Source organism: Callospermophilus lateralis, chromosome 4 (assembly GCF_048772815.1).
Source record: "Callospermophilus lateralis isolate mCalLat2 chromosome 4, mCalLat2.hap1, whole genome shotgun sequence".
Lineage (NCBI taxonomy): Eukaryota > Metazoa > Chordata > Mammalia > Rodentia > Sciuridae > Callospermophilus > Callospermophilus lateralis.
This window is the reverse complement of record NC_135308.1, coordinates 5640676-5712764: the sequence shown is the minus strand read 5'-3', so window position 1 is coordinate 5712764 and position 72089 is coordinate 5640676. Positions and strand designations below refer to the sequence as shown.

The 72089-nt window shown below is 43.8% G+C and overlaps 1 protein-coding gene across 1 annotated transcript; it reads left to right on the top strand.

Moving 5' to 3' along the window:
- Positions 1-21766: 21766 nt before the first annotated feature.
- Positions 21767-68412, top strand: LOC143397389 (beta-defensin 109-like). Its single transcript, XM_076853444.1, has 2 exons — positions 21767-21770; positions 68204-68412. Exons 1-2 carry the CDS (start codon positions 21767-21769, stop codon positions 68410-68412), a joined length of 213 nt encoding a protein of 70 aa, XP_076709559.1.
- Positions 68413-72089: the final 3677 nt, after the last annotated feature.

The window sequence follows — 72089 nt, the reverse complement described above, 5'->3', positions numbered from 1 at the left end:
AACTGGGAAAATGTAGCTAGCTTAGAACTGATTCTACCCATTATTTCAAGAACTATGAAAAGATGGGGCTGGGGTTGTTGCTCAGTTGCAGAGCGTTGGCCTCCCACCCATGGGCGAATGTGTTTTGATTCTAAGCCCTGCACATACATAAATGCATAAACAAAAGGTCCATGAACAAGTAAAAATATTTAACAACAAAAAAGGAAAACCCCTAAAGGGACTGTGGGAGTAGAGGCTACATTGACTTTTCTGTGATATTGAAGATTAGCAAAGCTACTGAGGTACCAGGTGTTCTGAACTGTGCACCCATAGGCCTGTGTATTGAGGCCTGTCAAATCTGTGTGCACGAAATCCATGGTGAACTCCAAAGGAAGCGACACCAGCACAAGAGCCCTGGTAGAGTGCTGGAAAATCCTGCTGGTCAGGGACCCATGAGACTTACACAGGGGTATTTCTCCTCTCCAGCAACATTGCAGGATTGGCCCAGGTGAGGGCCTGAGGGGATTCCCTGGGGGCGGGGCCAGGGAGCTGAAGCCAGAAACACACCCATTTCCTCCAAGGGAGCTCAGAAGCCCACCAGATTTGGATGAGAAACCAGGGACATCAGCCCTCAGCAGCAGGCTCTCCTTCAGCCCTGTGGTCATTCTGGGCACTTGCAGGTCCACAAATGTCATTCCAAACCCAGCAGAAAAAGAAATACTCTTCCAATGAAATGTAGAGTCAATGCAATGCAGACCTCATATATGTCACATAAACTATGAAAGCAGCATTTCTTTGAATTCTGGAACCCTTATGTTAAAATGGCAGCGTTAAAAACAGTTGATACCCCATAGAGCCCAACTTGTAAAAACTCCAAGGCCCTTAGGTCAACTGGCCTCTGATCTCTTCCCAGCACCTCAATGTCATTCAAACTATGGATTTCGAACCTCTGTAAAGGAAAGTACTGACTCGAAAAAGCTGGCAAATCTTCGTTCTTGGTAGAGTCATGGAAATCAAAGGTGTGAGTCACTGAATTTTGGCCTAAAATTGCACCTGTGGTATTGAAGATGACGTGTTGCATCATGTGATCCTGGGGGAGGATACAAGTTCCCAGAAGCCACCTTTCCTCACTGCCCCTTCCGGCTGGCATCCAGGAGGCTGCATCTCTTCCTGGGCTCTGTGTACAGCCCTCGCCTGTCTGACCAACTGCTGACAGGAGACAGCAGAACAGTGGGGTCTCAGGTTGGTTTTCGTTGCCCAGGTAGTTTACAGAAGATTCCTTAGAAGACATGTAGATGGGGAAAATGTTAAGGATGGAGGGGGAGGTGCTTGTGGAATTCAGATTTTTCAAGAGTGTTTCTTTATGCTGAGGAGGATCAAATAGGTCATTGAAGGTTCAAATCACCTCAGAACTATTGCAATTTCAGAGAATATTTACTGCAGCATTCTGATACCTGTGAGCAGGTGGATCAATGTGTATGAAAACTGCTGTAGTTTACCATGGAACCTTGGGTAGGCTAGGGAATACCTCCAATGGATAGAGCAATGTTATTCCCTGTGCTTTTTCCACACAGGCACATAGAAGTCCTGGGTCATCCTCACCCAGCCTTCCTCTACCCATTTTCCCCTCTCTTCTGACCTGCTCTTCCATTCCCTCCCCCCTCCCCCATCCCCCCACCCACCTCTCGCCTTCCCCCTTCCCCCTTCCCCCTTTAGGGTAGCTTCTCCCCTTAGTATCCACACCTAGAAACAAACACTGGTTTGGCATGTCTAGCAAAGGATATACACTGGTTCCATCCATAGCTTGTTTGGAAAATGTCAGAATTTCCTTCTTCTCTGCCCCTTAATAGCTATCATTGTCTTGCTCTGTTTTTCTTATATCATGTTATGGTAGAGAATCATCGTGACCCCACACCATGCCTTGGGGATGATTTTTTTCCCTTTCTTTCTGTAGAAGAGTTTAAGAAACCTTTCTCTAGAACTTTTTCAAGGCTGGGTTGGGTGAAATTCAACATTGAACCCACCACGTCCTCAGCGTCTCTATTTGGTTAGGTTCATTACCACTGAACCAATCCAGAGCTTGCTCTCTGTATCATTAATTTGCAAATATATTGCAAGGTCTATTTGCTTGGGTCAGATATTCAAGGACATTCTTGCATATCTACTAGTCCTCAGCTTCTCTATTTGGTTAGGTTCATTACCACTGATCCACTCCTGAGTTTGCTCTCTGTATCATTAATTTGGAAATATTTTTCAAGGTCAATCTGCTTAGGTCAGATATGCAAGGACATTGTGGATATCGACTAGCATTTCTAGCTCATGACTTCTGACTTTGTCAAGAATAACTCTGGATAATCATGCTCTGCAAATCTCTGTATTAAGATGAAATTCCTTTTGACCTCTCTAGGTTTGAACTAGGTTTACCTCTCTTCACCTTTCCTCTTTTGGTTATCATTTGGATAGAGGCAAATTGTTCCATTTGGTTAAGATTGCTTTATTGTACCTACAGGAATCATGCATTCCCTCTGCTATAATTCTAAGGGCATGGAGTATCTTATTTTTGTCAAACGCAGTAGTTGGCCTACTCTCCCTTGATCGGGCACCCATCTGTGCTCCACCTATTCTACTGGGCTCCCCAGATCATGCGATGTGCTCCATGCCAAAATGTGGAGAATAAATGAAAGATCCCATCTCGACTTCGGTCATGACACTTTTTCTTATCCCTTGGACCTAGGAAAGCCCAATGTCAGCATCTGAGGGAATGGGACCTGACTGGAAGAACATGAGAAAGTCGGCAGAGCATGCCTCACAGCCTCTGGCCCCGAGCCTCATTCAAATCCAGAATAAGAAGCACCAGCAGAGGGGAGCTGTGGGGCATAGGGCTCCTCCCCCTGAGGAGGAAGACCCCAGGGTAAGTGGACATTGGAGGCAATGGGAAGCCAGGGGGCGACACAGGTCAGAATCTTGGTTACGTCCTCTCAGATTGCCTCTACCACCCAATTCTCCCATTCCAACCCACGAGGACCTGCCCCGGCACCTCCTCTCAGCTAAGTCCTTTCCTAGGATGGGAGAAGTCATCTTTTGGAACCACTTGAAACCCATGCATCCCAACGTTTGTCCTGTTGTTGAAATCTGGCCCAGGGTCCTCAAGTTGTAACATCCAAACCTTCCTTCCAGTGCCCCTGAATAATAGGTGATTCCACAAACGTGTTCTAGGACCTTAAAATCCCTAGAAATTCATGGTTCACAGGCCTGAGTGCCTGACCTAAAACGAGAGGAAACTAAGACTTAAAATCTCTCTTGGTCTGTAAAAGGGCAGAGCTGGTTGTGGTTGGGCTGACTCCTGACAACTTGTGCTTTTCCACCGACAGCTGAAGTGTAAGGACTGTGGGGCTTTTGGACACACTGCGAGGAGCAGAAGATGCCCCATCAAGCGCTGGGATGGTGCGCTGGCCCCACAACCCTTGGGCCCAAAGAAGGAGAAGGAGAACCAGGCACCAAGCAAGCCTAGGAATCTCCAGAACACAGGGAGCTGTGAGCAGCCAGCCAGAATGATGGGCCTGGTGCAGAGGTGAGGGATGGGGAAGCTGGAATCCAAGCCTCGGGCATGGAACTCCAGCGGGGTGGTGTCTCTCCTTCTCCACAGAGTCATCTCCACACATCCACGTGCAGCTAATGACTGCGTCAATGGAGAGAGATAGACAAGGACTCCATGTCCCAAAGCCACAGCCTGCAGCACATTCTCCTGTGCATTCAATTCAGAAAGGGAAGGGGGTCAGGGCAGCACTAGGAACATGACCACGGGAGGCACAAAAGCAATGTGTCCACAAGGAACTACTCAGTGGGAAAGGAGAAGGGCTGCCTGGACATAGGGACTGGGTGTTGTAGGAGGAAAGGCACAGACTTGGGGGAGAACCCAGGGTAGCACAGGAGACACTAAGAAAACGGGCACCTCTCATTTCGCTCCCTCCTCTGCATCCATCCAAATACCATCGTGTGTTCTGCAGGCGAGAAGAGGAACGGGGAAAGGCTCTACTCCAGACATGGAGTACCCATAGGAGACCCCAGGAGAGGCAGCAACCCAAATGGAAGGAAGAGACAGAACCCAGTGCCTACCTAAGGGTGAGTATGTGCATGCTGGCCTGCTCTTTTGGTGTCCTGGAGAAGCTTGATAAGTTCCTTCTCTGTGGCCCTTCTGCCTGAGGGATTTGCTATCAACATTTAAGCCCGATGGGACTCAAGCTTGGGGGTCTTTCACATTTGCTCTTTCCAATCTTGTGTGGTACTTGTTTCATCTTCCCCATGACATGGTGCATGGGCTCATGGGGGCAGAGTTGACTCCAAAGTCTCAAGGCACACAATCTTCAATGCAGGCATATTCCTATGGAAAGTGGGGGAACACTCTCAGCTTCTGGAGGCCAACTCCTCAGTGGCCACATCTGCTGAGAGGAGCATTAGCCATCGCCATCCCACGCAAGAACACACAAATGAGCCCTGCCCATCTCAATGCACGAGACCTCCGATTAAGAACGGGATATTTCCCAATGTGCCCTGAAACGTGTCAAGTTGTTCTTGGAATGGGTCGCTGGCTGATAGCCATGGAGGTGGAGGTGGAGCACCCCTTTTCCATTCCTGGGCTGATAGACTTGCTTTCCTGTTCCACTCTATGTTCTGTAGCCGAATTCCTGTTTAGGTGGGCCTTGTTGGTGCTTGAGTGCAGGGACTCAGGAAAGTTTTCTGTGTTTGCTTTTCCTCCAGAAACCCAGCAGGCCACTGCCCATCCACACGACCAGGACGAGGTGTGTCCCGGGCTCTGGGTTTGAGAGTCAGCCTTGTGTCCAGAGCTCAGATGAGAGTTTCACCTTCACTAGCGCACATCCCTTTCAGAGACCCAAACGTGGACTCCACTCAGGTCCCGGGATAAAGAAAAAACAGGATGTGAGCATCCCTGGCACCATCCAGCCGGCAGCAAGGCACTCAGGGCAGAACCCTGCCCTCCTTGGGAAGAAAGCACCTGAAACCCCAGAGGTTTTCTCCTCTATAATTGCCCAGACTTCTGCCAATATTCTCGGAGGGGGCCATGTGCTCCACCCTCCATCACTAGCCAGGGGTCCTGATGTGAGCAAAGGGCCCTGCCTGCAGCCTGCAGCATGTCCACAGGGCCAGGGCCACACACTCAGCCTCCAGGCCCCAGGCAAGAGACAAGCTCAGGTCCACCTCCACACTGACCAGAACTCCCCAAAGAAACTCAGGTCGGGGCACAGTCCCACTCCACGGGGGAACACCTGCAGGCCAGGCTCGGAGGCTCGGAAGTCTCTGCCTGCTTGGCAAGATACAAGTGGTATCGGACTCAAAGGGTCACCCCAGGTGACCAGAAAAACTCCAGCCCATGATTCCAGCATGGATCTTCGCCCTCCCAAGGAAAGCCCTTTCCTGAATCCAGTCGAGCCCTGCACCAAATCAAGTCCAGCAGCACCCAGCTGTGTTCCCCGACAGCCCCTCCGAATGCTCTTCAAGAGAATGCACAAGAACTGGTGGAGATCCAGGTTCATTGCCGATCTCCCTTCCTCTCCCAATGCAAAGACCAGTGCTCTTGCTGACACTCCTCCCTACCTTGATGAGTCGGAGAGTCCCAGCTCCCATGAGCCAGTGAGTGTCCTCTATGAAGACCTTCAGGTGTCCTCCTCCTCTGAGGACAGTGACATGGAGTGAGGCACACCATAGCAGGGAAGAATGGCCTTTGGGGCTCCAATGACTTGCAGGGTCTCTCGGGCTGAGGAAGCAATGATGCAGGAGCAGGTGGCACCAGGGTCACAGGACCTTTCTAGCTATGGAGTAGGAGCAAAGGCTGGGACTTCAGAAAGCTCTGGCACAGCCACAGACCCTGCCTCTGACGCACAGCCGCCTGTCCAGAACTCAGAGGAGAGACTCCTCTGAATGGGCTTTCCAGAGGATTGTCCAAAGTGCTCATGTCACCTTCCACAGGCTGTCTATGGGATGACAAATGGCGTGGATATGCAGGTGGAGAGACTGAAGTGGAACAGAAGTAGAAGGCTCAAGTTTGTCCCTCTTGTCCTATGACCGCATGGAGTGTAACACCTCCTGATCACTGGGACCTCTGTCCCGGACTGCAGTGGACCTTCTTGACTCTCGAGTGTGGCCATGGAAAGCATTGTGGACAATTTCCCTGGCCTTTCCTTTCTTGTTCCTCGCCCCTCATGATAATCATGTTCTTGACGTTTCTCTGAATCCTCATCCAATTTTCCCCACGTTTTACTGTGTACATCGTTGGAGTGCTCAATAGGCATATGCCTTTGTACCTTGTCTCTCCTGCAAACTGCATTTGTTGTGTCCTGGTGCTCAATTGTAATGACTTGGACAGCCCGAATGTCTCAGGTGATGTCCACGTGGCAATTAAGATCATTCATTTGGTGCAGTTCAGGACATCACTGGATTTCCCATACTACCATAATGGGGGAAATTGTGTTCCCAGTTCAAAGAACTCACTTGTGATTTGGAGGCCTGAACATTGGGGCTTCTCACCTCTCTCTGGGTTCTCCTAACTGTGAGCAGTTGTGGAACCACCGCAGCTGGTGGAAGGAGCTCTTGTCCTTCACACCCAGTCCCCGTTTCCTATGTCTGGGAACATGTGTGTCCAGGGTCCAGAATGACTCTGTGGTATTTTAGCAAAGATTTATCAACTGGACACTCCCGTCTCCAGATGGCACTGACATGGCTTTCCCTATTCAGAGACAGAGTCTGGGGTGATGTGGATTCTGATCCACAGGCAGGTGATTTTGCAGGAAAACAGGGAAAAGAAACACAGAGCTCCTCAATTTGAGTTTCGAGCCTGAAAGAATGGACAGATGTGAACACTGATGTCTGGGCAAGGCAGCTCTTGAGATGCATTCTCTATTCAGATTTGATTTTTCCCTCAGTGTAGGCTTTCCTATACATTTCCTAGTTCCACTCCAGATGTGGAGAGTGCCATATATACAGGGGTCTGTCCTGGGCCCCCCAACTATCATAGGAGTTCCTTCTCCCACCCATGCTGTGAGCAACCTTCACCAAGTGATGCACATTTAGAAAGGGAAGGAAGGGGTGGAGAGGTAGGGGGATTAGTCTGGACAATGCCGAGGATGAAGGAATGGTATCGGCTCCACAGTGTGCACTCAGGAGTACTTTGTTCTGGGCCCACCTCACGCATACTAGGGTCTAGATAAAGGTGTGCAGAACACCCGGGTGCCAGAGCCATGACTGGACCAGAAAAAGGCATGCCTATGATGCATTTCACGTCCATTAGTAGGAGTGCCCCTGATCTCCCCCTTGAGCAGGCATAGGGCCAAGAATGTCCCTGAAATGGAGCCTGATTCTCTGATGCGCAGAGGTGGATCAGTCACCTGTGTGCATGTGACAGTGAGATTAAAAACGGGTTGTGGGGCTTTCTGTGCCCTGGCGCATGGAGACATGGAATTCTTACAGAATGCAATGGTAGGGGAGGAGTCAGACCCTTGAGCCCCCTTCAGACATTCCAGGTCAATCTACAACCTGCATATCAACTCTCAGTTTTATTGTAGACACACCCTACAGAATCCTCCATGTGCTCCTAGGAAAAGTCCCAGTGAATACCCAAGGTGAAACCTCTGTCCATCAGAGCTGGTATCTGTGTTGGTTCAGGTTCTTTTAGGAGCCCCAGCATGTGCTCCTCTTCGTCTTCCCTCTCATTCTGGTTCACCAAGAATTCCAGAGACAAGACTGCACTTCTCAGATCACAGGGCAAGGGGACCTTGCTCAGATCCCGAGGCACCTGAGCAATTTGTGCACACTGATCTCAAGGGTGACAGAAAACATAATGCAACCCCTCCTTTCTTCCTCCTTTCATATTTCTGCAACAGGCTGGTATGGTCCTTTGTGAATTTTTCCATTCCAATTTGAAACCTGGAGGACAATCTCCCCAAAAAGACAGCCACTACCTATTGGTCGTGATGAGACCAATGTCTTCAGTCTATTGAATCCATTTTTTTTATAGGAACTCCATTCTGTGAAAGTGTTATAGCAACTAGAAAGGTCATGACTGGGGCAAGTGGTTTTTCCTTCTGTTGTGGAGACCCTCTAGAACATGAGCTATCTAAGTGGGCAGTGATTCTGTAACTGGGGTATCTGGGCTCTGTTTCTTCAATTGGGGTAACTGGGCTCTGTTTGTATAACTGGGGTGACTGGGCTCTGTGCAACTAGGGGTAACTGGGCTCTGTTTCTGTAACTGGGGTGACTGGGCACTGTTGGTGTATCTGGGGTATCTGGTGCTTTTGGTGTACCTGGGGTAACTGGGATCATGTGGATTGGCTTAGCCTCCTGTCACCTGACTGCATTCTCCTGCTTCTGAGACTTGGCTTGCTTGCATTGGGTAAATCCCCGAAACATACCTTTGGTGTGTTTCTGGCTTCAGTAGGAGGCCAAAGAGAAGGGGGTGTGCCACTCTGACTAGCTGGCTTTTAGAGAGTAGAGTGTCCCCTGCTGGCCCACAATAAAGGCTTCTTTGGAATGGCAAAGTGTGGTCTGAGAGTGATTTGAAGATCTCCCTATCAGTATAACATGGGAAAATGTGAAAGCGTGAAAATGTTTCTGTTTCCCATGCAGGTGGCTGAAATGGGAATACTGCTTTGAAAACATGCAACCTCTAAGACTTTCTGGATCTTCCTTCATATGAAAACATCTGTAACAAAAGGCTTCTAAACCCACAGGTGTATTTGCACACACAAACAGAAACAAGCCCTCCAATAGTAACATGCACACACACAACTCACACAAAACAACAGCACTTCTCTTAGTCCTTTTACTTTTCCAAGTGAAAAAAGACCAATGAAACATATATTTTCAAAACATCCTCCCAGCACCACAGCCTGGAAATGGCCACAGTGTACTAAGGTTTTCTACGTGTTCTGGAGCAATAAACTCTTGGTAATTAGACACCCTGAGAATTGTAGCTGCTCCCAGGCCTCTCGTGTGCCACAGATGGAAACTGGGAAAAGCACACAAAGCAGCTCTCCAGAAGTTCAAAGAGATATGCCCTGAACTTCCTAATCCAGCTAGTCCATGAATTTCTGAGAAGGGATTGGTGGATCTGACGTGGAGAGAGAGGGGGCGGTGGGTGGACTCCCTGCAGGCTGAGGAGGTGAGGAAGCCTGTCCTATGGAAACCTTCTCAGAGAATGTCTCTCTTTCTTCTGAGCTCCCAGCAGGAGTCCCTTGTGCTCCTTGATCCTCCATGCATGGAGGTAGCTTCCATCCATTAGAAAGACCATCTCAGGTGGATGACATTAGGAACTGCAATGGTCTTATGCAATACCCCTGACTCTCAAGTCCACCTGGGCTCTCCCCTACTTGCAGAGTCATCAGTGTCATTTGGGCCAATGCAAAGTTGAACAACAATTTGACTCCAGCACACGTGTTGGCTCTGGAGCCTTCCTCTTCTGTCCTAGTCATGGATCTGCATGCTGAGTGGGATGCAAGCCCAGAGGATCCGTGCTCTCCACCAGCATGGCCCTATCATCCATCCCAGCCTGCATTGGCTGCTGCCTTCCACCCCTCTCAGCATTATTTATCCTAACCTAAACCTCCGTCTGTGTGCTCAACTGTGTCCTGTGGGGATTCTCTTCTATCCTGCATGCCACGAATACCATGGGTCCGGAGTCAACTCCCCCTTCTCCCTGGGAAGGGTTCTGACCTGTAACAATTGGGTTTCCCAAATGGGGACCTTTGGAGGCACTGAATGGGGTCCATGGACACAAACACTTTGCTTTAGCCTTGACTAGGATGCATTCTGTGCTCTCCTGGACATAGAACCTCTTCCTCCACTTTCTTCATTGACTGAGGGGCTCTGGGGCTCAGACTGAGCAGAGCTGCATTCACCTAGCAGGTGTTTCCCATATTCCACAGCCCGGAGCCACCCATAGAAAGACTCTTCCAGGCAGATTGTTTTTTCTCTAGCAGCCCAAAGTGGATTGAAAGAAACTGTTATGTGTTAAGTGTCCATGTGTCCAGGGTCACTCTTTGGAACTTGCATGTAGAGAAGAACCCTAAGAGGACTTGAGCACCAGGTGCATTTAATGGAGAAGAATTGGGCTAAGTCAAGTCATCCTCAGGAGACTGCTCTCACCTGTGGAGGGAAGCTGCTTCCTCGACTCCACCATCAATGACTAGTGGAATTTCCTGCGTGACCTCAAGTGGAAGAGAGAGACTTACCCTTCTGAGATGGTTTCCAAAGAGGGAATTTTCCATATACTCGCATGATTAGCAGTCAACCCAGCACACCCACTCCCTTGGTGTCAGATCCACAATGCCTTCGGAGAACTTAAGGAGATGAGAAAGATTTGGGTGTGGCCAGTTCACAGCCTGGAGTGCTGAAGGGGGCCTGTTCTCCAAAGACTCCTTGTGAACACCAGAAGTAATGAAGCAGATTCATTACAACGATGGTTCAAGTATATTTAGGGAGGTCCAGTTGCTTCATAAACTTCCAAGTAGGGCAGCAGGCAAGCGGCAATGGGATGCACTTGGATCTCCTCTCACCAAAAAAACAAAAAAAAAATAATTGCAAAAAATGAATTCTAGCTGCTTATATGTGCACATGTGTTTGTGGGGGTGGGGGTGGGGGTGGGGGGTGTTTGTTCATATGTAATTTCAGTTATGAATGGAGCCTACTAATATTACATGCATTGAGTTGGTATTTTTTTAAAACTATTCATGAAAAACAAACATTTCCATTCTTTCTTCAATTCCATTATTTTGACTTCTTTCCTGATAGATTTTCATGATGGTTTTGAACTGGGAAAATGTAGCTAGCTTAGAACTGATTCTACCCATTATTTCAAGAACTATGAAAAGATGGGGCTGGGGTTGTTGCTCAGTTGCAGAGCGTTGGCCTCCCACCCATGGGCGAATGTGTTTTGATTCTAAGCCCTGCACATACATAAATGCATAAACAAAAGGTCCATGAACAAGTAAAAATATTTAACAACAAAAAAGGAAAACCCCTAAAGGGACTGTGGGAGTAGAGGCTACATTGACTTTTCTGTGATATTGAAGATTAGCAAAGCTACTGAGGTACCAGGTGTTCTGAACTGTGCACCCATAGGCCTGTGTATTGAGGCCTGTCAAATCTGTGTGCACGAAATCCATGGTGAACTCCAAAGGAAGCGACACCAGCACAAGAGCCCTGGTAGAGTGCTGGAAAATCCTGCTGGTCAGGGACCCATGAGACTTACACAGGGGTATTTCTCCTCTCCAGCAACATTGCAGGATTGGCCCAGGTGAGGGCCTGAGGGGATTCCCTGGGGGCGGGGCCAGGGAGCTGAAGCCAGAAACACACCCATTTCCTCCAAGGGAGCTCAGAAGCCCACCAGATTTGGATGAGAAACCAGGGACATCAGCCCTCAGCAGCAGGCTCTCCTTCAGCCCTGTGGTCATTCTGGGCACTTGCAGGTCCACAAATGTCATTCCAAACCCAGCAGAAAAAGAAATACTCTTCCAATGAAATGTAGAGTCAATGCAATGCAGACCTCATATATGTCACATAAACTATGAAAGCAGCATTTCTTTGAATTCTGGAACCCTTATGTTAAAATGGCAGCGTTAAAAACAGTTGATACCCCATAGAGCCCAACTTGTAAAAACTCCAAGGCCCTTAGGTCAACTGGCCTCTGATCTCTTCCCAGCACCTCAATGTCATTCAAACTATGGATTTCGAACCTCTGTAAAGGAAAGTACTGACTCGAAAAAGCTGGCAAATCTTCGTTCTTGGTAGAGTCATGGAAATCAAAGGTGTGAGTCACTGAATTTTGGCCTAAAATTGCACCTGTGGTATTGAAGATGACGTGTTGCATCATGTGATCCTGGGGGAGGATACAAGTTCCCAGAAGCCACCTTTCCTCACTGCCCCTTCCGGCTGGCATCCAGGAGGCTGCATCTCTTCCTGGGCTCTGTGTACAGCCCTCGCCTGTCTGACCAACTGCTGACAGGAGACAGCAGAACAGTGGGGTCTCAGGTTGGTTTTCGTTGCCCAGGTAGTTTACAGAAGATTCCTTAGAAGACATGTAGATGGGGAAAATGTTAAGGATGGAGGGGGAGGTGCTTGTGGAATTCAGATTTTTCAAGAGTGTTTCTTTATGCTGAGGAGGATCAAATAGGTCATTGAAGGTTCAAATCACCTCAGAACTATTGCAATTTCAGAGAATATTTACTGCAGCATTCTGATACCTGTGAGCAGGTGGATCAATGTGTATGAAAACTGCTGTAGTTTACCATGGAACCTTGGGTAGGCTAGGGAATACCTCCAATGGATAGAGCAATGTTATTCCCTGTGCTTTTTCCACACAGGCACATAGAAGTCCTGGGTCATCCTCACCCAGCCTTCCTCTACCCATTTTCCCCTCTCTTCTGACCTGCTCTTCCATTCCCTCCCCCCTCCCCCATCCCCCCACCCACCTCTCGCCTTCCCCCTTCCCCCTTCCCCCTTTAGGGTAGCTTCTCCCCTTAGTATCCACACCTAGAAACAAACACTGGTTTGGCATGTCTAGCAAAGGATATACACTGGTTCCATCCATAGCTTGTTTGGAAAATGTCAGAATTTCCTTCTTCTCTGCCCCTTAATAGCTATCATTGTCTTGCTCTGTTTTTCTTATATCATGTTATGGTAGAGAATCATCGTGACCCCACACCATGCCTTGGGGATGATTTTTTTCCCTTTCTTTCTGTAGAAGAGTTTAAGAAACCTTTCTCTAGAACTTTTTCAAGGCTGGGTTGGGTGAAATTCAACATTGAACCCACCACGTCCTCAGCGTCTCTATTTGGTTAGGTTCATTACCACTGAACCAATCCAGAGCTTGCTCTCTGTATCATTAATTTGCAAATATATTGCAAGGTCTATTTGCTTGGGTCAGATATTCAAGGACATTCTTGCATATCTACTAGTCCTCAGCTTCTCTATTTGGTTAGGTTCATTACCACTGATCCACTCCTGAGTTTGCTCTCTGTATCATTAATTTGGAAATATTTTTCAAGGTCAATCTGCTTAGGTCAGATATGCAAGGACATTGTGGATATCGACTAGCATTTCTAGCTCATGACTTCTGACTTTGTCAAGAATAACTCTGGATAATCATGCTCTGCAAATCTCTGTATTAAGATGAAATTCCTTTTGACCTCTCTAGGTTTGAACTAGGTTTACCTCTCTTCACCTTTCCTCTTTTGGTTATCATTTGGATAGAGGCAAATTGTTCCATTTGGTTAAGATTGCTTTATTGTACCTACAGGAATCATGCATTCCCTCTGCTATAATTCTAAGGGCATGGAGTATCTTATTTTTGTCAAACGCAGTAGTTGGCCTACTCTCCCTTGATCGGGCACCCATCTGTGCTCCACCTATTCTACTGGGCTCCCCAGATCATGCGATGTGCTCCATGCCAAAATGTGGAGAATAAATGAAAGATCCCATCTCGACTTCGGTCATGACACTTTTTCTTATCCCTTGGACCTAGGAAAGCCCAATGTCAGCATCTGAGGGAATGGGACCTGACTGGAAGAACATGAGAAAGTCGGCAGAGCATGCCTCACAGCCTCTGGCCCCGAGCCTCATTCAAATCCAGAATAAGAAGCACCAGCAGAGGGGAGCTGTGGGGCATAGGGCTCCTCCCCCTGAGGAGGAAGACCCCAGGGTAAGTGGACATTGGAGGCAATGGGAAGCCAGGGGGCGACACAGGTCAGAATCTTGGTTATGTCCTCTCAGATTGCCTCTACCACCCAATTCTCCCATTCCAACCCACGAGGACCTGCCCCGGCACCTCCTCTCAGCTAAGTCCTTTCCTAGGATGGGAGAAGTCATCTTTTGGAACCACTTGAAACCCATGCATCCCAACGTTTGTCCCGTTGTTGAAATCTGGCCCAGGGTCCTCAAGTTGTAACATCCAAACCTTCCTTCCAGTGCCCCTGAATAATAGGTGATTCCACAAACATGTTCTAGGACCTTAAAATCCCTAGAAATTCATGGTTCACAGGCCTGAGTGCCTGACCTAAAATGAGAGGAAACTAAGACTTAAAATCTCTCTTTGTCTGTAAAAGGGCACAGCTGGTTGTGGTTGGGCTGACTCCTGACAACTTGTGCTTTTCCACCGACAGCTGAAGTGTAAGGACTGTGGGGCTTTTGGACACACTGCGAGGAGCAGAAGATGCCCCATCAAGCGCTGGGATGGTGCGCTGGCCCCACAACCCTTGGGCCCAAAGAAGGAGAAGGAGAACCAGGCACCAAGCAAGCCTAGGAATCTCCAGAACACAGGGAGCTGTGAGCAGCCAGCCAGAATGATGGGCCTGGTGCAGAGGTGAGGGATGGGGAAGCTGGGATCCAAGCCTTGGGCATGGAACTCCAGCGGGGTGGTGTCTCTCCTTCTCCACAGAGTCATCTCCACACATCCACGTGCAGCTAATGACTGCGTCAATGGAGAGAGATAGACAAGGACTCCATGTCCCAAAGCCACAGCCTGCAGCACATTCTCCTGTGCATTCAATTCAGAAAGGGAAGGGGGTCAGGGCAGCACTAGGAACATGACCACGGGAGGCACAAAAGCAATGTGTCCACAAGGAACTACTCAGTGGGAAAGGAGAAGGGCTGCCTGGACATAGGGACTGGGTGTTGTAGGAGGAAAGGCACAGACTTGGGGGAGAACCCAGGGTAGCACAGGAGACACTAAGAAAACGGGCACCTCTCATTTCGCTCCCTCCTCTGCATCCATCCAAATACCATCGTGTGTTCTGCAGGCGAGAAGAGGAACGGGGAAAGGCTCTACTCCAGACATGGAGTACCCATAGGAGACCCCAGGAGAGGCAGCAACCCAAATGGAAGGAAGAGACAGAACCCAGTGCCTACCTAAGGGTGAGTATGTGCATGCTGGCCTGCTCTTTTGGTGTCCTGGAGAAGCTTGATAAGTTCCTTCTCTGTGGCCCTTCTGCCTGAGGGATTTGCTATCAACATTTAAGCCCGATGGGACTCAAGCTTGGGGGTCTTTCACATTTGCTCTTTCCAATCTTGTGTGGTACTTGTTTCATCTTCCCCATGACATGGTGCATGGGCTCATGGGGGCAGAGTTGACTCCAAAGTCTCAAGGCACACAATCTTCAATGCAGGCATATTCCTATGGAAAGTGGGGGAACACTCTCAGCTTCTGGAGGCCAACTCCTCAGTGGCCACATCTGCTGAGAGGAGCATTAGCCATCGCCATCCCACGCAAGAACACACAAATGAGCCCTGCCCATCTCAATGCACGAGACCTCCGATTAAGAACGGGATATTTCCCAATGTGCCCTGAAACGTGTCAAGTTGTTCTTGGAATGGGTCGCTGGCTGATAGCCATGGAGGTGGAGGTGGAGCACCCCTTTTCCATTCCTGGGCTGATAGACTTGCTTTCCTGTTCCACTCTATGTTCTGTAGCCGAATTCCTGTTTAGGTGGGCCTTGTTGGTGCTTGAGTGCAGGGACTCAGGAAAGTTTTCTGTGTTTGCTTTTCCTCCAGAAACCCAGCAGGCCACTGCCCATCCACACGACCAGGACGAGGTGTGTCCCGGGCTCTGGGTTTGAGAGTCAGCCTTGTGTCCAGAGCTCAGATGAGAGTTTCACCTTCACTAGCGCACATCCCTTTCAGAGACCCAAACGTGGACTCCACTCAGGTCCCGGGATAAAGAAAAAACAGGATGTGAGCATCCCTGGCACCATCCAGCCGGCAGCAAGGCACTCAGGGCAGAACCCTGCCCTCCTTGGGAAGAAAGCACCTGAAACCCCAGAGGTTTTCTCCTCTATAATTGCCCAGACTTCTGCCAATATTCTCGGAGGGGGCCATGTGCTCCACCCTCCATCACTAGCCAGGGGTCCTGATGTGAGCAAAGGGCCCTGCCTGCAGCCTGCAGCATGTCCACAGGGCCAGGGCCACACACTCAGCCTCCAGGCCCCAGGCAAGAGACAAGCTCAGGTCCACCTCCACACTGACCAGAACTCCCCAAAGAAACTCAGGTCGGGGCACAGTCCCACTCCACGGGGGAACACCTGCAGGCCAGGCTCGGAGGCTCGGAAGTCTCTGCCTGCTTGGCAAGATACAAGTGGTATCGGACTCAAAGGGTCACCCCAGGTGACCAGAAAAACTCCAGCCCATGATTCCAGCATGGATCTTCGCCCTCCCAAGGAAAGCCCTTTCCTGAATCCAGTCGAGCCCTGCACCAAATCAAGTCCAGCAGCACCCAGCTGTGTTCCCCGACAGCCCCTCCGAATGCTCTTCAAGAGAATGCACAAGAACTGGTGGAGATCCAGGTTCATTGCCGATCTCCCTTCCTCTCCCAATGCAAAGACCAGTGCTCTTGCTGACACTCCTCCCTACCTTGATGAGTCGGAGAGTCCCAGCTCCCATGAGCCAGTGAGTGTCCTCTATGAAGACCTTCAGGTGTCCTCCTCCTCTGAGGACAGTGACATGGAGTGAGGCACACCATAGCAGGGAAGAATGGCCTTTGGGGCTCCAATGACTTGCAGGGTCTCTCGGACTGAGGAAGCAATGATGCAGGAGCAGGTGGCACCAGGGTCACAGGACCTTTCTAGCTATGGAGTAGGAGCAAAGGCTGGGACTTCAGAAAGCTCTGGCACAGCCACAGACCCTGCCTCTGACGCACAGCCGCCTGTCCAGAACTCAGAGGAGAGACTCCTCTGAATGGGCTTTCCAGGGGATTGTCCAAAGTGCTCATGTCACCTTCCACAGGCTGTCTATGGGATGACAAATGGCGTGGATATGCAGGTGGAGAGACTGAAGTGGAACAGAAGTAGAAGGCTCAAGTTTGTCCCTCTTGTCCTATGACCGCATGGAGTGTAACACCTCCTGATCACTGGGACCTCTGTCCCGGACTGCAGTGGACCTTCTTGACTCTCGAGTGTGGCCATGGAAAGCATTGTGGACAATTTCCCTGGCCTTTCCTTTCTTGTTCCTCGCCCCTCATGATAATCATGTTCTTGACGTTTCTCTGAATCCTCATCCAATTTTCCCCACGTTTTACTGTGTACATCGTTGGAGTGCTCAATAGGCATATGCCTTTGTACCTTGTCTCTCCTGCAAACTGCATTTGTTGTGTCCTGGTGCTCAATTGTAATGACTTGGACAGCCCGAATGTCTCAGGTGATGTCCACGTGGGAATTAAGATCATTCATTTGGTGCAGTTCAGGACATCACTGGATTTCCCATACTACCATAATGGGTGAAATTGTGTTCCCAGTTCAAAGAACTCACTTGTGATTTGGAGGCCTGAACATTGAGGCTTTTCAACTCTCTCTCTGGGTGCTCCTAACTGTGAGCAGTTGTGGAACCACCGCAGCTGGTGGAAGGAGCTCTTGTCCTTCACACCCAGTCCCCGTTTCCTATGTCTGGGAACATGTGTGTCCAGGGTCCAGAATGACTCTGTGGTATTTTAGCAAAGATTTATCAACTGGACACTCCCGTCTCCAGATGGCACTGACAAGGCTGTCCCTATTCAGAGACAGAGTCTGGGGTGATGTGGATTCTGATCCACAGGCAGGTGATTTTGCAGGAAAACAGGGAAGAGAAACACAGAGCTCCTCAATTTGAGTTTCGAGCCTGAAAGAATGGACAGATGTGAACACTGATGTCTGGGCAAGGCAGCTCTTGAGATGCATTCTCTATTCAGATTTGATTTTTCCCTCAGTGTAGGCTTTCCTATACATTTCCTAGTTCCACTCCAGATGTGGAGAGTGCCATATATACAGGGGTCTGTCCTGGGCCCCCCAACTATCATAGGAGTTCCTTCTCCCACCCATGCTGTGAGCAACCTTCACCAAGTGATGCACATTTAGAAAGGGAAGGAAGGGGTGGAGAGGAGGGGGATTAGTCTGGACAATGCAGAGGATGAAGGAATGGTATCGGCTCCACAGTGTGCACTCAGGAGTACTTTGTTCTGGGCCCACCTCACGCATACTAGGGTCTAGATAAAGGTGTGCAGAACACCCGGGTGCCAGAGCCATGACTGGACCAGAAAAAGGCATGCCTATGATGCATTTCACGTCCATTAGTAGGAGTGCCCCTGATCTCCCCCTTGAGCAGGCATAGGGCCAAGAATGTCCCTGAAATGGAGCCTGATTCTCTGATGCGCAGAGGTGGATCAGTCACCTGTGTGCATGTGACAGTGAGATTAAAAACGGGTTGTGGGGCTTTCTGTGCCCTGGCGCATGGAGACATGGAATTCTTACAGAATGCAATGGTAGGGGAGGAGTCAGACCCTTGAGCCCCCTTCAGACATTCCAGGTCAATCTACAACCTGCATACCAACTCTCAGTTTTATTGTAGACACACCCTACAGAATCCTCCATGTGCTCCTAGGAAAAGTCCCAGTGAATACCCAAGGTGAAACCTCTGTCCATCAGAGCTGGTATCTGTGTTGGTTCAGGTTCTTTTAGGAGCCCCAGCATGTGCTCCTCTTCGTCTTCCCTCTCATTCTGGTTCACCAAGAATTCCAGAGACAAGACTGCACTTCTCAGATCACAGGGCAAGGGGACCTTGCTCAGATCCCGAGGCACCTGAGCAATTTGTGCACACTGATCTCAAGGGTGACAGAAAACATAATGCAACCCCTCCTTTCTTCCTCCTTTCATATTTCTGCAACAGGCTGGTATGGTCCTTTGTGAATTTTTCCATTCCAATTTGAAACCTGGAGGACAATCTCCCCAAAAAGACAGCCACTACCTATTGGTCGTGATGAGACCAATGTCTTCAGTCTATTGAATCCAGTTTTTTATAGGAACTCCATTCTGTGAAAGTGTTATAGCAACTAGAAAGGTCATGACTGGGGCAAGTGGTTTTTCCTTCTGTTGTGGAGATCCTCTAGAACATGAGCTATCTAAGTGGGCAGTGATTCTGTAACTGGGGTATCTGGGCTCTGTTTCTTCAATTGGGGTAACTGGGCTCTGTTTGTATAACTGGGGTGACTGGGCTCTGTGCAACTAGGGGTAACTGGGCTCTGTTTCTGTAACTGGCGTGACTGGGCACTGTTGGTGTATCTGGGGTATCTGGTGCTTTTGGTGTACCTGGGGTAACTGGGATCATGTGGATTTTCTTAGCCTCCTGTCACCTGACTGCATTCTCCTGCTTCTGAGACTTGGCTTGCTTGCATTGGGTAAATCCCCGAAACATACCTTTGGTGTGTTTCTGGCTTCAGTAGGAGGCCAAAGAGAAGGGGGTGTGCCACTCTGACTAGCTGGCTTTTAGAGAGTAGAGTGTCCCCTGCTGGCCCACAATAAAGGCTTCTTTGGAATGGCAAAGTGTGGTCTGAGAGTGATTTGAAGATCTCCCTATCAGTATAACATGGGAAAATGTGAAAGCGTGAAAATGTTTCTGTTTCCCATGCAGGTGGCTGAAATGGGAATACTGCTTTGAAAACATGCAACCTCTAAGACTTTCTGGATCTTCCTTCATATGAAAACATCTGTAACAAAAGGCTTCTAAAACCACAGGTGTATTTGCACACACAAACAGAAACAAGCCCTCCAATAGTAACATGCACACACACAACTCACACAAAACAACAGCACTTCTCTTAGTCCTTTTACTTTTCCAAGTGAAAAAAGACCAATGAAACATATATTTTCAAAACATCCTCCCAGCACCACAGCCTGGAAATGGCCACAGTGTACTAAGGTTTTCTACGTGTTCTGGAGCAATAAACTCTTGGTAATCAGACACCCTGAGAATTGTAGCTGCTCCCAGGCCTCTCGTGTGCCACAGATGGAAACTGGGAAAAGCACACAAAGCAGCTCTCCAGAAGTTCAAAGAGATATGCCCTGAACTTCCTAATCCAGCTAGTCCATGAATTTCTGAGAAGGGATTGGTGGATCTGACGTGGAGAGAGAGGGGGCGGTGGGTGGACTCCCTGCAGGCTGAGGAGGTGAGGAAGCCTGTCCTATGGAAACCTTCTCAGAGAATGTCTCTCTTTCTTCTGAGCTCCCAGCAGGAGTCCCTTGTGCTCCTTGATCCTCCATGCATGGAGGTAGCTTCCATCCATTAGAAAGACCATCTCAGGTGGATGACATTAGGAACTGCAATGGTCTTATGCAATACCCCTGACTCTCAAGTCTACCTGGGCTCTCCCCTACTTGCAGAGTCATCTGTGTCATTTGGGCCAATGCAAAGTTGAACAACAATTTGAATCCAGCACACGTGTTGGCTCTGGAGCCTTCCTCTTCTGTCCTAGTCATGGATCTGCATGCTGAGTGGGATGCAAGCCCAGAGGATCCATGCTCTCCACCAGCCTGGCCCTATCATCCATCCCAGCCTGCATTGGCTGCTGCCTTCCACCCCTCTCAGCATTATTTATCCTAACCTAAACCTCCGTCTTGTGCTCAACTGTGTCCTGTGGGGATTCTCTTCTATCCTGCATGCCACGAATACCATGGGTCCTGAGTCAACTCCCCCTTCTCCCTGGGAAGGGTTCTGACCTGTAACAATTGGGTTTCCCAAATGGGGACCTTTGGAGGCACTGAATTGGGTCCATGGACACAAACACTTTGCTTTAGCCTTGACTAGGATGCATTCTGTTCTCTCCTGGACATAGAACCTCTTCCTCCACTTTCTTCATTGACTGAGGGGCTCTGGGGCTCAGACTGAGCAGAGCTGCATTCACCTAGCAGGTGTTTCCCATATTCCACAGCCCAGAGCCACCCATACAAAGACTTTTCCAGGCAGACAGTTTCTCTCTAGCAGCCCAACGTGGATTGAAAGAAAATGTTGCTTAAGTGTCATGTGCCCAAGTTCACACTGTGGAATTTGCATGTAGAGAAGAACCCAATTAGTCTTGAGCATCAGCTGCATTTAATGGAGAAGAATTGGGCTAAGTAAGGTCATCCTAGGAGACTGCTCTCACCTGTTGAGGGAAGCTGCCTCCTTGTCTCCAGCATCAATGACTAGTGGAATTTCCTGCCTGACCTCAAGTGGAAGAGAGACACTTCCACTGCTGAGATGGTTTCCAAAGAGGGAATTTTCCATATACTCACATGATTAGCAGTCAACCCAGCACACCCATTCCCTTGGTGTCAGATTCATAATGCTTTCTGAGAACTTAAGGAGATGAGAAATATTTGGGTGTGGCCAGTTCACAGTCTAGTGCTTAAGGGGGCCTGTTCTCCAAAGACTCCTTGTGAATACCAGAAGTAATGAAGCAGATTCATTACAACGATGGTTCAAGTATATTTAGGGAGGTCCAGTTGCTTCATAAACTTTCAAGTAGGCCAGCAGGCAAGCGGTAATGGGATGCACTTGGATCTCTTCTCACCAAACAAGAAAAAAAATAATAATTCCAGAAAAATATTCTAGCTGCTTCTGTGTGCACACGCGTTTGTGTGTGTGTGTGGGGGGGTGGTGATTGGTGTTTGTGTGTGCGTGAGTGTTGTTTTGGACATGTTCATGTGCACATTTCTATGCATGTGTCTGTGTGTTCATATGTACTTTCAGTTATGGATAAAGCCTACTAATATTACAGGCTAATAATGCATTGAGTTGGTATTCCTTCAAAACTCTTCATGAAAAACAAACATTTTCATTCTTTCTTCAATTCCATTATTTTGACTTCTTTCCTGATAGATTTTCATGATGGTTTTGAACTGGAAAAATGTAGCTAGCTTAGAATTGATTCTATCCATTATTTCAAGAACTATGAAAAGATGGGGCTGGGATTGTTGCTCTGTTGCAGAGGTCTGGCCTCCGACCCATGGGTGAGTGTGTTTTGATTCTAAGCCCTGCACATACATAAATGCATAAACAAAAGGTCCATGAACAAGTAAAAATATTTAACAACAAAAAAGGAAAACCCCTAAAGGGACTGTGGGAGTAGAGGCTACATTCACTTTTCTGTGATATTGAAGATTAGCAAAGCTACTGAGGTACCAGGTGTTCTGAACTGTGCACCCATAGGCCTGTGTATTGAGGCCTGTGCAAATCTGTGTGCACGAAATCCATGGTGAACTCCAAAGGAAGCGACACCAGCACAAGAGCCCTGGTAGAGTGCTGGAAAATCCTGCTGGTCAGGGACCCATGAGACTTACACAGGGGTATTTCTCCTCTCCAGCAACATTGCAGGATTGGCCCAGGTGAGGGCCTGAGGGGATTCCCTGGGGGCGGGGCCAGGGAGCTGAAGCCAGAAACACACCCATTTCCTCCAAGGGAGCTCAGAAGCCCACCAGATTTGGATGAGAAACCAGGGACATCAGCCCTCAGCAGCAGGCTCTCCTTCAGCCCTGTGGTCATTCTGGGCACTTGCAGGTCCACAAATGTCATTCCAAACCCAGCAGAAAAAGAAATACTCTTCAATGTAAAGGTAGAGTCAATGCAATTTAGAACTTATATATGTCACATAAAGCATGGAAGCATTGGGCAGAATTTCTTTGAATTCTGAAATCCTTAAGTTAAAATGGGAGTGTTAAAAAAAAAAAAAAACTTTGATACCCAGAGAGCCAAACTTGTTAAAACTCCAAGGCCCTTAGGTTAACTGGCCTGTGCCTTCTTCCCAGCACCTCAAAGTCATTCAAACTATGGATTTTGAACCTATGTAAAGAAAAGTGCTGACTCAGAAAGACTGGAAAATCTTCCTTGTGGGTAGAGTCAAGGAAATCAAAGGTGTGAGTCATTGAATTTTGGCCTAAAGTTGCACCTGTGGTATTGAAGGTTTCCCTAAGATGATGTGTTGCATCACATGATCCTGGGCAGGATAGAAGTTAAGAGAAGCCACCTTCCCTCACCAGTGGAATTACAGTCCCTATATATGCTTTTATTCATTTGAATAACCTTGAATATGTTATGAATTGTTCTATAGAATCCAGAGTTATACAATGATCATGATTTTGAAGTAGAGGTATCCATTTTTATACCACAGGCATACCTTGCTTTACACCAAGGAAACACTCTGAGATTTTTTTTTTCTTTTTTGCTGTTTTTGTTAGCAGTGGTTCTCTAAGTTTCATTGTGTCTCTTTTTAGTCTCACTCCCTTTCAAAACTACTTCACCTAGAAGTCAGATCTATCCTCATGGACATAGGAACTGTCACTCAGTATCTGTATTATAAAAGCATAAATCAATGAAAGTTGCTTTCTATTTCGAGGAGTCAGTGGCACCATCCTGATAATCCAATGCTTATCCTTCCATGTGTCAAAAACAGGTTAAATACTAGGGTCATCATGGTAGTATCATGCCGGTTCAAATTAATTTATATCAAGGATTTTCAGAAATGATGCTTACATATGATGACAGGGGATCAGGATGAAACCTTCTTACTCAGTTTGTTAGTTTCCAAAGGTGTCATGTGAAATCTTTGAAATCGTGTTTTATATTCATCTTCACTAGCTGTGATATCCCTGCTTTCAATCATGGATATATACATAGGAAAGAGATAGATTTTTATAAATTGTAATTGTAATATATCCCTTCAAATATCATGAATTTCATGGGTGAATTTTAATTTTCATTCTTAAGATTTGAATTCACCTTGTTTTTGCCAGAAGACTGAAAGAAGAAAAACAGCCAATTGCATTGATGCACACTTGTAAGTCCAGCAACTCAGGAGGAGGAGACTGGAGGATGTCCAGTCCACAGCCAGCCTCAACAAGTTATCAAGGCTCTAAATAATTTAGTGAGAGCTTGTATCAAAATTTAAAAAAAAAAATTTACAAGGGCTGGGTATATGACTCAGTGGTTATGCACACCTAGGTTCAATCTCTGGGATCTCAAAAAAAAAAAGTAAATAGTGCTGTGAATGTAGCTTCATGGTATGGTATTCCTGAGTTCAATCCCAGTGCAAAAGAAAATAAAATGAAAAACCAATATGCAAAAACCCAACCAAACAAACAAATAATTCCCCTCACACAAAACAATAAAAAATTAAATGGGACTGTGTTTGCAGATTTTCATACACCTGGTTATTGTCATAAACCTGTTGATTATAGGGCAATTTACAAAAAGACATAAACAAAGATTGACAAGATTTTCATAATATGAAGAATTTCACCCACTAGAAAATTGTTGACTGCAACAATTTCATTTGTTTTCTTTGAAGAGATGAACACAACCTTTACGCTGACCTATAATAGTGCCTCTGATGTTAAAGAGCACAAGCCCTACCCTGTCATTGCACAGTCTTCTTTCTCATCCTCAAAAGATCATTCTCCTTTCCCAGTTTCTGCCATTGACAATTCTCTAGTGCACTGAACCCACCTCCCAAACCTCATCCTCTTTTTCTTATCACTGCTCAAGTTATTACATTCTTACTCACTTCAACACATACTCATCAAGCTCATCTGGTCTTCGCTACACCATTTCCCACATTTGTCTTCCAGCCCCTGTATCAGGGGAATGCTTGTATGTGTCTCTTCCTCAACTGCATCTGAGAACCCTTGACCGTGGTGCCCATCCCTACCTATATTCAGAATCACTACTCCCATTGGCTTTCAAAGTATGTAGAATCTGATGTTTTTCTTAATAAGCCATTATTTCATGATCCAGAGTCATTTTTCTTCTTCAAATCTGTGGAAACTTGCCTTCTAGTTTCATCCACCTCTTCAAAAGATTGGAATGCCTGCTACTAACAATATTGTATTAGTTTACCAATTTTGAATGGGCTGTTGGCTTCCATAACAACAAGACAGACAGAGACAGGGTGATTTTTAAAAGCAAACTGATTTTCTCATGATTCTGGGGACTAGGAGTGTGAGATCAATGTGTCTGCAGGGCCTGTTTCTTCTGAGACCTGTGTTCCTGCCCTGTACAGGCTGGCGCCTGTGTCTCTACATGGTCTTCCTGCTCCCAGCTCTTCTCCAAACTCTTCCTATTGTCAGGGTACTGATCACATTGCAATAGGGTCCACCAAGTTACCTCAATTGAATTTTCCTCTTTTAATACCATAATCCAAATACAGTCAAATTTCAGAAGAAAAAAAAAAGAGAACATAACTATAGGGTAGTTTTTAGAGAACTAACAATTCATTCAGTGATTACCAGTTAGTCGTGCAGACAAAATTAAATTGATCCACTCTCCACAGCAGGGTTAGTGACACAATCCTGTGATGTCAGCATATGTGTTGGCACAACTTGTCCTCTCCATCCAGATCCCTTTGGAAGACCCTAAGGAGGAGCCGTTCTATGTCCTCATTATTGGCTTCATATTTGACAGCGTTCCACACCACCAAGTGGCAGGGTTGGGATTTCACATCTCTCTCAGGATGTTTAAACATGGATTTTGGTTTCTAGTTGCAGTGTTAGGGACTTTCCTTTCCCACTCAAAACTACATTCTGCAAAGATTTTGTGGCTAAAAATAACTGACCTCCATGAGCATTCCCCTGTTCTTTTTCTGTCAATTCAGAACTACAGCTTAAAAATGAAGCTATTAAGTAGGGTTTTAGTGACCATTTTTAGCATTCTGATCAAATGAGCTCACAAGAACAATATAGAGGAGCAAAAGTTTCAGCGGGCTCAGTTCACAGACATTGACTACACAGCCCTGGGCCTCAAGTGAGTCAGCACATCATGGTGGAACAGTAGGGCAAAGGAAAGCAGCTCCAGAGTAACAAAACCCCCGAGGCACCGGCATAAAAACAGACACATAGACCAAGTGCACAGAATAGAAAACAGAGAAAAGCCCACACATCTACAGTCATCTGACCTTGCCAAAGGTGCCAAAAACATACATTGGAGAAAACATAGCCTCTTTAACAAGAGGTGCTGGGACAACCAGTTATCCACATGTGTAGGAATGAGACGAGGTCCTTATCGCTCATCCTACATAAAAATCAACCCAAAATGGGCCAAATACCTTGGAATTAAACCAAAAACTATTCAATTCCTAGAAGAAAACATGTAGTTACAATGTCACCTTTTAGGCTCAGACAATGTCTTTCTCAGTAGGACCCATAAAGCTTAGAAAATAAGGAAAACATTTAACAAATGGAACAAAGTCAAATTAAAAATCTTTTCACAGCAAAGAAAACAATTGGGAATATGAAGAGAGAACACACAGAATGAGAGAAAATCTCTGCTAGCTACTCTTCTGACAGAAGGTTAATATCTAGAAAATATAGAGCTCAAAAATTTTATACCAAAAAAATCAAATAACCCAATTATTAAACGGGCAAATGAACTAAACAGACTCTTCTCAAAAGAAAAACAAATGACCAACAAATACATGAAAAAAAATGTTCAACAACACTAATTTTAAATTAAGCAAAATAACCAGAATAATAAAATCCAGTTGCTTGGATAGGAGTAACATGGTGTCTGTAAATCCTCTCATATAAGAGTCATTAGTAAATACTGGGATGGATTCTCCAGTCCACACTGTTGGGTATACTAAAGGTGGATCTGGAAACTATGTCCAATAACTTTCTCCCTGATTCCCCTTTACCTGAGAAATAATATGTTGAGTATTTTCTTTTACACAGGCTGTGGTAAAGATAAATCTGGAATAACTATCCACAATTACATGTACATAACATTGTTTGTCAAATTGAGGAATGTGAGTTACACCCATTTGCCATAACTGGTTTGATTTTAATTCACGAGGATTTTTCCCAGATAGTAAAGATGGAATGTGTATAACACATTATGGGCATTGACATACAATTTGATGAGCTTGCTCTCTAGTAATATTAAATTTTTTATGAAAACTGAAGAATTTTTATGATGCAAAGAATGTGAAACTTGTACATATTCATACAAGAACATTTGCTGACAAACATAACCAGTTTATCAGTCTTATCATTACCTTATGTTAAAGGTCCTGGGAGATTGGTGTGGGCCTGTATATGGCCTATAAAACACAGATATTGATGTACTTGAACTATCTTCTGTGAAATATGAAACAAATTTAATAATTCTGGTGAAGGAGTGTACCCAATAGTTGAAGTTTTAATATTTTTTGTAACTCTAACTGCATATAAACTATCAGAATAAATATTAATTGACTAATTTGCAAATGACTTAAAGCACAAATGAGAGCTTGAAGTTCTGCTCATTGTACAGAAGGATGTGAGAGTTGTATTGCCTTCATGTAAGCATAGATATAAAAACCTGCTTTACCTGAGCTCTTGCCATCAGTGAATGTTGGAATAACATTCAGTTTACAGCTAGCAAATAGCAGTTGTGAGCAACTTGGAGTGCTTGAAGAATCTACACTCGTTCAGGTCTGATAGGAACGCCTGCAGGATGGGATGCTCTGCTCTAGCGAGCCGTTAGTGGAACCACATCCTTAGCACTTGTGGTTAGCGTTGCCAAGCTGCCAGGGCAGGAAACTGATAGCCAGGAGCTACCAGTCCCCCTCCCTAGGGACAAGGACCCTTCCTGATGATAGCAAGATTTAGAACATCCTCATAGTGAGGTTCATTAGGCATAAGACGATTGGCTTATGGATACTATCTGTATGATTGATGGGCACGCCCCACTCAAACCCTATAACAATTGTATGCATTCCAAAAAGAAACTGAGCTACTGGATAATGACCTGAGGTGGGTCTCCAGCCAGTTCTCTCACCAGCTCCATTAGTCTGTGTGTTGATTCCACGTCTCTACCCACCATGACAAGGTAGACAAGCAACTAATTGACCAGAACCTCAGCAAGTGAACACTGTTAATGCTCCATCTATTGGTTGTACATGCATAATTTTTGGAAAAATAAATTTAGTTACTAAGGCAAATTGAATAATTTTATCATGAGGATAATGACTTTCTATCTGACTAGGAAAATTAGCAAAAGATATTTTCCAAATATTAGAAGTTTGGTTGATTAGAAGCCAATCATTTTGTGGAGAAGAAAATGGAATGATTACAATATTAGATTCTGATCCAACCAGATGTAAAATTCTCATTCTACCTTTAATAATCAACTGAATGACAAAAATCATGAAAAGGAATCAATGACTTTTGAGAAGAATGAGCTAAATGGAGCCATTCAATAATTCCCAATGATTGCCATATTGTTCCTGCAGGAGTATGAGCAGTGGGAAATATATAAATATATAGGCTCCTGTGGGTTACTTCTGGTAAGCTGAGCATTTTAAATAGCAAATTCAACTGTTCTTAAGGCCACTCTTGCTTCTGCTGTGAGCTGACAAGCAGAAGTTGGAGAAGAATTCCCCTATAAGATCTAAAACAAAGGACTCAAATCTGCAGTACTTAGTTTTGAAGACGGTCTTAGCCAATTGATATCACCTAATAAGTTCTGAAAATCATTAAGAGTTTTATTTGTAAATTTTGAGGACATATTGTTTATCCTTCTATTATATTACATAAATACTGGAAAGGGGATGTTTGTCAGCAAATGTCCTTGTGTGATATGACTGTGCACAAGCTTCACCTTTTCAGGCACTATGCACAAACTCATTGCAGTAAGTAAATTTTAAAAGACTTTTAAAAGTGCATCTGGACTAGCTGAGCTAAAAGTATATCATCCGTAAAATGAATAAATTTATGCATTATGGAATTTCTCCCTCACAGGAGTGATAATCTGGTCACAAAATTCTGACAGAGTTGGACTATTACACATACTCTGAGGTAACACCTTCCAGTAATATCTCTTAACTGGTTCTTTAAAATTTATTGCTGGTACACTAAAGGCAAATTTTTACAGTCATCTGAATGCAAAGGTATAGTGAAGAAACAATCCTTCAAATCTATCACCAGTAGATTATAATCTAAAGGAATGGCTATAGGAGAAGGAAGCCCTGATTGTAAAGCTCCCAGAAGCTGAATAACATGATTAATTGCCCTGAGATCTTGTTACAACCTCTATTTACCAGACTTTTTCTTAATTACAAAAATTAGTGTATTCCATGCACTAAGAGTAGGTTCTATATGGCCAGCCTGAAGATGTTCCTGGACCTACATATTGGCTATTTTAAGTTTCTCCCCTGTTAAGGGCCACTGACAAACCCAAATTGGCTCTTTGTAAGCCAGTTAGTTTTTCTACTGTTTTTTGGGGGCTGGGAAGAAGTCAGCACCCCTGCCAAAAATTTTGAACAGGTGAATTAACTAGTTTTTGTTGGGAAATCTAGAAGGGTAAATGCCCTGCTTGTGAATCTACTTCAAATTACCAGGAGAAATAATTTTTTGTTTAAGTCCCTGAGATGATACAATGGAATTTGGAGTAATTAATAATAAACCCAGACTGCTTAGAATATCTCAGACCCATATATTTACTAGCAAAGTGTCTAGAATATAAGGCTTAAAAATTTCAAAGTTACTATCTTTATCTTTTCACTGAAGATACTGAGCAGTCTGTGAAGGTTGAGGAATTTGACCAAACCCTTCTAAGCTTGCAGGTGCAATGTGTAAAGGCCACTTCTTTGGCCAGTACTTGCTAGACATTACTGACTTGTATGCTCCAGTGTCAATCACACCTCTAAAATTTTTATGATTGATTTCAAGATCTAATAGAATACACTCCTGTCTTACCAACTGAGTCCAATAGGCCTGGTCCAGGGACCTGGAAGTTGGGCATTCACCAGGGCTCTTGGCGAAGTGACAAGGGAAGAATATTAATTGTGCTAATACATCCCTTGGAGAAATCTGAATAAAATGATTTGTTTGAACTGTGATTTGAATTTATCCTTTAAAATTTGGATTAATAACACCTGGCAATACTTGAATTCCTCTTTGGGTTAAATTTTCACATCCCAACACTAGGCCTAGCCCATGAATGGCAGAAGTCCATGAATCCCAGTAGGGACTTTTTGTGGGCTCATGTCAGGAGCTAAGATTAATGCTGGTCTTGGTCCCAAGCTCTCATCCTGTGGGACAGAACATCCCAGAAGAATGCTAATGCTGGTCATCTGGGCTAGGCTTGATGATGCCTGACTGTGAGACTGCAGCTCCTCTTCCTGTGTAAACTAATGCCCACACTGTTTGGAGGGGCCAGGGCAGGCCCTGCCTCCAGTCTCTCAGAGGCAGTGAAAATGGAAGTAAAGCTGCAAATGGTGGCTGACCACTTCCGCCATGCCTGCTGGAGCCTCCCCATGCCATGTGGTCACCTCCCAATGGCACTGGCATGAACCAGACTGTGTTTCCTCCAGGTTACATGGATACCCACAGTCCTTAGTCGTGTGGCCCTTTCATGTGCAATGAAAACATTGCCTCTGGAATGGCATCTCCTAGGCTGGGGCTGCAACACTTGCTTTAAAGCAGCAGCTATAGTCAGACCTTGTAATTGCCTTGGACCCATATCAGAACAAAGGCGAATAAATTCAGAAACAGTTCCTTTTTTTCCAGTGGGGTCAGATGATTTCCTGACAAACCTTATTGGCATTTTCAAAAGCTAATTGATTGACCAAAAACCTCTGAAGCATTCAAATTACCAGTGGTTCTATTTGCTGCCTGGTAAAGGCATGCTACAAAATATGAGAATTTTTCCTCTGGTCCCTGCTGAATCTGACTAAAGTCCAAAATTTGTTTGCCTTTATTTGGTAGTTTCCTCCAGGCTTTTCTGGAACACACACTAATTTGATCATAAACTGGCAAATCATAATCATAATTAAATTATAATTTAATTGCTGTTCTAAATCTACAAATGATCTGTTGCTAGTTAACATATCTAGAGGAGCCTCAAAACCATGCCTGCAACTCTTTTCCATGCATAAATCTGTCCAGTTTGATCTCCATAATAAAAAATCACTTCCAGATAGGCATGCTCTGGCTAGCATAACCCAATTATAGAGGCAATGGCTCACTACAAATGGATTCAATCAGACTCTGAACAAATGGTGAATTAGGAGCATAAATACAAGCATTTTTCTGCTCCTTTAGAGTTTTAACACTACATGCATATGTTAAACCACAGCATGACCTGAATGCATTGATCTTGTTTGTTAACCTGCTCAAAAACTGGAAAAAGCTGAAAACCTGTAACATCTTCCCCTTGCCCTAGCATGGCTTAGAAGTCTGTTGAAGCAGTGAGAGCCTGGCCACCATCATGTTGGAGAGGCTAAATCTCATTCTCCCTGAGGGGAGTGGCCTTATCCAAATTTCCTTTTTTATTATTCAATTTGCAATTGCAGACTCATACCTAGCTCACGTTCTCCCTTGGACTAAGAATCCTTGGAACCCTGAAGCTTGGCTTCTTTGGAATCTCCCTTGTGGTTTCTTCCCCTCCATCTTGAATTTCCCTTCCTGAAACTCAATCTGGGCTGGTTTCTTCTCTAGCCCATGCCCATACCAGCAAGCTATGCTGACCTGACTTGCTCCTGAATCATTCTCTCTGTCCCAATCAGCTGCAATTGAATTAGACTGTGGTTTTGCCCCAAGGCTTTCTACCTGAGATTTAATAGCTACTGGTTGGGTATAACTTGATTCTGTCCTTAGTCCAGCTACAGACAGGAAAAATTGCCTGGGAGCTGTGCTAGGCTGTCCATCTTATTCTAGGCTCTTAATTGCATTTTGCAGCCCTTCCAATAATTCCTCAGAAGGACCAATGATTTTCTCTTGGTCAGCAAAAAGACACATTTCTAAGGCAGTCCAGGTGTTCTGAATATTTTCTATTGTACTTCTAAGTAGTTTAGCAGAGAGGCAACTTTCAAACTGTTTTCTACCTAGTCTTTCCCAAGTATGTAATTAGGCAAATCTTCCTCATAGAACCATAGACAAACATCGTTGACTGTTTTTAGAAATTGAGCAAGCTCAGCTCTTTTCATCTGTTTTCTCTTATGATTGATTAAAGTTTCCAGGATCATTAAGTAGATTTCCTTCTCTGAAGATGATGAATTCCCCATATTATGATTAACGTTCCTCTCTCTTCATTTGCAATCTGTTTTCTTTCATAACTCAATCTCCATTACTCTAAATTTCTAAAAGCACCCTCAATCCAAGTGAAACCCACCAAATTCACACCAAGTGCCCTTGGTTTGGGTACCAACTGCTGCCCCCATCCAGCTCTGGCAGCTGAACTAAAGTCACTTGTGTGAATTTGAGGTGATACAAAATACCACACAGACACAAAGTACCTTTTATATGAGCTTCACAATGGCTTCCCCATCTCTGGCCTCAGGCTCCCCAAAGGGGGGTAAGAGAAGGTCACAAGAGGCTGATGAGGGGGGGGCAAGCACATTTGGAAGTGGGATTTTATTTGGGAAGACACTGTTTCTTAGAACATTGTATCCAAAAAAGGCAGAAGGGGGAGGATTATGAAGGAACAGGTGAATGTAACTTAACCCCAGTTGGTGACAACTACACCTGGAGCCACACCTTGTTATCTGAGCTGGGGTAATACCCAAGTTACTGTAGAACACAATAATTGCTCAGTATCCTGGGACATCAGGACTTAAAGGCATGTTTATCTAGGGCAGCTCCCCACAGAGAGGTGAGCCTTACAGGCAGTATGGAGCCAGCACAAAGAGAGGGTGGGGTGGCTTCTGCTCCTGAGAATCCCATTGCACAGCAGATTATGCACCTGCTACATGAAATCTAGAAGCCCCAGGAACTCCTCAGCCTGCACAGTAACTCCTGCTTTTCTTTCTTCTACCATGCAGATGAGGATGGCCAGGTGAAGATAATGGTCACGTAAGAGACTATCAATTGAAGCCTGGAGAATTGGGGCTAGGAACTTTTTCCCCTACTTTCCCTGCCATCCTGGCCCTACCATTCCTTCCTAATTAAAACTTTTACCCTTAGAGAAGCTAGATAAGATTCCTATATAATGGGGGACAAACAGGTGTAGACCCTCTGCCATCTTGGCTAGGGCTGAGTCTTAATTTCTGGATTCTTTTCCAGAAAGAGAGCCCTAGAGGGGCAGGGGCTCTCTGGTGGACCCTTGACCTCACCCAGCATCCTTCATTAGGGGGCTCCATCTCATTACACAGAGGTTCTTTGGGGCAGGAAACGTGGGCAGCATTTCCATAGCCCTTAAGATGGGGCTCACTGTAGGCAGGGCTGGGTCAGAGTCTGGCAGGGACAGTCCTCCATTCAACAGGGCTCTCATCTTAGAGGCACTTTGGGGCAGGCAGCTCAGCTGGGCAGCATTCTCATGGGTCTTCAGACAGTTGGGGTCACTGTAGGCTAAGTGAGGACAGAGTGGGTGCAGGTTTTCCTGGGGACTCCCATCCTTAGAAGTAACTTGGGCAGGGCCACTGGGCAGCGTTCTCAGGCCCTATGACAGTTGAGGCTAACTATAGGCCAGGCAGGGCCCAGGGTGCTGGGGTGTGGGCCATCCCTCCCCAGTGAACATATTGTACTTGGGAAACATTTGTATATCTGGAGTAGGAATGCCCCCTGTATCATAGTTGGAGCTGGCAAATAGAGAGGAGGTTCTAATAATTATTTGGGACTGGGAAACTTATTTATTGACACCACAAGACAAAGGAAGGAACAGGGATGGGATTGCAATGTCCTAAGGAAGCAGCTTCTATTTATTGTGGGTTTTTTTTTCAGATTTCTACACAACATACAAAATATCTTTTTTAATTGATTTTATTTTATTTTTTTAATTTTTATTGTTGGTTGTTCAAAACATTACATAGTTCTTGATATATCATATTTCACACTTTGACTCAAGTGGGTTATGAACTCCCATTTTTACCCCGTATACAGATTGCAGACTCACATCAGTTACACTTCCATTGATTTACATATTGCCATACTAGTGTCTGTTATATTCTGCTGCCTTTCCTATCCTCTACTATCCCCCCTTCCCTCCCCGCCCCTCCCCTCTTCTCTCTCTACCCCCTCTACTGTAATTCATTTCTCCCCTTGTGTTATTTTTCCCTTTCCCCTCACTTCCTCTTGTAGGTAATTTTGTATAACCCTGAGGGTCTCCTTCCATTTCCATGCAATTTCCCTTCTCTCTCCCTTTCTCTTCCACCTCTCATCCCTGTTTAATGTTAATCTTCTTCTCATGCTCTTCCTCCCTACTCTGTTCTGAGTTACTCTCCTTACATCAAAGAAGACATTTGGCATTTGTTTTTTAGGGATTGGCTAGCTTCACTTAGCATAATCTGCTCTAATGCCATCCATTTCCCTGCAAATTCTATGATTTTGTCATTTTTTAATGCAGAGTAATATTCCATTGTGTATAAATGCCACATTTTTTTTATCCATTCATCTATTGAAGGGCATCTAGGTTGGTTCCACAGTCTTGCTATTGTGAATTGTGCTGCTATAAACATGGATGTAGCAGTGTCCCTGTAGCATGCTCTTTTTAGGTCTTTAGGGAATAGACTGAGAAGGTGAATAGCTGGATCAAATGGTGGTTCCATTCCCAACTTTCCAAGAAATCTCCATACTGCTTTCCAAATTGGCTGCACCAATTTGCAGTCCCACCAGCAATGTACAAGTGTACCCTTTTCCCCACATCCTCGCCAGCACTTGTTGTTGTTTGACTTCATAATGGCTGCCAATCTTACTGGAGTGAGATGGTATCTTAGGGTGGTTTTGATTTGCATTTCTCTGACTGCTAGAGATGGTGAGCATTTTCTCATGTACTTGTTGATTGATTGTATGTCCTCCTCTGAGAAGTGTCTGTTCAGGTCATTGGCCCATTTGTTGATTGGGTTATTTGTTATCTTATTGTCTAATTTTTTGAGTTCTTTGTATACTCTGGATATTAGGGCTCTATCTGAAGTGTGAGGAGTAAAGATTTGTTCCCAGGACGTAGGCTCCCTATTTACCTCTCTTATTGTTTCTTTTGCTGAGAAAAAACTTTTTAGTTTGAGTAAGTCCCATTTGTTGATTCTAGTTATTAACTCTTGTGCTATGGGTGTCCTATTGAGGATTTTGGAGCCCCACCCCACAGTATGTAGATCGTACCAACTTTTTCTTCTATCAGACGCCGTGTCTCTGATTTGATATCAAGCTCCTTGATCCATTTTGAGTTAACTTTGTGCATGGCGAGAGAAAGGGATTCAGTTTCATTTTGTTGCATATGGATTTCCAGTTTTCCCAGCACCATTTATTGAAGATGCTATCCTTCCTCCATTGCATGCTTTTAGCCCCTTTATCAAATATAAGATAGTTGTAGTTTTATGGATTGGTTTCTGTGTCCTCTATTCTGTACCATTGGTCCACCCGCCTGTTTTGGTACCAGTACCATGCTGTTTTTGTTACTATTGCTCTGTAGTATAGTTTGAAGTCTGGTATTGCTATACCGCCTGATTCACACTTCCTGCTTAGCATTGTTTTTGCTATTCTGGGTCTTTTATTTTTCCATATGAATTTCATGATTGCTTTTTCTATTTCTACAAGAAATGCCGTTGGGATTTTGATTGGCATTGCATTAAACCTATAGAGAACTTTTGGTAATATCGCCATTTTGATGATGTTAATTCTGCCTATCCATGAACAGGGTATATTTTTCCATCTTCTAAGATCTTCTTCTATTTCTCTCTTTAGGGTTCTGTAGTTTTCATTGTATAAGTCTTTCACCTCTTTTGTTAGGTTGAATCCCAAGTATTTTTTTTTTTTTGAGGATATTGTGAATGGGGTGGTTGTCCTCATTTCCATTTCAGAGGATTTGTCGCTGATATAAAGGAATGCCTTTGATTTATGCGTGTTGATTTTATATCCTGCCACTTTGCTGAATTCATTTATTAGCTCTAATAGTTTCTTTGTAGACCCTTTTGGGTATGCTAGGTATAGAATCATGTCATCTGCAAATAGTGATAATTTAAGATCTTCTTTTCCTATTTTTATGCCTTTAATTTCTTTTGTCTAATTGGTCTGGCCAGCGTTTCGAGAACTATGTTGAACAGAAGTGGTGAGAGAGGGCATCCCTGTCTTGTTCCAGATTTTAGAGGGAATGCCTTCAATTTTTCTCCATTCAGAATGAAGCTAGCCTGAGGCTTAGCATAGATAGCTTTTACAATATTGAGGTATATTCCTGTTATCCCTAGTTTTTCTAGAGTTTTGAACATAAAGGGATGCTGTACTTTGTCGAATGCTTTTTCTGCATCTATCGAGATGATCATATGGTTCTTATTTTTAAGTCTATTGATGTGGTGAATAACATTTATTGATTTCCATATATTGAACCAGCCTTGCATCCCAGGGATGAATCCTACTTGATCATGGTGCACAATTTTTTGGATATGTTTTTGTATCTGATTCACCAGAATTTTATTGAGGATTGTTGCATCTAGGTTCATTAGAGATATTGGTCTGTAGTTTTCTTTCTTTGAAGTGTCTTTGTCTGGTTTAGGAATCAGGGTGATGTTGGCCTCGTAGAATGAATTTGGAAGTTCTCCCTCTTTTTCTATTTCCTGAAATAGCTTGAAAAGTATTGGTATTAGTTCCTCTTCAAAGGTTTTGTAAAACTCTGCTATATACCCATCCGGTACTGGGCTTTTCTTAGTTGGTAGTCTTTTGATGGTTTTTTCTATTTCCTCAATTGATATTGGTCTGTTTAGGTTGTCTGTATCCTCCTGACTCAATCTGGGCAGAACATATGACTTAAGAAATTTATCGATGCCTTCACTATCTTCTATTTTATTGGAGTATAAGGATTCAAAATAATTTCTGATTATCCTCTGTATTTCTGAAGTGTCTATTGTGATATTGCCTTTTTCATCCCATATGCTAGTAATTTGAGTTGTCTCTCTTCTTCTCTTCATTAGCATGGCTAAGGGTCTGTCTATTTTATTTATTTTTTCAAAGAACCACCTTTTAATTTTGTCAATTTTTTCAATTGTTTCTTTTGTTTCGATTTCATTAATTTCAGCTCTGATTTTAATTATTTCTTGCCTTCTACTTCTTTTGCTGTTGATTTGCTCTTCTTTTTCTAGGATTTTGGATGAAGTATGAGATCATTTGTTTTTTTTTTTTTTTCTTTTTTTAAGGAATAAACTTCAAGCAATGAATTTTCCTCTTAGAACTGCTTTCAATGTGTCCCATAGATTCCGATATGTTGTGTCTGTGTTTTCATCTATCTCTAAGAATTTTTTAATTTCCTCCTTGAAGTTTTCTATAACCCATTGATCATTCAGTAACCTATTGTTCATTCTCCAAGTGATGCATGATTTTTCCTTCCTTCTTTTATCGTTGATTTTCAGTTTCACTCCATTATGATCAGATAATATGCATGGTATTATCTCTACTCCTTTATATTGTCCTGTTCCGGGCACGGGAGGCGGCTCTGCTCTGCCCCTGCTCCAATTGGGGTGACGTGACTACCACGCCGGTGGGTCGCTGGGCCTGTTCCACTGGTCGGTCGCAGGTCTGCCTACCTTGCGGGCATGGGCGGCAACTCTGCTCTGCCCCTACTCCAATTGGGGTGACATGACTACCACACCTGCAGGCTGCTGGGCCTGTTCCGGGCGCGGGCAAAGGCTCTGCTCTGCCCCTACTCCAATTGGGGTGACGTGACTACCATGCCAGCAGGCCGCTGGGCCTGATCCACCTGTTGGTTGCAGGTCTGCCTACCTTGCGGGCGCGGGTGGCGGCTCTGCTCTACCCTTACTCCAATTGGGGTGACGTGACTACCACGTCAGCGGGTCGTTGGGCCTGTCCCAGATGTGGGTGGTGGCTCTGCTGTGCCCCTACTCCAATTTGGGTGACGTGACTGCCACGCCGGCGGGTCGCTGGGCCTGTTCTGGGCGCGGGCGGTGGCTCTGCTCTGCCCCTCTGGCTTGATGACAAAGTGAGAGAGACTCGGGTGTTTGTGACTCACTTTCTTTACCAGGAGACCAACTGTTTCTGTCACCGCTGGTATCGATGAAGTTATCTCCTCCACCGCTTTCTGATGACATCAGATCTCTGCCATGTTGGTATCCCATGCGAATGGCAGCATTTTGTTCCCTTTGCCGGGTGACCTAAGCAACGTGTGAGTCCTGACCGGCCCTCACAAGCCCCATCTCAATCCTGTTGCCACTTCCTATGAAGGCTCAGTTGGTATTTACCTTCACAGTATTCAGCAGGACCCGGACCGAGAAGCAGTTTCCGCGGGTTCTTTAGCCCTGGGCCAGAGCAGTTCTGGGAGCCGGAATTCGGCCGCTCTGGGCTCGGTGTATGTTCTGATAGGAGCAGGATCCAAGAAGCAGTTTCCGCGGGTTCTTTAGCACTGAGCCTGAGTAATTTGTCTGCAAGACGCAGGTGAATAGCAGCCTGAAATTACCTGTTCTATAGCTGAATGAGCTGCGATCAGTCGAAAACAGGAATGGTGACGTCAGCTCTCCAAGATGGTGGCCGCTGGCTTCCTCTGTGGTCTGACCGGTGTGGAGAACCGAATTTGACCGCTTCCTTCCCCCGTCTCAAACCCAGAATTCAGCACTGAGCACAGTAATTGCACAGCTGGCAGGAGCCCGCAGAATCCACAGCGCTGTATCTTTGCGTTGCTATCTCGTCTTTTCCCAGCGCGCACCGAAGACTCTAGCCGCGGGGCAATTTGCTGAATAAGCAGTGTGACCCTCTGTGCGGACAAATCTCTGCGTTTGAGCCCCCATAGCTGATCCTCATGCGATGGAAATCCTTCCTCTAGTTTTTGGAGCACCCCAATTTTGCTGGAAATTCCTAACAAGCTAGCTTTTAGCCATTCTAACTCGTCATTCTCCCGCTTAGTGATGCGGTACATGGGGGTGATGCATTCCCTTCGCAGCCATCTTCCCTCTTCCCATGATTTTATTTTTTAAATACACAACAGCAGAATGCATTATAATTCTTATTATACATATAAAGCACAATTTTTCATATCTTTCTATATAAAGTATGTTCATGCCAATTCATATTTTCATATATGTACTGTGTTTTGCATTACCATCCTTATTACACATGTATAGCACAATTTTTTATATCTCTGTTTCTATATAAAGTATGTTGACACCCAATTTGTGTCTTCATATATGTACTTTGGATAATGATGACCATCACATTCCACCATCCTTGCTAATCCCCTGAACCCTCTATTTCCCTCCCCTCTGCCCTATCTAGAATTCATCTATTCCTCCCATGCTCCCCCTCCTTACCCCATTGTGAGTCAGCCTCCTTATATCAGAGAAAACATTCGGCATTTGTTTTTTTGGGATTGACTAACTTCACTTAGCATTATCTTCTCTAATGCCATCCATTTATGTCGCGACCCCTTGCCCGCAAGGAAGACGCAACTCAGGAATCTTCTTTCAGCAGTTTATTCAGGCCCCTGATATTTCTTCTAATCTTCTCTCGGATGCCCCTCCCAGCCTTAATAAAGCATCCCAAGCCCCAATGCGAAGCTGCCACGTGGAACTTTCTCACAGGGTGCTGAGAAACCATGCACCAACTCTCCCAAACAAGGAGTTGTTTGTTACAGACCACAGTGGAGCCAGCGCCATCTTGCAATGGCGACCATAATCTGCAGAAACGGCTCACCACAGTTCCCCCCTTCTGTTTTTTGAAAACAATACAGGCGAGAGTAGAGGTCCTATCCCACTGTGCAGAAGTGGCTGCATAGTATGGCTCAGTCCTAAGGAGGGCCCTTCCCCAGATCTGAAGCCATATCAGCCGACGCCTTTTTTCGTGGGGCGGGGCGTGGACATCAAACCCGCATGCAATAGGACATGCTCTCCTTGAGGTCCACTTCAAGGATCACTCAAGTGCAGTGCCTTGCCTCGCATCCTGTATCGTGACGAAGGTGGACGAAGGGGGACAGCTGAGGCTGAACTGTGGCTGCACACAACGACAAACGAGTTGACAGCACCCTGAAAGAAAGGCACGGACTTTAAGGTGATAGAGAAGCATTAGTGTGGAAACCCACCTGCGTGCAATGGCAGCAAGACCGGCAGAGTGCAAGGGCTTTCCAACACTAAGAGAATAATGAGGAAAGACATGCCGATCCCAGTGCAATGTTATAATAACTTGGGGTGCAACGGCCATGTCAAAGATTTACTGTTTAAGATGCGCAAGCCAGACTTGAGGTGAATTGTTATTTTCTAAAGCTGCAAGAGCTTGGATGATCATAGCCTTATCGTGAGCATTGCGGGCCTTGAGGCGACAGAGAAACCACAAACAGAGAAGCATACCGAAGCAACACATTGCACCAAAAATGTTTACCCCCACCCACTCTTTAAAAAAGGAAAAGGCAGAAGATATCCAATCGGTGAATTGACCCAAAGTCACGGGATCAACACGGGTGCTATTCAAGACAGCTATCTGGGTTAGTTGAGACTGGATCATGTCTTCCGCTTCCATGGACCAATTTCCAGCCAAATATTCGCCAATGATGCGGGAAGCATTCCTGGAATCATTAAATCTGACAGAGGTTATGCATAAATGTGCACGTTGGTCAACACAACCCAAAAGCACTAAGTCAGCCAATTCTTCTACCTGAGCTTAGAGTAAATCTATTCTTTGGTTGGCAGCTAAAATCCCTGACAAAATATGTTGATTAATTGTATTTTGGGATTTAAGTATGGTGGAAGTTTGTTGGACAACTTGATTAATAGTGGCAGCAGTTTGTACTTGATTGGCCATAGCCATTCCGGCCGTAACCGCTGCAGCAGCAGATACCGCCACGGCTGTCACTATAGCCGCTGTGATTCCAAAATCTCTGCGGACTCTAAGTAGCTCAACAATAGGGAATTTATCAGGATCCGCAGTAACCGGGATTGGGACGAAAGTTGGAATTTTCATAACCACTGCTACAGTCCAGGAACCATTCCAACACTCAGATAAGAGACAGGTAGTATGAGAACAATCCAGCATCCCCGATGAGGTGGCCTCAGCCAAAAGGAATAAGAAGGGGGATTGGACACAGACCATTGCAGGAGGCAATGTGGCATTATACAACAGAGAGTTGAATGAAACAGATGTAAGTCTATTGCCTTGTTCACTTTCCCTAACAGTACCAGAAATATTAGCCAGCCAACTTTTGGCTCCTACCAACTGAGCCAGTGCAGAAATATCGGCTGAAGCCCCCTTTTCATTGGAAATCAGCCATTGAAACCAGGACCAACCTACTCCTGTAGAGGAGCTGGCACTATTGTTAAAGTTATAAACATACCTATTAAGAGAGGGGGAAAGGGAGAAACCTTTAGCAACTTGATGTTTCTCCCAAGAATGATCCTGACAAGGCGTAAATATTGGGGGGAAATCAAGATTAGGGGAACAGTAAGGAGAGGCCTTGAAATGAGTGGCATTATAAATACTACTAGAAAAAGGAGGCACTGGGATTAGTACCTCGGAGATAATAGCCAAGGTAGTTATGTTAAGAGCAGAGCTGCTGTTTGCGGGGGTCCCTGAGCCTGATTGCTTCCCCGAAGCTACCTTGCTCAATACAGCACTGATAATGCTTCCTGAGACCTGATTGGACCGCAATGGCTCCTCCCAGTTAGTCAAATTTTTGGTCTTAAGGCTAATGTAATTAGCGTTTCTAAGGCTGAAACAAAAAACTCCTGTGAGATTAACTTGAGATTGATTAAAAATTCTCTCCATGTCCCCTCTAGGAGAGGCACAGGGAGTAGACATCTCACATGAGGTAGAAAAAAGAGTGGAGAGGACACTAGAATTACCATGAACCGGCATCGGCATTGGCCATGCCCGTGCCACTGCCCACCACAGCATTGGTGTTGCCTGTGCCATCAGCACCAGCACCAGAGCCAGAGCACTTAGCAGAATGAAGATCCTCATCACAGGATTGTTGTGGTGTCTCTTGTTGCTGGTCAGTTGATGTCGAGACTCTTCTTGTCAAGCGTTCCAGGACCCACAATGGTTCCGTACGATCCTGGGGAAAAACACATACAGATCCTCGTGCCCATGTCAGCACGGGGTCAGGGCCGTTCCATTGGCCCGTAAGAGCATCCTTCCACTTAACATAGCCAATCACAGAGGGCTGAGGGGACACATGTCTATCGGCTGCAGAGCGACCATGAATATCCAAATTCAAAAAATTAATGGTAAAGAGAGCTAAGGACAGGCGTTCTTTAGGAGTGTGTTCAGCTCCTATTCCCCCTTTTTGTTTTTGTAAAGTTTTTTTTTTAAGGTGCGATGAGCACGCTCAACAATGCCTTGTCCTTGAGGATTATAAGGCAAACCATGAGTAAGTTGCACTCCCATAGTAGAACAAAAAGCTGTAAATTGTCTGCCAGTATAAGCAGGTCCATTATCAGTCTTAAGGGATGCAGGTGCACCCCATGTTGCCCATGCCTCTAAACAGTGAGTAATGACATTACGTGCCTTTTCTCCCGATAAAGCAGAAGCATGGATAATTCCAGAGCACGTATCAACGGAAACATGCACATACTTAAGGTTACCAAAGTCAGGTATATGTGTCACATCCATTTGCCAAACAATCAATGGCTTTAATCCCCGTGGGTTTACTCCATAATTAGGGGGATGAAGAAATGTGACACAATGGGGACATTGCAATACTATCTGCCGAGCATCCGCTCTTGAGATGGAAAAATGCCTGCGCAGCGTTAATGCATTAACATGGAAGTTTTGGTGAAACAACTTAGCCCCCTCTAAGGAGGAAGCCAAGCATATCAATTGACCTCTAGTGGCTAAGTCCGCACAGGCATTACCTTGGGATAACGGACCAGGAAGAGAGGTGTGAGCCCTGATGTGCATTGGATAAAAAGAAGCAGTGCGGTTAGAGATAAGTTGTTGAAGCTGAGTAAAGTAAACAGACACATTGTGGGCCTCACTAATAGTTCCCACGGCTTCCAGGACTTTTAGTGCTTGTACCACATAGCTGGAGTCCAAAATAAGATTAAAAGGAAAAGAACACTGTTTAAAAACTTCAATAACAATTTGTAGTTCTACCCATTGTGGATTTCCAGGAGCAAATTGATGCTGGATAGGGGGAGAGTCATTAATTACATAAGCTCCCATTCCAGACTTGGAACCATCAGTAAAAATGTTAACAGCCCCCTCTATGTTTGGGCATGGAAAGCTCTCCTCGAAACACCCTCACCGTACGGCGGCGGGTCCGGAGGATCATTTTTTTCTCTTTTTTTTTTCTTTTTTTTCTTTCTGAGCTCCTGTTTATTTTTGTTCCCTTCTCCCATAGTTAGACTCCCTAGCTGCCGAGACAGTCTCCCGAGCTCCTCCTCCTCATCGTCCTTCTCTTCTGACCCACTTTTGCATGGGAGTGTGCGCAGTGTACTGAGATCTGGATACAAGCGTTTCCTCCCCCGTTTCTCGCTCTGCACATTTCTTTCCTCCTGAAATATTTCACTCCGTGCCAGAGACAATTGCCTCCTCCCCTGTTTCTCGTTCCGCACACTGCCATCCTCCTGAAATACGTCACTGTCTGCCGGAGATAATTGTTTCCTCCCCTGTTTCTCGCTTCGCACACTCCCACCCTCCTGAAATACCTCACTGCCTGCCATTTCTGATCTTTCTTCATGTAATTGCTCTAAAACTTCTTGTCCTTTAGTAAGTGCTTCCTGACATCTGCCATCTGCGAGGCAACTACGGATCATCTTCCAAAGGGGTATCACCCCACCCTCTAATATGCCCTGCTCAGAAGCAAAGTCAAGATCTGTGCCTAACTTATCCCAGCTAGGTAGAGTAAAGCTGCCCGAGAACGGAAACCACAGTGCAGCAATATCTGTCTTCTGTAAAAATCTCTGTAAAGTACTACGTTTCACTTTTAGGCCCTTGGAACGTAACAGGTTATCTAGGGCCAGGAGAAGTGGACTTGAAGATACGGCACCCATGACACAACAAAAGACACACAACAAACAAAAGTGAAAGTAAGAGCGAAAGTACACAGTGCAGCTGCAATAAGATTTAATGCTCTCTCTGGCTTTACAGAGGAGCTGCCGCTTTGACAGCGGGTCCCAATTAGTCTGGGACTAATCTCCGCTTTAACCGCGGGTCCCAATTAATCTGGGACTAATCTCCGCTTTGATCGCGGGTCCCAATTAATCTGGGACTAATCTTCCGCTTTACCTGCGGGTCCTACTTACCTAGGACTAACCGGTGCACCACCCCTGACTGCTGAAAGTTCTGGTTCCCGGGTCTCGGCACCACTTGTCGCGACCCCTTGCCCGCAAGGAAGACGCAACTCAGGAATCTTCTTTCAGCAGTTTATTCAGGCCCCTGATATTTCTTCTAATCTTCTCTCGGATGCCCCTCCCAGCCTTAATAAAGCATCCCAAGCCCCAATGCGAAGCTGCCACGTGGAACTTTCTCACAGGGTGCTGAGAAACCATGCACCAACTCTCCCAAACAAGGAGTTGTTTGTTACAGACCACAGTGGAGCCAGCGCCATCTTGCAATGGCGACCATAATCTGCAGAAACGGCTCACCACACATTTACCTGCAAATGTTATGATTGTGCTTTATAAATTTAGCTATAAAATAAATTTAGCTATAAAAATTAATAAATAAATGTGACAGTCCAGCCTACTTATTCCTTTTTTACTGTTCATGGGAAGAAAGAGATGTCTGCACTAAAAGTTTGTGAAAAGATTATTAAAAAAAACTTATTTAGTAAAAAAATAGTGTTTTTTTACTTTGTAAAATTAAATTAAACATATTATCCAAGGATGACATATTGTACAAGCAACATTTCCCCAAGACAAGGCTCAAAATACTTAGAAAAGAGAAACAGATAAAAATATGAGATTTTTAGAATTTAAAGTAACATTCAGATACTTGTGAGATTAAAGATGAATATGAGTGGTAAAATATATTTTATCAGGTATTAAGGAGTTAACTAACTTATGGAATTTTGTCCATGTTTATTCTAAAGGCATTTGAACTTATGAATCACTTGAAGTGTGAAATAAATGTAAATGAAAAGAAACTCCTATACAACCTGTAATTTTGTTCCTTTTTTCTCTTATGAACAGTGACTAAAATTTGTGTATACCTACAGGGTACAAAAGTGAGGTTTCCATGCCTGTATACCTTGTGTAAATCTACTACCTCAAAAATACTTCATTGTGGGGAGAGCTTCTGAGTATCCCTTCTATTCTGAAATAAATGAAGCTTTATTGTTATTGCCCCATGGGTGGCACTGCAGGACACCTTGTTGAGTGAAATGACCTGTGCACAAAGTGGGAGTGATTTTGTTGTTACAGCAGCACCTTGGCCTCACCCTCACTGCCCATGAAGTCAAAAGCTCAGCCCATGTCTGTGTCTCTCTCATTTGAAAATGCTAAATCCAAATGGAATTTGCCCATCAGTGTGAAATTGCTCGTGCCGCAGCCCGGCTGGCTGGGCAAAATAACCGGGGGGTGACGAATAACTTGTGTACGTTGATGCAGCAGGAATAGGAGCCGTTTATTGTAGGACAACCGAGGTATTTATACATTTTACACAGCTTATCTTAATTAGCATAAACTAGATACAGCAGTCAACCAATAAGGAATCTCCACACTTAATGGCTCGCTTTTGTTACTTCACAAACCATTCCCTCTGGCATTTTGCCAGGCGCCATGCAGACTTGTTTACAGACTTTAACATTTCTCTGGCAAAATAACAGGTGCATCCTGACTTGTTTACAGACCTTAACACTCTTGTACAGATTTTGCTACTTCTCTTTCTACTTCCTGCTGTAAACAGTAATAATCATACAAAAAATTATAATGGACTGAGCCACCAACATTGCTAATCCACCCATCACAAATGTCAAAATCATGGATTTCCCAAGCTTAGTGAACACTATTCCACCCACTGCTACATATAAATAATGAGTTTTACTTCAACTGTTTCCATTCTGTAATGAAAGAGACATGTCATCAGTCAGGACAAGTGACCTCAGAGTTCTAAGCTTTAACCTTAAAGCATGACAATCCTCCACATCTTTGCCAGCATTTGTTATTTTTCTTTCTTTCATAATGGCCATTCTAACTGGGCTGATGTGGAATACTGGCATTTTCATTTATATTCTCCTGATAGGTTAAAGTTATAAAGTATTTTTTATATATTTCTTGGTTATTTGTATTTCTTCTTTTAGGAGTGTCTATTCAGGTCTTTTTCTCATGTGTTAGTGAAATACATTGTGTGTTTTCTGGTTCTTGTTAGTATTTTGTGGTTCCTTAAATATTCTGGATATTAATCCTAGGTCATTCAAATATTGGAGAATATTTTCTCCCATTACCTACGTTGACCCTTCACTGAGGACGTGGAGGAATAGGAATTCCCATTTACTCTTGGGTATAAGGTCCTTGCTTAGCTTATGGATGGCCATCTTAAGTGATAGCTGCCAATTTAAGGAAAAAGTTTCACTTTCCCACCCAAGGGTGTGTTTGAGCAAGCCTCGCCACTCCTCATACCAACATAACCCCTAACTACCTGCATGAGGACCTGTCTAGCTCTGATTCCTGAGCCTGCCCCATAAATGTCTCAGAACCCAAGCTTGTTTTAGCTCTCTCCTAGAGAGAGACATGGCCTTTATTTGTCATCTCTGACAAATAAATTCTCATGCTTTCCTCTGCCTGATCTCCATCTTTCATTTCACACTTACCAGTCTCTCATTCCATGCGTTCCCTTCATTTTGGTGTCAAAAACCTGGGATCAGTTTCCCTGGTATGCCTCCTCCCCCTCTTAGAGGGACACTGAGTGACCCTGGGCCCCAATCTAAATTCCATCATGGGACCAGGCCTTCCATTCTGCTGAACGCCCTCTCCACACTCACCACTGGACATTCTAGGTAAGACCCCTGTCTCCAGTTGCCCTAAAAGAACTACAGGTCCCAGGAAATGACCACTGAACCTCTGGCATTCCAAGGACTACCATGTGGTCATGGGTACCCTTAGTCACAGCTATCACAGCTATGGCTGATCCCTAGTATTGACAGAGTCTTTTATTTGGGTCCTGGGTTTTGAGAAAAAGCTATGGAAGGTGATTGGGTGTTGCTCCTAGTGAGACGACCTCTTGGCCTTGGGTTAACCTCTACAAGCTTCTGCCTCTATTATGTAGCCCCAGCCAGGCACCCAAGTGCCTCTATGGGCTCCTGCCCCGATGCTTACCCAGCAGTGGTGATGACCCCCTGAGTGTAACCATCCTCTCAACTAGATGATACTAGAGACTGGGGATGCCCCACCTCTAAACTCACATCTTATATCTCACCATGGGTGGCTCCTTATCCATTCCCTCCCATAGTCCCCTGAGCTGCTTCCTGGCTAACCTAGGGTCTCTCTCACCCTAGATCTAAACCCCCCAAAACTTATCCACTTGCACAATCAGATCTGGCCTCAATATCCTTTGGATAATGACTGTAAATGGTCATTAATGGCAGTTTAGAACCCAAGATTTTCAGGGATCTTTTCAAATATTGTTAGCATTTGGGAAAATGGAAAGAGATATCATATGTTCAGACCTTCTCCTATCTAATTCCTTTCTCTCTGCAACTCTTACTCTTTCACACAAGTCCTCTAAAGCTCTCACCTCCCCTACACCTGTTTCCAAAGGGATAGAATACCCTACCCAGGACTCCTCCTACTTCAACTCAGTGGATGAGCCCCCCCCCCCTATACCGCAATTCCCTTTCTAATGAATCTGCTGCAGCAACTATTCCCTCAGACCCTCCATCCGCTACCCCTGCCCAACCCTCGTCTCTGTGTCCTCTATGCAAGGTGGCTGGGGTAGATAGTGTGATCCAGGTTCATGTGCCTTTCTCTTTGTCAGACCTTTCACAGATAGAATAACATATTGGGTCCTATATGTCAAGTATAGGACATATCAAAGAGTTTCAATATCTGACTCAATGATTTGACCTTCCATGATATCCATATGATCTTGTCTAACACTCTCCTGCCCAGCAAGTTTGGGAACAAGCTAGAAATTATGCTGATAAGGTACATCATACCTCCCTTACCCATCCAATTGGCACTAAAGCGGTCCCTGATTGGGACCCCAATTAGTATTATAGTTCATTTGTAAGAGTAATTAGTAGAAACCAAATTCATTACTTGCCTCATGGCAGGACTTAGAAAGGTAGCCCATCAGGCCATCAGTTATGAAAAGCTCCAGGAAATTATCCAAGAATGAAAACCCTTCAGCATTTAGACCCCCTAACCAAGGCTTTATTACAATATACTAATCTGGACCACAGACTCCAGGTGGGAGGCAACTACTAATGACCTACTTATTCTAACAGAGTTTCCCTGATATTATGGCCAAACTAAGGTGCCTAAAGAGGGGGCCCCTAACTCCCCAATCTGAGGCTCTTGGAGTGGCATTTAAGGTGTATAACAGGATAAACAAGAAGACCTGGAAGTAGAAATATCAGATGCTCACTCAAGCCATCTGTCTGGCTTCAGAATTTATCCCTGGTTCCACTGGCCTACAGAAGGGTCCCTTGGAACCATCTGGACTCTGTTTAAATGTGCTCAGATGAGTCACTGGGTTCGTACATGTCCTACGCCTTGCAAGCCTCCAGGACCTTGTCCTAAATGCCATCTGAAGGGACACTAGGCCATTGACTGTCCCTGGACCTATAGAAGCCTCCAGCCATTTAGCCTTTCTGGTTCCACTTTCCAACTCTTAGGACTGGCTGCAGAGGACTGATGGAATGAGATTATAGGTCAGTATCTCAGATGGACACAAAAGTAACAATCTTAAACATTCTAGTTATCAGAATTCAGCAGCAAGTTATAGCCTTGTGAACCATGATCAAATGGAATTTGTCCCTGAGGTAGAAGAATCCTCCAACTGACACTATCAATAATGTAATATATCTTATTAGCCAAGCAAGAGCTAATTAAAACCACAGTGAGATGTCACCTCCCACCCATCAGGAAGGCTACTACCAACAAAAAAGAAGTGTTAATGAGGGTAGAAAAGGATCCTTTGTTCCCTGTTGGCAAGAATGCACATTGGCACAGTCATCATGGAAATCAACATGAAGGTTCTTAAACCAAAGAGGAAGAGAACCACCATGTGACCCAGTGACCCTTGTCCTGACCACACACCAAAGGAAACGAAATCAGCTTGTGAAGGTGTCTGAATACTCACGTTCACAGCATTACTTACAATAGCCGAGGTATTTAAATAGTCCCATTGTCTATTGCCACATGGACATAGAATGTATCATACACACACACACACATACACACACACACAGACACCCACACAAAACTGTGTGATAAAGGTTGCTCTGATTTGCTTGGCCATCATTATCATTTCCCTAGGTGCAGGTGTATCCAAACATCCTGTGTGAACCTCACACATGTACAATAATACAGTACTGGAATCAAAAGAGACACCTAGAGACTAGAGTAGAAAAGATAACCCTGAAGTAAGCCAACACACGTACAGTCATCTGCTCAACACTGATACATCAAGAGCACACACCAGGGAAGCAATAGTCTCCTCAGTAAATGGTGCTGAGAAAACTTGACATTCACACATGAAATGGAACTGGACAGTTAATTGACACAAAACACAAAAAACAACTCAAAATGAATCAAAGTCTTAGAACTAAGACCTGAAATCTCAACCTGCTATTATTAATTTCTGTATGTGTCCTGCTTTGTTTTCCCCAAGGGTTAGAAGAATCTATATTGGACACTGTGTGGCACTATGCAATCTAGTCAGGATATGGAAACAAAGTATCCATCAGTGGATGAATAAAGAGTGGAATCTACTGACCATGGAATCTTATTCATCCTTTAAAATCAAGGAGTTCCTGTCATTTGGAACAACATGGATGGGCTTGAAAGACATTATGTTAAGTGAAATAAGAAACAAAAAGGCAAAAGCTGTGCAATCTCTGTTATTGTGAAACTCCCAGAAGCCAAGAGTAGAATGGTGTGGCCAGGGACTGTGTGGAGGGAAATGGGTTCGGAAATTTAAAAGGCAGAGTTAAAGTTATGCAAGACAACAGGTTCTGAGGTCTAGTTGATGGTTTAGTGCCCCTAGGTGTGAATATAGCATTGTAGGCTTAAACTTTACTAACCAGGCAGAATTTATGTTGTATGTTCTCACCAAAGGCAGAAGAAGGAGAGAGAGAAAGGGGAAGAGGAGGAGGAGGAAGAGGAAGAAGAGAAGGAGGAGGAGAACAAGGTAGGAAGAAGCTGAGAAGAGTCTGGTGTGCTTATGGCCTTGATAGTAGTGTGGTTTCTTCACAGGTGCATTCGGATCTCCAAACTACTGAGGTACACACATGAAAGATGTACAGCCTTATTTATGTCAATCAGAACTCAATAACATGCTTTATAAAAAAGAAGTTGGGTTAAAAATGAAACAGGTGAATGCTCCTTCTCTCCCAGCCATTTTCCTTCCTGATGCCTTGAATTCTGAGGTGATGGGTGAGATCTGGCAGCCACATTAGGGTGATAGAGTGAAGAGTGAAACAGAGGGCTGGCAGGGAGCTGCACCTCTGATGAAATTGATAGCTGTATTAGCCCTAAATGGGAGAATTACAGATTCAAAGGGGAGGAAATCATCGAGCCTCATTTGAGCCATGTCAGTTGGGTATTAATGTCATAAATACGTGGAGAACATATCCTCCTTCAGAGGAGTGGGGAGGTTTGCACCATGTGGTCCATGGTGGATGTTCAGCAATGGACTCAGTGGCGATGAACATGATGTACTGGCAAGTGATGAGCAGAGGAACTTAAACAGCCCTGTGTGGTTATTTTTAGTTAAAGACAGTGCTGCTGCTTGAATGCTGGTGTAACTAAGGAGGTTGACATTAATAAGAATTCTTGATCCATTTAAAAATAAAATGTCATGAAGTGAGGCTGTGTCTGCAGAGTGAAGCAAGATTGCCAGTGGATTTTATGCACAGTAGTGACCAAGCGCCCTGATGCACACCTGTTACTTCTAGAGGCTGCTGATGTGGTTGAAGGCAGACTGTGTTCCTGCCTATGTCCATACCTGCAGCTGCCATCAGATCTGGAGCCTGAGAATTCAAACCCACACCTCCAGCCTCTGTGTGTAATGGATTTCTTTCTTTTTTTTTTTTATTGGTTGTTCAAAACATTACAAAGCTCATGACATATCATCTTTCATACATTTGACTCAAGTGGGTATGGATTTCACTGTTATGAGTTGTTCCCCTTGAAAGCAGGTTTTCAAGATAAATGACAACCTCATGCAACTCCTCACTCAGCTCTGAACACTCCAGCCTGCTGGTAGCCAGTGTGAAGTTCACAGATTTGTGGTAGAAGTGAATTCACCTTCAGCAAACTAGCACACAATGCAGTAAGCCCTCTACCCTAAGCACAGCATGTGAGAGTGGAGGCCAGGAGGGAGGGGCCCTCAGCCATTAGCAAGGCTGGGAAGGCTGGGAGATGTTCACGACCAAAGAACGCATCACTAAACTAAGCCAGCTAGCCTCTTACCAAGGCCCAACGCACTGTAACTAAACACAGACTGGTCTTTGTTTAGAAACTTTGATCTATTGCCAAAGTGTTTGTAGATGAAGTTCCCATTTCACAGGGTTTGCTGGGCAAAACTGCTCCCAAATGCTTACCGAACAGAGTGTCCAACCAAACAAGGACTCAGCCTTCCCTGAAGGCCATTCTGCAAGCACAGAATACCTCTGTCCATGCTCCCCTTGGTGAGGCACAGATGGCAGCTTACCAAAGACCTTTCTCTGGTGCTAGAGCTGCAGACGAAGCTCTCACTGCCTCCTGGAGATGAAGCCAAGCTTTCTTCTCCCTCCAGCCATGAGGATCTCCGTCCTCACTTTTAAATTATCTTCCATAGTTCCTCACTGATGCATCACAGTTTTACATCATGGTGGCGTTCCTGGTTACATCTTCCTACATGCACCTACCATAATGATATAATTTGCCAATATCATTCCCCAGGATTTTCCTTTTCCCTCCCTTCCTCCCTCCCTCTCCCTGGTCGCTTTCCTCTACTCTACTGATCTCCCTTTGAGCTTCAGAGGATCTAAATATACAGCAGAATAAAATAGACTTTATTATTACTGTAGGTATATACGTGACTGCATGACCAATGGGATTCTGCAACCTGGACACTCAGAGAAATGAAAAATTATATCCCATGTGATTCAAATGTATGATATGTCAAGATCATTGTACTGTCATGTGTGACTAATTAAAACAAATATATATGTAAAACATATATAAAAGCACAATTCCAAATTCACTTCAGGAAAAGAAATCTGGAAGAAGTAAAAGGGAGACTAAAATTGGGAGAGAATGGAGGTGGAAATCCAGTTTACTTCAGACATTTACATTTATCTGCTGTCAGTGGGGCCTTCCTAGAGACCAAGCATAAAGAAATAGAGCAAAAACCAAGTATGTGAGATGGGCCCCAACTCCTTGAAGTCATAGGCCAGTCACTGTGACTGCTGTCATCCAGATAAGGGACATCATGCCCTCACGTAGAGCACTGGCAAAGCTCCAAGAGAGATTTCATTGATAAGAACCACGAGACAAATAACACATGGTAGACAGAGGCCAGAATTAATAGGCTGTTTCTAGGAGTCTCTAGGCTTCAATGGTGGTGAGTTCCACAGCAGGATCTGGAATAAAGCCACTGGTTCAGTCCTACCAGCAGGAGAGCTGTGCATCCAATTTCATCTCCACCTTTCAGTGGCAATATTGTGTGTGTGTATTTCTCTGTTTCTCTCCGTGTGTGTGTGTGTGTGTGTGTGTGTGTGTGTGTTTGTGTGTAGTATATCCTCCATCCATCACTCCACATGGTTTTGGGGTGAATGGATGGCTTTTCTGAAACTAGGTCCCCAGGGCTAAGATGAAACAATTCCCTCAGACTGTGAAGAGCTGATGTGTAAGAGATTAATTGAAGTTATGAGTTGCCTCTATAATGGTTTCTCTTCTTTGAAGTATTTTTAAATAGATGCAAAATCTATTTTAGTGACATAAATGTACAGTTGCCTTGTTATCCTTAGATAGTAGATATTATAGACACGATGCTATATAATCTATAGAACCAAGACGAAAATAAAAGTCCTCTGGTCCATTTTTCCTGTTCTACAGGGGGGACATCCACAGTCCTATTCAGCAGTGTGCCTCCCCAGGGAGAAAGCCTAAACTACAAGCCTCAGTCAGGGCTGCTTCTTCCCATCCTGGATTTTTCTACACATCCCACTCCTGGGTTCTGTTGTCCTTCCTTTGCATAATTCTAGGGAGACTGGTTACAGGGGATGCTGTGTCCAATTTTATTGACTCAAGAGCTCACAAAGCTGGTAAGATGCTTGTTCTTATGGCATTACCAAAGACCCATTCATTACACACTTAACAATCATCTGCTAAGGCAATCATCTGCTAAGGCATGGGTTTGAAGGAAAAATCGATTAAAATATATAAAAATTTATATCCCCAGAAATTGTATGCTTCTATCCAGGTTTAAGCCTTCCAAATTTAGAAAAGCTTACTCATTAGTTTTCTTTTCATTGTCAGTTAAGCACAATACAGGAGAGTGTTGTGGTAGAAGAGAGGTGAGGGCATTACTTACTGGCAAAATGGAATGCAGCAAGATGGGGAAGGACCACTGCTAAAGACAACAGGAAGGCGGGTCCTGTCTGCTTGTCTTCAGTTGGACATTTGCAACAAAACTGAAAACCTTTTAGGGGGGAAGGTGAAGAGCAGGTAGAGAGAAGTCAGAGGGATAAATAGAATGAGGCTCAAAAAAGGCATGGCTCTGTCCCTGTCACCCAACACCTGTCCCACAGCCTTGGGGAGCAGAGCAGTCATCATTCCAGTGCCCACATTCAGATCTCTAGGCAGAAACCTGCACTGCAGTGGGACGGACTGATGTGTTGTCCTACACCATCACCAGCTACAACATGGGCCTTGGTATGCCCCTCAGACTGGGCAACACGTTATGGCTGTGAGGTCCAGGTGCAACCTGGCTTATCATCAGCCTAGGTAACCAAAGTACTGCTATCACAAATGCTCTCCAACAGCAGGCAGTATTCTCAGGATAGGGCAAGGGAGCAAGCATAGGGCTTTGTCCTGGAGGTTTGTGTCAAACTGGTGAATCCTCACAAGGCATTTCCTACTGTCCTCCATCCCTAGGCCTGCCCATATACAGAGCCTCTGGAATAGCCCAAATGCAAAGGGGAGGCATGCAACCCCAGTCTAGCAGATGTCTCTTGTAGATATCATTACCCATGACTAGTTGCAAAATCTTGGGTGAAAAGTCACTTTGGAAATTGCCAACCTAAAACAGTTTGAACGTTTGTATTACTCCAGTGCTGAGCTGCTTTAGGCAGTTATGGACTCGGGATAGGTATGACAGAGCTTGGTAGTGTTTCTCACTCTAGGTATGGTGTTAAAGCCTAGGGCTGCTCCATCCACAGTGACTTTGCTCAGAGCCAGGCAGAATTATACAGTGACTTGCCACAGGCCAGTAGCTCTTGATGGGCATCTAGGCCTGCCCCAGGCACAGAGAAAGGCTTGCACAGATGGACTACTCTCCCCAGGTACATTCCTTGTTCATTCTGAAGAACACACCAAGAGTGTATTTGGTAGAAACCTGAGCTTAGATTGCCCTCTCACACTGAAACTTCAGCTACAGACTCCTGGTAAATGTCAATATGGTTGCTACCAATGCTGAAATAGTGGAAATTATGATAGCCTAAAAAGAAAGAAAGCAGCCTTCTTGGAATTTCTGGAAAGACAGGCAGAAATAAAGCCATGTTAGGAAGACGGCTGTGTATGCCTTATCTCTCCATGCCCAGGTGAAGCTGCATGTCAACAAACATGCAAAGCTAATATGAAGTCACCACTTCACCTAACAGTCCAAGTAAGGAAGAGAAATTGACCAGAGAGTCATCGGGTTAAGAGAGCCCATAGATAATTTGAAACAATTTTTTTAAGAAAACTAAATAAACTTGAAGAAATCACAGAGAAAAAATGTAATGCTTTAACAGATCAACTGAACAAAAAAATGGAGGCAATTAAAGAAAAATCAACCCCAAATTTTTGACCTGAAAAACACAGAGCAAAACTAAATGCATGATAAAAATATCAATAACAGGATAGAACAAACAAAGGTAGAATTGGTGATGTTGAAGATAGACTGTTTGGAAATGTACACTAAGGAAAAAAAAACAATGAAAAAGAAGAAAGAAATGTTGTGGGAATTTTTGCAACAATGCTAAAAAAAAGCAAATATTTAGGCTGTTGGGGGTTCAAGTGCAATATGAGAATTCCAAAGGAGTAGAAAGCTTCTTCAAAGAAATAGTAATAGCTAAGAAATAGTAGGAGCCAACTTATGTGCACTTCAACAGCTAAATGGATAAACAAAATGTGGGGTAAATACACATGGAATATTACTCAGCCACTAAGAAGAATGACTTTATGACATTTTCCAGTACATGCATGGATCTGGAGACTAACATGCTAAGTGAAATAAGCCAATCCCCCCAAAAAACAAAGGTCAAATGTTTTCACTGATATGGGGAATCTGACATACAATAAGTTGAGGAGAGAGAAGATAAAAGTTTAATAATTTAGACAAAGGGGAATGAAGGTAAGGAAGGGTGGATAAGAAATGGAAAGAGAGTGGAATGAATCTTATATAATTTTTCTATGTACATAATGAATACACCACAGTGAATCTTACCATCATATACATCCACAAGAATGGACTTCTAATTAGAATAAGATATATTCCCTGCTTGTATAATTATATTAAAATGATTCCACTGTCAAGTATAACTATAAAAAACCATTAAAGAAAGAAAATTCCCCAATGGTAGCGAAATATACAAGTAATACTAGGCCAAAGATTTAACTAAGTCAGATTTAATTAAGCAGTAGAATTCACATTTTTTTCCAGTGAGCATGGATGCACCACACTCTGACGTAAAACAAGTCTTAGTAACTACAAGGAGATTGAAATCAAAGTTTGTGTTGATCAGAATATACGTACTGGTCACAAATGCCAGGGTAGGGCACCAATGACATACAGATGGCCAAGATCATCACTATGGGAAACATGAGGAATGGAAGTCCAAAGAGTTCTGTTCACTACACCTTGATGTCAGAAACGCCAAGGAAAACACAGCAGAGTCAAGCACTGGATGAAACCATGTTTTTTCTCAAATAGTGAAGAGACAGAGCAAGGCCAGCTTCAGAAGTACTGCTCCGATCTCCATGGCTAGCAGTTCCCATTCCTTCTGGAGTCCATGGAGAAGAGCCATTTTCTTGTGCTCACCCATTTTACATCACAGTAAAGATGCCTGCCTCCTCCATGGAGTCTGAAATGCTGAAAGCTGGGGATGTGCCCAAGCATCACTGCAAACATGCTTAAGCAGAACAAAGGGGTAGGCATTAAATCTGCAGGAAGGAAAGATGCCCACACAAAGCCATCAGCCAGCCCAGCTAGGTGGGCCCTTCATAACTTGGCAAGGAAGTAGTCCCAGGACCAAAGCACTCTCTTATGTGGTCAAAATGGGTTGAAAATATGTGCTCAAGAGATTGCTTTCCTAATAGTGTGTTCTCCAGCCACAACGGAATGAAATTAGAAAATGAGACGAATTCTGTAAACTTTGGAAATTAGCCAACAGATTTCAAAATAACACATAGGTCAAAGTACAAATTACAACAGGAATTATTATTATGGACTGAATGTACATGAAACCAAAGTCTGTCAAACTTATAGGATGCATCTGAAGCAATGCTAAGAGGGACATTTATAACTTTAAATGTCTCTACTAGGGGAAAAAAAATGAAGTCCATAATCTGAGTTCTCAGAAAAAACTGCAAACCCAAGCTGGGGAAGGGAATCTGAAATATGAAAAAAAGAGTGGAAATCAATGGAGTAGAATGAAAAATCCAATAAAGAAAGCCAATGAAAGCAGGTGTTGCTTCTTCAAAAGTGTCAATGAGATTGACAGACCTTTAAATAGATTGATGGAGGGATCCAAGATGGCGGGCTAGAGGGAGCTGCATTCTCTGTCAGTCTGAGACCTGGAATTCAAGTAGTGGGAATACTGGTTCTCTGAAAATGATCAGAGGACCCCTGACAGCTGCTCCCATGCAGGAATCAAGGGCCCCAACAGCACAGGTCTCCAGGCCTCAGTGTCAGCATAGGACCTGTGGTAACTCATCCACACAAAACCTCCAGGTGCCCAATTAAGACCACTGGCATTAGCACCCACACAGGACTTCTGGAAGCCCACCTATGTAAGAATATTGGCTGCTGCTCCCATGCAAGACACCCAGCCACCATCCACACACAAGAACTCCAGCTGTCACTCCTGTGTGGACCCCTATCTACCAACATGGGGCTCTCCCAATCACCTGCATCTTGGGTCACTACAACCACTTCCATAATCCCCTACATACAGTAGCCTGCACCTGGGAATACCACACTGGGTCCACAGACAGCCGCCATTCACAATATTGTCCAATTCAGAGTTGAGGACCCCAGGCAAAAACAGACACTCCTGTGGGGCAGGACATTCCTGGAAGCCAGAGCTCACCCCCAGTGACTAAGGGCAAAGATAAGACCTTCCTCCGGGTAAAGTGTATCTTTTACAGATGGCGTGCTGAATCCAAAAGCACAAAAATCTTGTATCATGCCCAAGTATATTTAATCCCAAGAATGCTGTGTCACGTTAAATCCTGAAACAGATCAATAGATCATATTAATAAATATGCAGTATATTAATAAGTCATTACTATAAAGGATAAAATGCATGACCATCCCAGTAGATGAAGAAAAATGTAACAATTTAACAAAACCAGTATCTATTCATCTATCTCAAAACAAACTTGGAATAAAGGGAAGTATCTCAATCTGATAAAGGATATCTTCAAAAATCCAATGAATATCGTACATAACTGTAAGTTTCTGAAAGCATTCTGAGATCAAGCACTAGGCAGATGTGTCCATTCTCACTTTTCTTCATCTTATGTTCATTCTTAATAATTTTTCCAACATTTGGCTGGACGTTATAGCATGTGAAATCAGTCAGGAAAATAACAAATGAATGGCACTCAGTGTGAAAGGCAGTAAACCCGTCTTTACTACAACATCATGATCTTATATGTAGAAATTCAAAGGTGTCCATAAATACTAGAACAAATAACATGTATAAAAAATGTACAAATCACATGATCAGCATATTAAATAAGATACATTTATCTCTGAATAGCTAACAATCCAAAAATAGAATTTAAAAAATTCATTTACAATAAAAAATAAATAATTAAGAATAAGGTTAGTGAAGGGATATTGTATTCACTAAAGTCTGTAAAATATTGATTGCTTGGGGAAATTAAAGCAAATCTTAATAATGACAGAGACTTTTCATGTTTAATGATTAGAAATACTACTCTTAACCAGACAACTCTCCTTCAAAATAATCTTCAGCCTCCTTGAAATCTGTAATAAAATTCAACCAGGCTTTTCTTGCAGAAATTGGTAAAAAGATCCTGAAATTCATGTAAAATTGTAAAGTACCTGCAGTAACCCCCAAATTAAAAATAGTAGATGAGCTTTTGATCTTTGATTTCAAAATGCACCATACAGCACAGTTGAATAGAGAGTAAATTCCAATGTCAGGGTGACTTTTTCTTTATATCAATAGAACAGAATTGATTCATTACAATATCTGATGTTTAGTTAATTGATTATTTTAATTAATGGAATGTTTTGAGCACTTTATGGTCTATAGATAATGGAGTGAAAGTACAGACTTCCCATACATCCCTCACAGCCCCAAGGATATCCCTATGACCCAGCTGACATTAGTTTATTTATTTTATTTGTTATCACCAATGAATCAATAATGACACATTATTATTAACTCAGTCCCTTACTATATATACAAACATTTAAACATTTAACCTGTATTCTGAAGGTTGTGTTGTACATTCTACGGATGTCAGAGAAAATAGGTTCATACACAAAAAATCTGCTGTGCTCCACCTGTTCATCATTCCTTATCCCATAAAACTCGGCAAACACCGATTTTTTTTTTAATAATCTGCACCATTTTCCCTTTCTGAAATGTAATGCGGTTAGAATCACTGAATATCATCTTTCTGGAAAACTTTTTACACTTAGCAATATGCATTCAAGGATCCTGATACCTTTCGGTAACATGGTAGATCATTTCTTTTTATCAATGAATGATATCAAGTTGCATGAATGTCCAACAGTTTCATTAGACACTCATCTGCTGAAGGGTAACTCATTTGCATCCAACTTAAAACAACTATAAGTTGTTATCATTCATATGCAGATTTTGTGTGGACATGAATCAACTGCTGTGGGTCAACTCCAGGAGCATGATTGGTGAGCCGTACCGAAGGGCACATTTTGTCCCACATTCCCACACATTGAGTTCGACCAGTACTGAATGAATGCTGCAGTCCTTCCACATCCTGTCCAGCCTTCAGTGCTGTTGGCATTCAGACCTTCAACATCCTGGTGGTGTGCAATGGAATATCATCTGAATGTGCCATTCCCAGTGAATTGTGTTGTAGAGTGGTTTCCTACATGGTGATTTCTATCTTTTTGCAAGGTGTCTGTTCAGGCTTTGGGCCCATTTTTATTAGGCTGATAGTTTTCATAGAGCTTTTTAAATGTTTGTATATTTTGAATACAAGGACCTTATCAAGTATATGCCCTGAAAATAATTTCTCCCAGTCTGTCACTTCTCTTTCTTTCTCTTAAACTGCCCATGACAAAGGCAAAGATACTAATTTTAATTAAGCCCAAGTTATCAAGTATTTCTCTCACGGATCATGCTTTTGGGATTTACCTAAAATATCATTGTCAAACACAAGGTCACCCAGAATTTCCCTCTGTAACTCGTAGGAGACTTATGGTTTGTATTACATTTAGGTTAGTGAACCATGTTGAACTAACTTTTGTGGAAGTTGTGGTTGTGTCTCTGATGTATTTGCCTATGTGGGGAAGTGCTGGGTCACACACCACTGTTTGAAAGGATGAGCTTTTCTCCTTTGAACTGCCACTGCTCCAGGGTTAAAGGTCAACTGGCTCCACTTCCCTACTCTGCCTCTGCGCTTCCTGTTCTCTTCCCTTGACCCATTGGCTCCTCTTAACCAACACCACATATCCCGACTGTTGTGCATTGACAGCGAGCTCTGAACTTAGGCCCTCTCTGTCTCTGGTTTGTTTCCCCTTCAGTGTTTTGCAGTGGCTGGGGTGGGTCTTCTGCTTTTACATCTATTGATTCATTGCCACATCCATGCACTTCTTTGTCTTTGGAAATTCATGTGTGGGACTAGGTTATTCCCTTTTGTTAGGCTCTGCTGACCAAGAACAAACCACAGGCCCAGGAGCCTCATAAAAAGCCCTGGAGACTCCAGACTCCGGTCCCAGATTCCAGGCTCCACCCATGTTGCTGCATCTTCTGTTCCCTGGCCCTGCAGCCATGAGATTGTGTATCTTTTTCTACATTTTCCTCTTCTTTTTGACTCTGTTACCTCCAGGTAAGTTGTTGACTGATTATAGGGATCTGCAGCTGAGAAAGTTTTGTGGCAGGTCAGATCAGATCTTCAGAAACCTAACAGCAACAGGTTGAGCAGGATGATGGTAGGGCATCAGGAAAGAGGCCTGCCACTGCCACTCACCAAGCCACCAAGCAGGGTGAGTTCTGCTTCAGCCTTATTGCACGTCTTGGAATTCGATTGGGAAGTATGGACATTTATTTATGAGTGGTTTGATCTGACAGGACTATTTGAGCCAGCATTTATTATTATATCCACTTATTAGCTCAGAAGAGACAGATGAAACTGATCAAAAGAATCTAGTCCTAAGTAAGGGTCACCAGGACCTGAAAATGTTACAGAAAGAGCCAAACACGAAAAGGATGATTATGCTCAGAGTGAAAAGTCAAAGAATGTATTGGTTGTTTTTTGGGGGGAGGATATGGAGTTAGAGGGAGCTCTCCCTGTAAATCTTACAAAGTATAAAAATTAAAATATCATACAGACTTTACCAAAATCTTGATTTTGATATTATTAAGTGATTATTAAATGATATTTAAATTATAGATATTAAATGATTTGCAATGTGAACATGAGGACTAGAGACAGTTAAAGGAACTTCCAACAAATAAGGCAGATGCCAAAATGCAAAGATGATAGTTTACCACACAGTAATGGATAAGGCATGACTATGGACATGAAAGAACAGTAAATGTTTAAAATGTAATGTGTAAGCACATATCTTGGAATTTTAGAAAATACAGCATAATGAGCCTACAAAAGAGACAGGTAAGGCAATAATATTACAACCAGGTGGCTTTTAAAAACTTCCTTGCAGGGGCAGATATCACCCCGTCTCTGGGCTCCACTTTGCCTGTATCTGTGAGCTCTAATTCCTCTCCTCTCATTCCCTCTTCAATGTATCCCATGCAGGAATTATTCCCACCCCTTCCACTCTGTGAAGAAAACCGCTCTGCCTTTACTCATTCATCTAAAGTGTGGTCCTGTCCCCCAAAGAAAGTGCTTTTCTTGAAGTCACCACTAACCTCCAAGTTCATGTCCCTCTGCAACCTACTAGGCTTCTCACTCAATTTTCACACAGAGGCCACCACCCTCTTCCTAATGCACCTTCTTCATTTGGCTCCAGGTGAGGTTCACTTGACCCTCAGCCCTCCCTCTGGAGGCACCGCCTCAGTGTCCATCCCTCTTCCCCCCGTCTCCCATGACCCTTCCTGTTGCAGAGCCTCAGGGCTCAGCTCCTGGCCCTCCTCCCTCCGTTCGCCCCATTCACTCTCAGTGGTGCCAGCCACCCCCATCCCTTTGAATTCTCCCCAGGACCTTTCCTCTGACTCCAGATGTGGAATGCGTTGTCCAAGGGCACACCTGCTCTCTCTCTAGGATGCTTACCTTCACCCTAACACCCCAAACTGGCCTCACGACTTCCCCTCTCAAACCTCTTCAAGCAGTTTCCCCACCGCCGAGTGCCTGGCAGGCGAACCGTGGAGGCTTTCCTGGCTCTCCTGCACGCCCCCTCAGGAAGCCTGCACTGCTCCACCCCCGGGGCTCTCTCAAGGCCCTGTCCTCACCTGCCTCAGGAAGCCCCTGCACTGGACACCTCAGCTGTCCTGCCCCGCCTTAGACCTCATGGTGCAGCTCTATCTTGCCCCTGTAAGTAAAGGAGTGGGGGTCTCCTCATTTCCCCTCCTCTGACCAAGTGGCACGGGTTGCTGCCTGCTACTCAGAGCAAGACCTTGAGGTTCTCCTCTCTGACCTCCAACTGCAGCAGCCCGTGCTCACATGGGGGCCCTCACAGGACTACTTCACTCAGACTTGCTTAGGAGCACTCGCTGGAAGGTCATAAAAAGAGCTTGTGAGTCTGTTACTGAGACCCTGGTAATGCTACTCTCCAAAAGTCCACACCCTGCTTTCAAACCACTGCTTGAGGCTCAGCATCTCTGATTTCCTCTATTATCAATGGCCCCTTCCTCTTGCTCCTGACGCTCACTCACACAGGAAAGCATCTGTGAGTGCCCTGTCAGTAGGGCCTCCTCACTCAGAACCCTAGTTAGTCCACTCCCATTGAGCCCTCTGCTTTGTGCAGGGCCTTAGAATCCTAGGATATATAGACTATCCAACCTACTCTTTGTCAGGGCAAGAGCAATTCCTTTTGTCACCTTGTGTGTCCTCTCAGAAGGAGAAGCATCCATGCCATTCATTTAGATCCCTGTGTTAGAAGAAGTGTCATTAACACAAGTACGATGGTGTTCCCTCAGAATCCCACCCTGACTCTTAGGTCCCCTTCTCTAGTCAATCCTTTATTCCTATACACACACACCTTTCAGGATTTTCTTGCTGTAGATGTCTTGGTGGAAAACCATTTGAGTCTTTACCTGCCAGTTTCTTAGTTTTATCAATTTTCCTGGAGGTGGAATTTCTCGTACACAATTCAGTATGAACAGTCATTTTCTCTCAACATTGGTTGGTATAAGTCCACTTGTTTTTGGTTTCATTATTGTTGTCACAGTCAGATTGATTATAATTCCATTATAAATTATCTGTTTTATTGTTTTTGCTTTATTTAGAATTGAGATTAAATCCAGGTTCTCTTGCATGACAGGCAAGCACTCTACCATTGAGCTCCAGCCCCACTGTTCAGTCATGATCTGGTCTTTCTTTATAAGGTTTAGAGCTTAACTAATTTGCATTTTTATCACATCTTAAAGTACTTTTCTTTGAATTGATTCATTTATTTTTGCATGACTTGTTTTAGAGGATCTCCTCAAATGTCCATCATTTTGTTCTTCTTTTCTCCTGGGATTTGAATTAGATAATGCCAGTCCTTGTATCTCAGGACTGCCTTCTGGCATAAGTTGAATGTTTCTCTTCATTCTCTGATGCTTTTTCACCTCCAAGAAATTTGTCAATAACATCTTCCACTTAGTTTTTCAACATTTTCTTTAAGCCTGCCAATTTATTTGATCATCTATATTGTTTTCTTACAGTTTTTAAAACTCTGTAGCATAGCTCTTATGTCTTTAAACATTGTACATTGCTATTGATTATTTCTCCATACTGGAAATTCCAGTATCTCTCATCCTTGAGGGTCCAAACTATTGCTTATCTCTTTAATGTTTACTCCTGCTGCCTTTCCTACCTGATCATCTTTGTTGTTGTTGTTGTTGTTTTAGATATACATGACAGTAGGATGTATTTTGACATATTGCACATACATGGGGTACAGCCTATTACAATTTTGATCCCATTCTTGTGGTTGAACATGATGTAGAGTTACACTGGTTGTACATTTATGTGAGAACATTACATCCAAATCATTCTACTGTCTTTTCCATTCTCATCCCCCCTCTCTTCCCTTCATTCCCCTTTGTTTAATCCAATGAACTTCTACACTTCCCCTTCCTACTACCCTCCCTTCTTAGGGGCTGGCATCCACATATCAGAAACCTGATCATCTTTGATGGTGAACTCACTGCTCATCACCAATCCCCCATTGTTCCATGGTCTAAAATGGGAATGCTGCCATCCAAACCTACTTCAGTGAGACCAACTCAATGATGTGTCTCCGTGAAGGAGTTCCAGGCCTAACAACCTAGCATTGCTGTTGGCCCAAGAATAATCATCCCCTTTTCCTCTACTGATGATAGAATTGACCATCTGGGAACTCCTGCTCCTCTCCATGTTGACCAAAACAGTGTCCACTGCTCAAGCTAAATATCAAGGGCTACTTCTTTGCTTGAAGGGGAGGGTATTCTAGGAAATTACTATCCATTTTTGAAAAGATTTTAAAGAGATTCCCTAGTATGTATTTATTCTAGAGCACCAATTGCTTGAGATTATGTATCTTCAAATATAGATATAGCCAAAAGTCTCAATTGTTCTTTCAGTCTAATCAAACTATTTGTGCCTCTCAGAGATTTTTGATACTGATGTATTGATGAGATTCTAAGATTCTGAATTACAAATCAAGGTAGCATTCCATCTTAGACCATAGAACAATGGTAGATTAAATATAAGCTATGAGTTCACCATCAAGGATGATCAAGTAGGCAAGACAGAATGAGTTAATATTAATAAGACAAACAAATTGGACCCCCAAGGACTAAAGTTCCTCGAGTTGTCAGTGTAGAAGCTATTATAGACTCTTCAAAATGCCCCTTATGTCAATCCCATGGTATTTGGGGAAGTAGAGAAGACATCAGTGAGTTTTTGGTCATCATTCTCTATCCTTTTTATAAATTATGTCATTGCCAAAAAACTCAGAACTATAGAAATATAATATTGAGGACAGGCATTTTTGTATTCTTCTGTTAATAGGATTGAGGGTAATATTTTGCTTTGAAGTTGGTATATGCATTGTTTATGAGTTTTAACTTTGTTAAAGCAATATGCTTCTCTTCTGTATTAGATATGTTTTACTAGTATCAGTGATGATGATCTTTTCAGTTCTCCCCTTTCAAAAAACTATTTATATAAGTTGATTGCCTGGGCATAATATATGATTATATAGATATAACATATCATATAACAATATAAATAATGATAAACATATATATATATATATATATATGTATGTATATGTGTGTATACAATGTATCATTCTGCTCTACCTATCAAACACTGTCCTATCATGCTTACCAAAGAGTGTTCTCAATAGTTACATATAAATAAAAGTGATGTGTTGATACTAAACAATTATCTTCCTAATAGGGTCTGTATATATTAGTGAATCTAAAGTTATCTCATGGATGACAAATCATTGACAGTGTATAAATTCCCAACACAGAGGGGGAAGACAAATGATGCTATTAACCACAATTGTCCTAACTCTTTTGGCTTCTCTCACTCTGAGGTCTGTAGCACTGAGTCATTTGTTTTACCAATACAAAGATTTATTAATTAAACTTTGCTGTGACATAGTGCATCTGAAGGAATTTATCTGGATACAAAAAAAATTCAACTTTCCAATATTCTTCTAATATACTTTCAGATGCATATTGATAGACCCTCTTGGAATGTCAAAACTTTTACTTTTTTCCTAACTGGTAAAAGTCTAAGATTTAACCATTAAAATAGATCACATCTAAGTATGTAGAAAGTAACTCTGCTTCTAAGTTAATCAAAAGATGAAGAAACTAAAAGATATTAATTGGACTTAGTGATATCAAGATAGTCAAGTGGGTGATAACAGTCTTCACCCCCCCACACACACATACAGAGTGTGTGTGTGTGTGTGTGTGTGTGTGTGTGTGTGTGTGTGTGTGTATCCATAAACTGAAATAGTCCTGGGAAAACTCAAGATTTACTTAAAGACACCCAGAAACAAAAGAGCACAATAAAAATTGAGACAATCCATATAGAAAGATTTGCTGATAAGATAAGCCTACCAGAGACACAAAGAGATTGAGAAATAGCTAAGAATAAAGAAGAAAGGTGGAAACTACAGTATAATTATGTGGTGGGAAACATGGTGCTCCTCAGCAGCCTGTCCCATAGAGGACACTAGGATGTTTTGCCACTGGTGTTACTAACAGCCATTCCAAGAGCAATTCCCACCCTGGAAATCCCAGAGAGGGATATGAGGCTGCCCATTTCCTTCACCTTTGCAAAGAAGCAGTTGCTCTTGTGCTGCACAGGATAACAAATGACATTCTAAATCTGTCCATGTCCTTGACTTACAGGCTGCCACCAAAGCGTGCCCACTTTAAGAACCCAGTTCTCTTTCTACACTTCATCACCCACACCTGAGAAAGTGAAGCCATTACCATACTGAGCTAGTTCACAATAATGCTTGTGCTCCAGTTAAAGCCCACAAACCTTAGGGAACACATTCATGCACCAGGACCCAGAGTTATGGTCACTATGCATGCCAGTGTTCATAAGTGTGGCAAATGTGCTACTCCACATGCGACTGCTTGTCAGTTCCCAGAGCCACAACTCTAGTCAGCCTTCTCATGCCTGGGCCCTGAAGCCACATTCTGTTGGCACCATTGCTCCAGGTACCAGCTCAGTTACATAAAGCTAGGCATCACCTGACCCTGCATGCGTAAGCACCTGATCTCGACTCTCTGGCTCCTTACATGCAGCCACACAACTACCAACATGGCAGCGAGGTGACTGTGTGCTGAATGTCCACTTTTCACCCCTCCAGAATCCAGTACTTTTCTTTCTTTTCTTTTCTCACTGTCAGTTGCTGCAAACCCAGGCTCTATGGCTAGTCCACTGGTACCACTCAGAGGACACAAGTGCCACCACCATCTCTTGAGTACTCATGTGACTCAGATGCAGGAGAGATGTCTTCTGACATAAATCCTCTGCTAGGAGGAATACTGGGTATTATAACAACATGGTAGGTAGAGTTAATGACAGTATCGAGTATACTTGAAAATTATAAGTATACACTTTTCTGGATCTCACTACCAGAAAAGAAAGATTGAAGAAAATGTGTGAAATCATTCACACGAATTGGCTTGATTTTGACATTCTCCAGCATATGAAAACCTCATGCTGTACATCATAAATATATACAGCTTTTAAGTTTTAAATTATAATTAAATAATTCAAAAACAAATTTTACCTTACGGTAGGCAGTCACCACAAATGACTACTCACACAATAGTTTTCCATGAAAAATTGACCATACCCTTATCAGAAGGAAGAGGGTACAGGAGACAGAAAAGGCCCAACACTGAGTGTTTTAAAGGAAGTATTACAATAGGGATCCCCAGGGGACTCCAGTAAGGCAGTTACAGCAGCCATCATGCACATCTGCAAGCTGATCATGGGCTACAAGCCACCCATATCTGATCCTAGAGTATCTCAACTCATTTCCTATTAAAACACATTTCTCTTCCAACATGTTCAATGTCTCCTTTCTGTTTTCTAAATAACTGAGCCAGGGAGCTTGCTCATGCTATTCTATGTGTCTAAAGTGCTCTCACCCAGATGTTTGCTTATCTTTTCTTGCCCAGCACTCAGGTGTCAGTTCAGATGCTCCATGGTTCCATCATCCAGACTGTATCTTGCCCATAATTGGGTTATTTTTTCCTAGGCTCTTCCCATATTCTGAATTATTTAGTTTTGGGTGGTTTTATTTTCTTCACTGAATGTAAGTTCTGTATGAATAGAAAACATTTCTCACTTTTATTTTTCCATTAGTATACTCAGTCAATATTTGCTGAGGATTCATACAAAATACTAAGTAATGAAGACATTGGTGTATTGGGGACATACATTTTGTCTACTTTCTTATTGTTTCACCATCAAGTTTACCAAGTTGGGTTCTAAAGTTCAAATTACTTATGCCAAAAATCTATAAGAAAAGGAAGGAGGTGTTTGTAAATACTTGAGCCCTTGGGTGAAGTCAAAAGCCAGTGAACAGGGCAGTCAGTGAGATGGAGCTGTTAAACTGAGTCTTTCATTCAACCTCTTTTCTTCACAGAGATGCTCATAACATAATTATTCTGTTTGCATATGTTCAACCCCAGAACTACAAAGTCCATATCACTGTTTATCAATCCCAAAGAGAGGACTTAGAAGACAAAATGGAGATGTTTGGGGTATTTTGTTACTTACCCCTGGGTGGTGGAGGGCCACAATACAATAGATGGCCATGTCATGCCTAGGGGCTGGGGGGGATAAGATAGGCTGCAATCCCACTACTCAGGTGGCTGTCTTCAGCTGTTTTATGAGAACATTCCTTTACTTCCCAACCCAGGTCATTCCCTCCAGATCTTCTCCAAAGGATTGGGGCTAGGGGGAAGGGCCAGCTCCCCCTCTCCATGTCCCTTGTTAGCTTTTCTAGGCACACAATGCATGTACCCCAACAGCATACTCCAGACTGTTGCTGGCTTTACATTTCCTACATGAGCTAATTATCTCATTGGTTCTCTTCTTCAGCAGTAAGAAGTGGCTTAGGTTCTGGTGAAGGCCATTGTCTTGGCCTTGGAGGCATCTGCAGAAGACCTACCTGCAAAATAATAGAAGATCTAATTTCTTTCTGCCAAAGAAAGATTAGATGCTGCAGAAAGTGGTGGATTCTTATTCCAGTTCCAACACCAGTTATCTATACCGACTATCGTGAGCCCCTTAAACCCAGGATAAAATGAAACCATGAGAAGCATCAAATGGAAAGTTCTGTGCCAAGAACAAAATATTCATGTTGAACACCTCTAGATCTATGATCAACTCACATTTCCATTGTCAATAAAAATAAATAAATATTGATTTCACATATAACTTGATGCCATGTTTTGGTGACATTTGAAAATTAAAACAATATCAAAATACTCAGCATGGGGAAACAACACCTTTCAATAAACAATCAAGAAAACATAAAAGCTCTAACACCAAAAAAAAAAGATTGAAGAAAAAAAAAGAAATAAAAAACAAGGCTAGAAATGAGAGGAAACAAATATGAACACGTGAAAAAGTCGTTGAATCAGTCAGTACACATTCAAATAAAACAAGAATCCAATATGAAAACCCCAAATCAAAAAGTAAAACAGAACTACCATAACAAACAAACAACAACAACAAATCTTGGTGAAATATTAAGACATCAAGGAGTCGTATCCACTACAGAGGACAAAACAGTGAGTGTATGTGTTCACCGTCAGCCCACCTGGTTTCTTCTTGAGGTGTGATCTAAGTGAGTCTGGGCCATGGATTGTGCATCCTTCCTTTTATTGGGTTGCTCACTGTGTTGAGGTTGGGTTTAAGGATTCCTAATTTCCCTTCTTGGGGGATTAGTGAGGGGCTGCAGACCTGGGGGTGAAGTGGGAGGCTGGGGAAGCTGGGTTGCGGGTAGACGACAAAGCTGCTGGCCAGGACCAGGGGCTAGGTGGATCAGGCCCTGGCACTGGATCCTGTGAGCCAGCAAGAAGGCTATGTGCTGGACCAGGAGAGTCTGGCGGCAAAGCAGCCTGGTGGACTGAAGCTGTGTGATCCACTGGGTGGGGCTGACAGCCAAGCGGCACTTGGGGCAAGTTAGGGCCCAGCTGTTCTGTGCCACCAGGTGGATCAGGGCCTTATGCCTGGAACTGGGGGCTGGCTGTGAAGTTGCCAGTGATAGGCAGGTCAGGGACCAGGGAAGGTGGGGAGACTGGAGGCTGGGGAGCCCACCTGGCAATCCTGGGAGCAGTGGATGCTGGACTGTGGAGGGAGTCTGGACAAGGTGAGCGCAGGCCTAGGTGGGTCCAGGGCACCCAGTGGGTGCCCGGTCTTCAGGCTGGATGAGCTGAAAGCAAATGCCCTCACACCCCTCTCCAACCCTCTGACCCACTGAAGCCAGCCCCAGCAGTACCCTCATGGGTCTGTGGAGAGCCTGACTCTCTCAAGCCTTCCTAACCCGTGTCCCCCTGTCAGAATGCTCCCAGTTCCTCACTTCCCACAGGCCCACACAGACCTAGCTGCAAACCCACAGATCTGGTTTTCCAGCGTAGGCTCCACCCCTCTGCCATCCCAAGGTGTCTCCTGGATCCACTCTCAACAGACCTCTGATAAACTCTGGTGCAGAGGGTTTTTAAAGATCTGGTTAATGAGTCAGTCTGTGGTTCGGCTAGGCAGATTGCCCCTCCAGACTCAGGATTTTTCACTAAGCCTCAGGAAGAGAATAACTCAGGAGGTATTCCTGCTGTTTGAGTTCTGGGCAGCAGAGCTAAGAGAAGTGCTACCCCAGCTAATCCACCATCTTGCCCTGACCGGATCCCTATTTCCGAGGCAGGATCCACAAGTGAGCTGTTAGTGGCTCTTCTCCCAGCATGGGAATTCTTGTCTGGGAAACTCATTCTCCACTTGGCTTCCCTTTTATAAGGGAAAACCAGTTGATGAAGCTAATCAGGACCACATTATAGGGCATATACCCTGATTGAAAAACACTAAATCTAATGAGGTCTTACCTGGAAACATACCCTGTGCATTTTATTGGCATTTCCAGACAACTATACAGCTACCATCCTCACACAAAGTGAAGAAATTATAAAGGGGACTTAGAGAAATTCAACCAACTTTCTATACTTTTACAAATGCTCTCACATACTTCTCAGGTATAAGAAACATTCTAGGCTTTGAGGACATAGGAATCTATGGACTTTTAAATAACATTTGTGAGCAGCCAGGAATTTGGACTGGGCCCCTGAACTGGGTTCCACAGAACATATCAATATAGAGTTTAATCGTGGTAACTGAACTGAGGTTGGTGGTGGGAACCCCTGAAACCAATTAATGAAGTTGAAAATATTTTACTAATTAAGCTGAAAAGATTTAGCTAATTAAGCTCTAATCAACTGGGTATTAAATTGACTAAGCTGTAGTCAATGAAGTTGTTTTCTACGCCTCTGGGTCCTCCCATAAACACTGACCCATTTGGTGCTTGTTGAGCCATCTCAGAACCAGTTTGCATGTATTTGCTGCTTAATTCATGAATTATGGGGTTTTTTTTGCTTTATTTCAATAAACTCTACTCAACTTAATTGGTCTAAGGAATTTTCTTCTCAATGGGACATAAATTTGTGACACCATGGAGGAAAACTGGCTTGATAATAAAATGAATGAAAGATAGCCAAATATGAAAACCTCAATACACACAGAATGATTTGACTGAAATAATGAAATATTATTAACTAAAAATTGATGCAAAAATAAAATACAAAGTTACAAGAATGGAGGAGGAAAATATTAGCGTTAAAGATAGACTGAAGTATTTTGCGCATAAATGACATACCTACGGCTTTTCTCCAGTGTTAGATTGATTGTGTTCTGTAAGTTCAGAGGCATCATAAAAGCTTCTCATGTAGATTACATCTGAATCGCATCTATCCAGTTGGAGGCATCTTGCGTCCTGAGGGTAGAGTGATGGCTAATGGCTTCCCTATCCACAGTCAACATGTGTTTCTTGCTATTGTGTGTTACTTCATGAAGGCTAAGTTTAGAAGATGGACTGAAGGCTTTCCCACACAGAGAGCATTTATGTGGTTTCCTCCCCATTGTGAGCTCTCTCTTGCTGACAGGAATGAGAAGATACACTGAAGTCTCTCCCACACAGATGACATATGTATGGTTTCTCTCCAATGGGAACTCACTCATGTTGCCGAAGGTGAGATAATTTCCTAAAGACTTTCCCACACAGCAGGCATTGAAATGTTTCCTCTCTGTTGTGGGTATTTTTGTGTTTTCTAAGGTTAGATTATTGACTGAAAGTTATTCCACACAGATGGCATTCATTCATATGGTTTCTCCTATATGGATTCTCTGGTCGGGTCTAAGCTCAGAGATGTAACTGAAGCCTTTCCCACAAAAATGACATTGATGATGTTTTTCTACTGTAGAGTCTGTTGTGTTTTCTAAGAGATTTGTATAAACACTTAGAAATATAAATGACATTCATATGGATTGTCTACAGCGTCAGTCATGTTGCATTGTAGTAGTTTTGAACACCTTAAACTCCATTTCTGCATACATAATAATCATAAGATTCATCTTGTCATGATTTTTCCTCATGTCCATTAAGGTCTGAGTAGTTGCTAAAGGATTGTTCTCACTGTTTGTTGACATAACATTTCTTTGCATTTTGAGTCAATGTGAAATACTAAGTTAGGCCTGCCTTTAAACCATTTCTTTCGCATACATCTTTCTGGGTATGAGGTTTCTGATTTGAGAAGAAACAGAAAGTTGGGCTTATTCTGATTGGCTAAACTTCCCTCCACCTGACTGCGATCTCCTGCTTCTGTAACTTGGCTTCTTGCATTGGTTAAACCCCCAAATGTTCCTTTTGTGGTTTTTTTTT